We start from the raw sequence: 72,089 nt of genomic DNA on the forward strand, positions 1-72,089 counted from the left end.
TTTCAGATTTTTTTTTTAAGTCTGCTAATTTGTGTTTATCATCACAATGAAAGGTTGGGCATGGAAATATACTCAGAACTTAAAAGCTAAAACTGGACTGCCTACATTTCATTCTCTTTATATTAACCATCAGCTAGTGTTCTGCACAGACACAGCCTGTGAAAGTAATAATAGATGGAAATTAATTAGATGACTATATTTCAATCATGGGGTTTTTCTTGACATTTTATACCAAAGGAATGCAGCTCAAGCAGTTTGTAACTGACAGCAATGCCATGAAATTGCACTACAGCCTTGATAATTATCCTCTTCATTATTTTTATAATATATAAAGAGATAAAGTACAACAACCCCCTTTCATTTTATAATAGTATGCAGTATAATGGAAGCAGCTGAAGTGGGATGTTTGTCTTACAATGCTACAGTTTAAATCTAGTGACAAGTATCACATTAATGATGCACAGAGAAGAGCACTACAAGCAGCCTTCCCTTATATAATTATTCTATGAAAGCTGTAAACATATGGGATAGATAATATAACCCAAACTTTTTTCTTCCTCTTTCCTTAATATTCAAGAAATATCAATGGCAATTCATTAGAAGGAAAAATATATATTATTTAATTTACATAAATTTCATTCATTGTTAAAAGTTAGTGTAATCAAAGCTTATAAAAACATTGATGACACAGAAAAGTTGATAATTTTTTTGTACAGCAGTACCAAGTACTTGTGCACTACAGAAGCCCAGGTAATTAATTGAAAGTGGAAGAGTCCTTTCGGATCCAGATGGAGACAGTAAAGGAGTAGAGGTCTTATCAAGTATTATGGATAACTTTATTTAGGAAGAGTAGTAGTAAAGCAATAACAATTCCATAAATTGGAAAATTCTTTTGGATAATACTCAGAAAATATAGTTAGGGAAGTCTCAGCTGGAACATGACAAACATGAACAAGAAGATGAGAAGTTACTCTTTCCCTGTCTGCCACAGCATCAGCTCAACTTGGTATATGAACAGCAGAAGTCAGCTCCAGATGGCTGCAAAAGAAGTCAGGCTGTTATCTTACTCAGGCAGAGCTGGAAATTAGGATAAATTCATGAAAAGCAACTTTGCAGGTAGTTTTTAGTAGAGGCTTCTGAATTATTCCTGTAGACATATGAAGCACTTAAAGCAGCTGTGGTGAACAGTCACCTCCTGTCTCAGAGCAAAAAGTTGGGATATTCTCTTGGTGCAACCCAAAGAAAAAGTAAGATTTATTTAGTCTAGGCAACATCAGGTTCTTAGTCTGAATTCATTTATCCTAATAACATGAGGATACATGGTTCCTGTTGTAGATTGCCTATTTCCAGAAGAAGAGCTGGATTTTTATTTTACTAACTAGAGTACCTTTAGAATTTATTTCTTCAACCATTGTAAAGGAGCGTGGCTTGCACATAACTGAAATCCATTGGTAACTTTATAATTTTTTCATATCACAAAAGGAATGGGAAACCATGGTATCATGACTCCAAATAGTGTTACAGCCACAGAATACAGACTTGGACCATATTTGCTGCAGTATAAGTACATTAATTTGGGGGTTTCTGACTGAACTTGCTTTATTATCCTTGTGACTTGCTTGTATGTGGGTTCTCTATGCTACTATCACATCAGTCAGTTTCCCATAATTTTTTCCTTATTCAAGCTTTAAATGGATGTTTTAAAACTGTGGAAAAAAAGCCAAAAATATTTGGTTCTTTGCCCAGGTATTGTACATATCATAAAACATATCTTTATGCATTTTCAAAGCAGTGTGTTCTTTTAAACATACCTGACACCTCTAAGTGTTTTGGCAACACATTCACTTTTTCAATGAGTTTTGGGTAAATCTGCAAATGCAGTCATTCACTCATCAGTTTCTTTGTCACACAGCCCAGCTAAGCCTGTAGTTTTTTGGAAGCATGGATACAAGTCTGTGTGCAAGAGCAATGTCTGCTGTGCATTGAAGTACAGAACATGGGGTAGGCAGGATGCTAAACAGAAATATATGTATGAACCCTCATCCATGGCACTGCCAGTGTGCTCTCTGCACAGACATGACACAGCTGATGCTTCCTCACCATAAAGAGTTCACAGTGATGCAGGGCCAGTCCTCAAGTGTGTGGTGAGAACAGAGCTGTCAGATCTCTCGAGCACACAGAGATCAGCACATCCCTGAGACAAAATGAACCACTGCAATCCTGCCCAGTGACACAGTGGAAGACAGCCTTTAAACATTCTTAGAGCCAACTTTATCACTAGGAGAAAGCAACTTTCTATTCTAAAACACACTATGGCTCTTCAAGAATGCTCTATTCGGTTGGGTGTATACCCCAGGCATTTATTTTCATCCATGTTTTTCCATGGATCAGAACAGAGATGGTATTTTAGGGCATACAAGGAATAAGGCAATGCTAGCTTTTGATCCTAAAGAACAAAAGGCCAGCATTAACCTATGTGCAAAGACAGAAGAGCTGACAAAATGGGGGGGTGGGAACGGGGAGGAGAGAGAGAGAATCTGGCAGATCTTTGAAGTAATCCAAGGTCAAAAGTTTCCCCTTAAGAATATATGAGCAATGTGAACTTACCGTACCCAGGAAACCACCTCACAAGGTAAACACTTTCAGAAGACAAGTCCTTGAAACTCTTCATAGTGTCAAAGGTTGAAATGAGCAAAGTGGCAGCTGGTTTAAGGCATTTCTCCTTCGAAATTTCCAAACTTCCTTAATTTTCTGAGATGTTTGGCAGATAATGACAACAGTTCCCCGGGAATATTAAAATTAAAAAAAAAAAAAAAAAAAAAAAAAAAAGAACCTACACTCTTGAGATAAATAAAGGGATATAAACCAAGAGGAAAAGAAAAACCAGAAAAACCCTCTGCACCACTCCCACAAAAAAAAAAAAAAAAAAAAAAGCCCTGCCGGGCAGATACTTCTAAAAAATTAATGTGACTTGTGTATCCAAAAATGTGAGCTATCAAAATTGCCCATTAGAACACAATCAGAGAGTGCTTTAGAAAGAAGCACTGAAGACCTTCCCACCCATCAGGTGCTCATTATTTGCCTCAGCTGAATTTCCAGAGCAGCTTCCATGACTTGCCAGTGCCCAGCCTGCTCACATTGCTCTCCAAGCAGTTTATGCTGAGGGTAAGTTTAAGTTTACACTGAGCTGACAGTGGGTGTGCACGCAAACCCTTTTAGCAATTTAGCAAAGAGTTAATGAAGATTACCTGAAAGGAAAAAAATACATCCTCCTGTCTTAAATTATAGAATTTTGTACTTTTATGTATAAACATAAGAAAATTCAGACTTATGGGAACAACACTGTAACAACACTTCCAACAGATGTTGCTTAAATAGACATTGTTTTCATTTATTGAAACTAAAGTTAATATTTTCACTTTTTCACTAAATCAATAGGACATTAAGCACATGAAAAGTCTCTAGCACGTGGATAGGATCTTTAGATCAGGCCTACTCACATAGGTACTACAATTTCCCACTGACTTAAATACTTAAAAGAGATCTACAATTAGAAGAGAAACAAAGAGAGGAAGTTTCTTAAAATGGAAGCTTGAAGGGACATAGAGTACACATCAGATACACTATCAGATTTCTTCATATGGAGGTACTGCTGCAACAGTGTTGTTTCTTCAAAGTGATAACCCCTCAACAACATAAAAATATACAGATTTCCAAACACAGTGAAATTTTTTCTAATATGAGCATCCTAAAAAGGGGAAATCAATAAATGGCATGAAAAACTTCAAAGAAGGACCTCCTGTCAATGACAGAGGTTCTTCAGCAATGTAAAGTCTTTGAAGAAGGACTCCCAGTGCTGGGAAACCTTTGAAGTGACAGAAAGCAGACATTTATAATTACAGAAAGGTGCGGTGTCCAGCAGAGATAGTAAAAAGATATAACTGGGGTATGTGTGGGGGAGGCTGAGTGCTGGCTTGGGCCCTGGGTGACCCTGCTCACTTGAAGCCTAAAAGCCTGCAAGGTCAAGCCTATATCCATATGAAAGAGACAATTTGTGAATTGGAGATGTGGGTAGGGCTTAGAAACCAAATTACTGGAGCTTTCACACTTCTGGCATATGTTTATTAAACAAGGCACCTCTCTTTTCTCACTGCTCAGATTCCAGCACACACATACCCACACAGCCCTTCTCACTTTGCAGCCACAGTTCCCCTGAGGAGAGGGAGCTTTGTTATGTCCACTGGCTCAGAAGCTGACTTAAAGTGAGGCAGTCCAGCTTTACCTATATTTATCTGTATGGTTTTCATGAGTATATCACTCCTGAAATTTTTGCTTCTGTCTTCTCCCTGCTTCCTGTTTGTTTCTTGATAAAGTTATATAGAAATCCAGAGAAGTGAAAAATTACATTCTGGAATAAAACCAAACTGTATGGATTCTGGAGTTCTTTGAATGCTTGAAAGGGAAGATGTGAAAGTGTAATTTACATTAATAGATTTTTGTCTTCCCCTCAGACTACAAGGCAAGTCTCTGCTGTGTCTTTGGAGCAGAGCAGCACCTGCCCACACTCTGAGAGCAAAGCCATTTCAGCATGGTATTGAGCTCACACTTGTGTGCCCAGCTGAGAGACAGAGGAAATGGCTCACACTTGTCCCTGCCTTTCATATATTCACAGATCCAGGTTCTCCTAAAGCAAAGGGTCAGGTCTCTTGCTTCTATCCCAAAGATCACACAGCTACATCTCAAATATTCATTTTTAGCTATTTTTCTGTCTGTGACATGCTAAAACATAGCACTTACAGAAAAAAACAGAAACCAGCATCTGATGCCAGCCAATATTTCCTGGGAAGATGAAATAAAAGACAAGCAAATGAATCAGCAGATGTTGTCACCTTTTTGAACTGCTGTGCTCTTTCTTGTGTAGGACCAGGATCTGGAGGCAGGACTGCTCACAGTGGGCTGAAATGGGATCCCAGTTGAGAGGTCTGTATTCCTCTGCCCAGGTGTGAGGAGGACACCACAGAACCCTCTTCCTCAATGACTTGGAGCTCCACCTGTGAGCCTCAAACCCATGCAGTCCCTTGGCTAGAAGGAAGTGAGCTATTAAAAAAGCAACCACCAGCTCCCACAGACTTGCATAGCTAAGAACTTCCAAGCAAAGGGTGCAGAAGATGGCACCCTTTGAACCCTGAAATAAAGGAATGAACAATGATGCTTGATTGCTTTTATACACACATGACATCCACAGATCTCAAACCAGTGAGTAACCCAGCTTATGAATGGGAAAACAGGCACTGGAAAGAAATTCAGGCTGGCTTTGTAGAAAATTAAGTCTTAGCACAAATATAGCAACATTTACTAATGGAGGAAATTTGGAGTATTCAGCATTGAGTCTATTTTTGTTTTTACATAACTTCCAGTCCCAGATTAAGGTCAGAACTGGAGAAAATAGTATCAAAGTCCAATGGAGTCTTCAGAGAATTGCTGAAGCTTATTTTGTTGGATTCTTCTTTTGCTGGCCAGACAGCAACCATGTAATTAGGATAACTATGCAATAGTGTTTTTAAAGGAGTGCTACAGAGAAAGACTCAAACTACAGTACATATAAAAGCACTGTATTTGTTTTCTCATGCATCAACAATTTAGTTTTCTTCTGTTCAGGAGGTTGGCCTGAAGGGAATGGAAATCACAGAGATTATTACCTTTTTATAACTATCTTCCTAAAAGTTATGGCACCGGCTACATGAGGTGTGTAGTAAAAAGGAAAAAAAATCCTAAATGCCATGGAGAGACCGTATGGAAACTCAGAAGCAATTATCATGCAGACAAAATTTTTAAGAGTAGTGATGAAATTAAGCATTATTGCCAGAAGATGTTTACTAAAAATATCTTTCAGGTCTTTCAAAATTCTGCTTGGAGGATTTGGCATGACAAAGAAAGCAGATGTCAGATAACACATAACACATCAAGAAAACTATAATATATTCTGAGCTTAAGAGTCCTGCTGGCGATATGGGACAAAAATATGCCTGGGCAATCTGAAATAGCTTTTAAATAAAACAAAAGCAAAACAAATTGAGATGTTTTGAACTGCCTACATAACATGTAAATTTTGTGCTACAAAAAGTTAGGCAACAGACAGGATAAACTCAGCAAAAACTGATGTTAACCAAATGCAACAGATAGGTGGAAATTGTTATCTGATGTGTAGTATTTGCTATCTGTGTAACATGCATTATAAGATCCAGACCATTCTGAAGCAAGGTACACAGTGCTGTTTACACCACAGCTGTTAAATGCCAACACTTCCATGTGATAAGCCCCCTAAATCCACAGCTGGACATCATTTAAAGAGGAGGGTGCAAACAAAAAGAGCTTTTCCAACTGAGAATTAAGGACATGCTCCTCATGGCTACTGAATGAACAGCATGGCAAGAGGCACATCCTTTCAGGTACCTGCCTTCTCTCCTTCTGTCCCTGTTACTGGGCTCCTTCAGGAGTCACATACAAGATATTCATCTCTTTCTCTCACCCTGGTTTCTAGGATATTTCTGTGGTCAGTTTAGCAGAGCACAGGTTACTAAGAGCAGCAGCTTTCCCCTGGGCAGAATGGGGACAGTGTCTGCTGATGATTTTTAAGGCAGCAGTGATGCCCCTTGGACAACAGCACAGTACCAGAGGTCATTGCACCACCACAGCCATTGGGGTAAGGTTTTGTTTGTAAATGAGGCCAGAGACAAACAAAATTATGTTGAGAGCACTAATTATACACAGGGACACCCTGTGCTGTAAGAAAGGAGCCAGTGGTGAGGTCTTAAAATAGGAACAAAAGCAACCATAATTTAATAACATAAAACAAAGAGCAGAGAGTACTATAATTCAGGAAAGGGAGGGTGCAATACCACCAGTATCAGTATTTCTGTCAAATGGAAAAACCTCCAGGCTCATTTCCAGTGCAGACAGCTGCTATCATTTGTGTTACAGGTAACAGGAACTTAACAGGCTCAGTGGGAAGACATAAGGGACTACACTGTTCCTGTATTTAAAAGGAAAGATTGTCAAATTTGGCCACCGTCTAAAAATCAAGACAAAAAATAGCATAGAATGACCTAAAGTTACATGCCTGGTTGATATTCCAGCTTTTTACTGTAGATGATAATAAGTTTGGTGAGTTTGCCAAGATGTCATCTTTGTCATATTCCTTTTTGCTGTTCTTTCCTTATATTTTCCCTGAGAACACAAGAATCAGATTTATGAAAAATGTATGCTGTTGTCAAGTACATACAAGTAATTTCTGTGAAGTGTTAACTAAGAAGGACTTACCTGCCAAAATTTAAGTATATGTTTGTTTTTAAGCACTTTTTATTTTCATTCTACAGTGAGAATCATCAAAATATGATAATATATTGTTTAAATTCTAAACTTCAAATATAATAAACTAAGCTGAGACAGGACTAATGCTGAGAACTCAGTAGTTCTTCTTATACCCACTGCATTTCAGGCACCTCTCAAGCTCCAAAATATACTTCAGATTCTAGAGATGTCTCACAAAAATAACAAACAATCAAAACCAAAACACAGACTTTTCATTTTTTTCAAATATCAGTCAGAACACATTGCTTACTTCATAAGACAGCTTTTTCCAAAGATACAGGAGCTGCACACAATGAAATATTGAAATGCTGCATTAGCAGCTAATAGTGTAAGCCTATAACAAGCAGACATTATAAAACTCTCCAATACAGAGTCATTGAATGTATTTAATTCTATCAGCAGACAACTAGATACAGGTCCCATAATAAGTTATTTTTTTAAAAAGTATTGCTAAGAAAGAGGGACATGGGTAAGACATTTAGTATTCTTTGTGCAGCAAATCACAAACAGGAGAGAATCCCTTGCTCTGACAAGTGCATCATGTTATGGTCTTATTCTGCAAAAGGTGATTTGTGAATTCCAAAATCAGTAGCTTTGGAACAAATTTTTTCAATATTAATTAAATCTACATGTGAATATTAACTGCTTAGCAGGATTGATTTAACACATGAAATAGAACAGAAAGGAGAGGATAAAAGTCACCAGAACAGAAAATGTTAATCAGTTTAGTTGCAGCTCTTTCAGGACTTTTGTTGTTTCTGGCTCCAATCTGTGTGTCCCTTGTGCAAGACAAGAATTTGAAATGAAAAGCAGTGGACAAGAGTAAGACTTCAAAGACCACAGCATCAAGATTTCTATGGCTTTTCAGACATGAAGTGTTAAATGGATATTCAACATTTAGCAGTGAAAAGGAAGTGAAAGTTGTCAGATATGACATGGGAGAGAATTTTCTGGAATAGCAGACAGGTCAGCAGAACACAGCTTCTTAAATAGAACTAAACTGCTGTGTGGAGGCAACTGAATGCTCCTGCAGCTCATGGCATGTGGGGACCCAGCTCTGAAGTGCAACCTGGAAAATCCCTCCCAGTCCCTGCAAGCACTGATGTGTTTTGTCTGCAAGTTTCCTATGAACACCTTAAGACTTATCCCTTCACTCTGGACAGGTGAGTGCATTGATTTAGGATCCTCAGGTTACAGGATACACTGTGGAACAAATTCAACATGCCAATCTCACTAAACATAGCAGCTGCTAGAAGTTCCCTCAAAGACTTGAACAATAAAGCTCACTGTCACTTTTAGTCCCACTGTGTTTATTCAGGATTTAGAGGATAGCAACATTGCCTTCTGCACTGCAGTGATGCCCACTGAAGCTCCCTAGCTACTGGGATTATTTAGGAATTCAGTGATTATCCACTTACATAAGTCTAACTATATTTATGTGCATTTATGGAGAGGGGCCAGGGACAGCAGTCTCCAGGTCACTTAAGTTGTGCTGCTCCCTGAGTGTCTGTTCCTCTGCTCTGTCAGACTCATTTCTCTCTGGCTGAAGGGTCACCCTTCTCTCCAAAACCAGGATTCAGCCACTGCATGACAAAAGGCTGAATCCCACATCCTGGAGGAGTCAGGTCACAGCCCTGGTGTGCACTTCTATCCCACAGCTCAGGAGAATGTGTCTCAGCAATGGTGAGAACCACCCTTCCTCAGGCTGTTGGGGTGAACAGACCCAAACAATTAGGAGGCTGCAGCTGCTGGGATGAGAAGGGTTGTCTATGACACCAGGCAAAATGAATTCAATTCCCACAGCTGCTAAATGACAAAGACTTCAGAGACACCACTCCTTCACTTTGAAGGATAGCAGGATACAGAGCAGGAGGGGAAGAGGTGAGCCTCATCCTAGAGGAAGGATGGCTACTTAGACTCTCCTCTCTGCTCTCCTCTTTTTGTTTTTTTTTTCCTAAAAAGAAATCACATGGACCAAAAAGCCACAGGTGAAAAGGAAAGCAGTAAGGGAGCAGAAGACTGTTTTTTCTGTATGCTCTAGATTCCTTGAGAATAACAGAGTTTTGTTGCATTACAGGAAAACTGGGCATTTAGCTGGAGTCCTCTGGCAGAAGCCAGAGAAGTGTGTAGGTCTATGACCTTAACTCATTTTCAAGGTCATTTTTCTCAGGTCTTTTGCAAACTGTTGTCTCAATTTCTGTAGCAGTATCAGCCTAAATTCCCAAGCACTAAATTTAGATATGCCCTAGACTGTTTGCTTTTTTGTGTTTTACTGTCAATATTATAATACAATATATTCAGAGTCTAACTTTCAGAGGGTTTTGAATTAACCTGTTCAAATTGTTATTGTTTGAAGAACATGCATTTTTCCAAGAATCACCTACCTTTCATATCCATAAAACTATGCATAGTATGGTGAGCTGGATAACATCAAAGGAAGCAGATATTTTTCAGTAATATATCTTATTCCGTAAATCAGCTTGAAAGGTATTTTTCAGCTCATTTTGATTTTTATGCTTTCTTTTCCCTGCTGCTTGATGTAAAACTGACAAAGTAAAACTGACAATAAGCTGCAGAGAGATGCAAGCTTCCTGGTACAGAGGAGTAAACATTTCTCCTAACAGATGGAGTCATTTTCACTTCTATTATCATTAAAAAACTTCAAAACTTTATGCAAGTGGAGAAGCCAGCAGTGTACCCCTGGCTGCTCCTTTACTGCTATATTTTTACAGATACTTGTGTCTTTAGAAGATCATGTAAGTTAAGAATTATCAGCTACCTGGGCATCCTCTCAGCCTGCAGTCCAATGCTTTGAGCAGCATCACAGCAATTGGACTGAGAAGGACAAGACAGACTCTTTGAATAACTAAACTCCCATCATTCAAAACCCAGTATTTTCCACCCCACAGCAGCACTGGGCTGCTGTTATTGTCTGCTCTCTATCACAGCTGCATTTTCATGTGGAACAGGGGTGACAGTAAAAATGTGAATGTGCAGGCAGCTACTGGGGCAGCCACACAGAGTCAGCGCTTGAGAGAAGTCAGGAAATGCTTGGGGGACCAAATCTCAGGAGCAAATCTGGTGCCTGAGCTGGCAGAGTTGTGCAACTGAACTGTATTTGCTCCAAAATGTCCAAAGGATCATTTTTTCTTTGAGCCAGTCTTTCTGAATCTTCCCCATATAAACCACCCCATCCCTTTCCACAGCAAAGGTTCTTATTCTCAGCCCACAGTCTATTGCTAGCAATGTGTGTGTTACTGAAAGCAGCATCACACAGTGATGAAATTATTCTTTCAATTAGTAAAATTAGTTTGTTTTTTTTTTTTTTTTTTTGCTGTTAAGCTTTTTTCCATCTACAATACACTTATTTTTTTTGTAATGTATAAAGACATCTAGCATCTGGAGTGGTTTTACATAAATTATTTTTTAAAGGAATACACATTATGAATCACAGGGGCATAAAACTTTAACTGCATTTACAGACTCATTGAAACTGCTGCAAATTTAAATATAAAAGCTCCTTATACAATATTTCCTTTAAAAATTCCATTATTTTATACATTCAAGCTGGTGGTAAATTGTAAACATGGATAAAACCTGTTGAGATCTTTTTATAAAGAGTTTAAAAAGCTATTAAAATTTTAGACATTTAAGACATTATTGATTTATTTCAGCGTTTGTGAGATGTAAAACTGTAGCTTTACTTTGTTTTCATGTGTAGTTACAGTCTTTACTCATTATAAAAATGATTTTTTTTTGTTTTCACAACAATTTTCCCTCCACATTTCTTTTAGCTATAGACTAATCTGTAAGAGCATTTTGTTTGACTGAAATGGGCAGCAATTTAATTTTCTTTTTGCTTCTTTAATGTATCAGCAGAATCAGTTAGATGCTGCAAATTACTAAGGAACAATAATATCCAGAGAAAATTGCTGAAATAAAGAGTAAATAACTCAGTGTTAAAGAAGAATTAATATAATGGGATCACTCAGAAGCTACCAGGATCATTAATGAAATTAAAGTATAACCCATACTAATTTAAAAATTCAGTTAAAGGCTACATTTAAAATTACTAAGTGTCAGGGGAAAATATTTAAATTATAAAAATTATTATAAAGCTCTGACTGGTAAGTACCCATTTACACAAGCCTTGAGTCACACATTGAGTTTATATGCCTTGATGCTCATACTATAATATTGAGCACAAAATTATTAAGGGAAATGGCTTAGTTCCATTTACTTATAGTTACAATACAAATAAAGATAAAAATACAATTCTACTGTATTTCTTGTATTGGCTCCATCTGACTTTTATGAGAAGTACTTTTAAATTAATTTGATTTTCTGAAATATATACCCTTGTTCATGTACTTAGGGGATAGATTTGCTAACAGCATTGGGTAGTGAGGGGGTTGTAGCATCCCATTGGGGATGAGGCTGAATTGCTGCTGGTTCTTTGAATTCCTCTCCCTCATACACCATACACCTACACACACCCCCAAACCCCCTTCAAAGCACATGCAAACACAACCATCTGTGACACACTGAGATTTCTGTGCAAATACCTGCGGCATTTTCTATCATGATGTTTAAAAACTCACAAGAGTTTTTTGGCTCTGCTCTAAAAGGGGGTTGGCAAATTGTTAAATTCTGAGAAAGGGGGCTGGAACTCCTGCTATAATGAGAGACTAAAGCAGCTGGAGAAATTATTAACATCTGTCAGGATCCCAAGGTGACATCTTAAGCCCATGTATGTCTTGACTGATGTTCAATGGAGAGACATCCAATTCTAGGTGGATTTTACCCACAGTTTATGGGAGTTTAGGAAGAAAAGCTTATAGACAGAAGTAGCACCAGTTATTGGATAAGAGCTGCTGAATAGTTGAAGTTACAAAAGCTTTCTTTTCTTTACACAACCACTGGAGGATTTTCAGCCACTTGGAGCCTATCAATCAAGCCTGTGTGTCTTCACTCAGCTCCTACATTTCAACCAAAGCCAGTGTCAACAATGGAGAATGCAGGCCAAATTCTAGGCTGTGCTTATGCAGAAAGTCTGAGCAATTCTTTCTCAATCCTTTCTGTTAGATATAGAGTCTAATTCTGATATTTAACTCATATTTTGCCTCACCAACACGGCACTGACACATTTTAAATCCTGGAAATGCTACCAGCATATCTACCTTCTCCCCTAACGGCCCATGTCTTCCCTGATTAAGTTTATGTTGTTGCCCAGTGTATTTCTTATTTGTCCCAAGCACAAGGATAAGTGTGGGAGAACTGAAGGTGGCAGCAAAGGAGTTGAAAAGACCATATCCTTCAGGGGTTTTTATAAAATCAGTCCAATGACAGCAATAGGGTACATAATGCCTTTGTGGACTGTACTGCACTTACAGTGTTTGCTGTCAGTGACAACCTTCTGGCCATCTCCACAGTCATTCCACAGTTACAAATTGCTAAGACAATAAAAATCAGATGATAAAGTCAATAAACATGTAAAATTCGAATTAGCTTGCTGACCTCAACGGAGGTATTCCAATGTTAGAACAGCAAAACTACAGCCAGACTCCAGATATACATGACAAATTATTTAAAATAATATGTTTCAGAGGTCTGGATGTACTCTCTAGAACCTCTTCAAATGTAATCAAATGAGCACTCCTGGTCAATTACAGCACTATTAAAACATACAATCAGAATGATCATTGTCTCTCAAATATAATTGATTTTGTCCAGTTTGTGAAAACATTTTAGGAGATAAGTTGAGAGGGGTTTCATGTTGGATTTTTCTGTTGTTGTTTCAGGTGATCTCATGATTTATTTCCAAATCTGAAACAGTCTGTTCTTTTCCTTTGAAAACAAACTGAAAAAAATGTAGCTTCAAAAACAAAAACAAATCTACAGAAAGACTTTGCTGAGTGTATTTCTTCTTCATTCCATTTTAGATGATCAAACAGCAGTTTTTCTTTGAAAGTGCTTATTGGCTCTCTTATAGCTAGTATATTTGAATCTATTCAATGTAATTTTAAAATACATTAAAATGTGCAACAGAAGAATGAAGGGAAGGGAAAGGTCATTACCTCATTGCAGATGAGTCAAAATTATTTTGTTGTCCAGGGAAGTTTGCAACTTGAATTCTTTGATGGCACTTTAAGGAAAATAAAAGTAGTTACTAACACAAGCACGTGTGCACTCACAGAGACATATGTATGTTTGAGATTAATCATGTGTATGGATATATGGTCATGTATATGATAGAGATAGAATTAAATTATATCAATAAATAAATAAATGAATTCTTGATATAAATTACTGAGATATTTTGCTTGCCTTGTTGTCAGGATGTGACTCTACCCCAGTTCCTACAAAATGCAACTTGCATTTAAAACAGCAGAGGCAAAAAGGAAGAGGGAGAGAAGAGGAAACAATAACATTTTTTTTTTTGAAATGTGCAAATTTATCTAGAAAAAAACCCCCAACACAACACCTCAGTTGAAGCCAGGTTTTTAAAATGTAACTGCAAAATGCCAAATGCAAAGTTCAGACTGTTCAGTGAATCACCTCCAGCCCCTGACAATCAGAGAGCAAGCAGAGCAGGAAGCAAACAGCAAGAGGCTGCTTTGTTCACAGGTCCAAATGCTTCCTAGCCAGTGCTCATCTCACATCACTCTGCTTTCTCCTTCACTCTGCTCTCTCCCAGAGCAGCACCAGCAGTGATTCTGCAGAAAACAATGTAGGTTGCCCATGGCCCAGCTACTCACAGGCATGGTCCTGTCAAGCTGCCCTGCAAAATCCTTCCATACATCCAACCAAACTTCTCTCTGACCTGCTGCGTGGCTTTTCTTTTGCATTCCAGATAAATTCTGGTTTTCTAACTCTAAATATGACTTTTCTTATCTCTTCTATTCACTCTTCATTGTCAGGTAGCTGTCAGAGGCTGCTCTCTTTAAAATCACTGTTCAAATAGTGGTGCATGAGAAGAATAAAACTCCTTGCAGGTGTGTTTAGTAACAGACCAAAAGCAGATCTTAGAAGAGAAAAATATGTAAAGGGACAGACTTTATGAGACCTAATTACAAAAAGAACAAACCTGCATTTTAAAATGTTTCAAGTCACATGGGCCTCAGAAAGAATCAAGTGCTAACACTTTCAGAAGCTTCTGAAAGCTCCAGGTTAATTTTTAATATACTATTGGAAACACATATGATTTTTGACCTCTTAACTGGAAAGGTATAAAATATGGCTTAACTTGTTTAAAAGGCAGTCTAAACTTGTTAAAAGGCAGCAGTGGCAGCACTTCATTGAACTGCTCTGCAGCTGAGAGCCAAAAAGGACTGTGCCTTAATTTCTGAGTTTCACCTGAGTTTTCTGGTCACTTCACTAATTCCTACCTGAGTTTACTGGTGGACCAGTAAAAGGAGGGAACCATGTGGATTTTTGGTGGACCTCACATAATTCCTGACTTCAGAGAATTTCCACTGGATTTGAGTTCAGGAGCTTGCAAGGGCCCAGTGAGAATTTTGCCCAAAAGAGTTGGCCTATAAGTAGCTGAAAAACAAAAATATCTGATAAGAAGTTATGTTATTTCAGAGTGGGTTGGGGATAATATAAATCAGAATAACTGGAATAACTGAAGAAAAACATAATTTGGTCAAAAGCCTGCAGCTGAACAAGGGTAACTATTTAGTCTGGGGTTCACTTGAAACCAAACAAGTCATCTCAAGCAAAATATGCCTGCATGTAAAGAAGAAAAGTATAAAATAGCAGCTGCTAAAATCACTACAATGTGGGCTCCTTCATGAAAATTATTACTACCATGATGCTAATATATATGTAACACACAGGAACAATTCATACATTTGCAGTAGAGCAAAACAGATGGGAACTTTCTTTTCTCTACTTCAGCAACATTAAAGTAATTAGTTACAATAATCATGTTTACCAACCTTAATGCATGCACAGTATATCAAATATTGCTGTGCCTCATTGTGAGACTGTCTGCCCTTCTTCCTTCTTCCTGTCTCATCCAGCCCAGACTTTCTTCTCTGCCCAGGCCACAGCTACTGCTGCTTTACTACCAGCAAGGCTCCAGCACATCCTGACCCCAGGATTTTACTATGGAAATTTTTCTCATTCCTATCTGTCTGGCGTTTCCTTGTCTCTTTGAGCTCATCTTTATCATAGTCCCACTGTGACTGTCCCTATCTACAGGAAGTCCAATTTCCACAGCTACACCAACTTGTTAGTGATTACTGACCTGAACTCAGACTAGATCTGCCATTTGTGAAGTTTCCCTCAATGTTTTGTTCTGTCAGCAGCCATTTCCTCCACTGATTTCACTGTTCATTTGACTTTCTGTGCCACTGCCCTCATGCACAGAACTCCTTGACAGCTTACAGAGAGGCCTTTTTTCCACAGCACCATAACTTGCAGACTCTCCTACTACCTCATTCCTCGAGGGACTTCCAAACATAGCAGGCATCTGACTTCCCTAATTGCCCTGTCATAGAAAAAGCAAAAGCAAATGCCTTTCAAACTGCTGGTAACATTACCATCCCAGGGAAGTAGTCAAGTTCCTATTGTCTGAATTGTTTAAACCAGACAGTACAAAGCATCACACTGCACACATGGGGAAAACCCAATATTCACAAGGGACTAAATTTGGCAACCAAAAGGTATTTTCTGTCTCTGCTTTTTGTGATATCCTGAAGTGCTTTCCTGCACTAAGGTAGAAATTGGTGCTTGGAGGTGAACCTTTCTTCCAGTACAAATAATGGCCCTAGGTTCCTTCATGCAACTTTACTTGCTTGCCTTAGGTCTGCATCTGCAAGTGCCAGTTCAATTATCCTTAGTGATTTTGTTAGTTATTCCTCTAATACCTGTGAAAGATTCCTGCTCAGAGGAGTGATTTAACAGAGTAAAATCCCATCTCTGAGGCCACATTTAAGAAACTGGTGTCTCCAAGCTGTGCACTGAATGTCACAGTGCTGGTCACCTCTCAGATGTGCTCTGCCTTTTCCAAATGCCCAAGGACTGGCAGGCTTCCACGAGTGGAGCCAGGACAGCACTGGGGAAGGCATGGGGAGCAGGCACATTTGTGCACCACATGGGAATGTGGATGCCTGGGGAAACACAGAGAGGAGAATGAGCGAGGTCAGGCTCCGTAGCCGAGCAGAAGCTGTTTCCCCCAGGAGCCAGAGTGCAGGAGAATGCCCCCAGGGTCTCTTGGCTCCTCAGCCCTCCTCTGACCAGATGGGTGCTTTCTTCACACATGCAAACCTTCAGGGTTTAGCTGAAGTACTCACCCTGTGACCAGAAATGGGTTAGACCTGAACAATTAGCCCTCTCAACCTTTTCTTTTATTGTAATAAACCCCAAAATGTATATTTGTTTTTGACCCAACCACTTTTCAGGCTCTTCTGTTCATTTGTGCACCAATTTTAGATGTTTCTCTCAGGTACTTAAGGAGTTTCAGCTGCTGGTGGAAAGAAACAAACCAAAAAGCCAGTGAACATGCCAAGGGGAGAGCAGGGCTAATATCCTGTAGCCTTTATACATCTACTGAGGCTCTGTGTAAATTGTAAGGCCTCTTGTTTTACTGCACACTGTTGGCATAGTTGGAGCAGGAGTCTTGTAATGTCAGCCAAGAGGACCCACACACAGTCACTGAAGCCCCAGGAAGAAAAGAATTAACAGCCTTCAAAAGTGGAAAAGTTTTAAAAAGAGATATTTAAAAGGTTTGACTTGCAGCCAAGTGTTAAACAGTAAATACAAGTTTTAAGTGTCTTAACGATTGAGATGAAGTATCATAATTCAGCAGCGTGGAATGGGACCTCTTACTGGGAGAAGCTAAAGAAGAAAAATGAACCAACACAAAAGGAACCCCCTCTAGGGAAGATCTCACACATTTGGGTCTGGAGTCTAGTTTGAGTAGGCCAAAACCTGATACTTTTATCTCCAACCTTTGACCCTGACATCTGGAAACTTAGTTTGAGTCAAACAGAAGGAAGTTTTCTTTTCTATTTCAAATACTTTATAAAAGAAAAACTTCAAGTATCTACAGTCAAGTCTGTTAGTACAAACTACTTCTATTTGTGCACTTGTAGTGAACTCTAAAATATGGAACATTTGTGCAGGAAATGCATGCGTCAGAACTTTTGAGAAAAGAGAGTAACTTGGTGAGACTGGCACATTGTTCGATGCTTGTATGGGATCCAGATAACAGCCCAGATAAACATCTCCAAGGGGGTGCTGAAGAGCATAAAAGGTCCACTTCCTTTGATGTTCTTAGATGTTCTCATTTAATAGCTATCAGCCCTGGTGCCAGAAATAACAACATGTTTAAACATTCTGTATCAAAACACAAATTAAATTCATTTAGCGTAACCTGTTTCCAAAGTTAATTTTCATCTTTAGCTGGAACACTAAGTGTGATGTAACTCATGTTCTTCCTGGCAGTTATTTTCATTATTATGTTTATTACTCATTTAAGAGATTTTTTTTTAACAGAGGGATTAATGAATTTAGACTGCACATTATAACATCAAAAGCTTTAGTTTCAAATAAGCCCATCTGAGCTACAGGAGATTTTCTCCCCTTATACGAAGCTAAACAGCAACTTCAAAAACATATCTCAGTTATAGTATTATTTTCTAGTTGAGTGAAGTCATGGGTTTTATGTCAACCTGTTATATTTGCATATAATAAATGACTACTTATTTGTATTGTCCAAGTGACTCCTTTGCCTCCTTTAACCCACAATCTGTTCAGAAGTCAGATGCTTTCCACAGATACCAGCTCTCTCCTCAGGAGGATTTCTCATCCTGTGAAAGAACAAAAATAATAATAAAGGGACCTCTTTTTTAGGACTCAAACAATTGTTTGAGATTAGATGATCAGAAGGGGGGAAGACACGTGCCAGGATTTTAACATCACGTTTTTCAGGCCAAAAAAATAAAATAGAAAATAAAAAGCACAATACATAACAGTTAGCAAAAGTATTTCTTCCTTAACATGTTACTTTTGGTCACTAAGCCTTCTGTTTACAAGTGAAATTTTTTTCACCCAGTATTGATTAACATCAAACTCATAGGATGTGCATACAGAGATCTCAAAAATCAGCCTGACTTCATAAATGAAGGCAGAAATCTGCAGAATTTTCTGTTTAATAGTGCTATCTCAGATATCTGAAGTCCCTCAACAGTTATTTTAATAGAGATAATAGAGTATTGCTTAACATGCTGCCTGGATTACTTTATTTATACTAATTAATACAAAAGTTATTCCACGATATTTTTCCTGATTTTCAGTTATTATAGGGAGGTTTGCAGCACTGCTTTTTAAAGAGAGCAATGTTTGAGTTATAGGTCTTGCCTCTGCTTTTCCCCATATGGACAAAATACTTCTCAGTGGAAGATACAAGCCTCAGCTAAGGAAATGATTTCTAAAGCATCACTTTTTATTGCGCTGAGAATTCCACTGCGTTTGAAGGCATCCAGGCAGGAGGAAGCAGTAATACACAGCTGCAGTCAAAACCAAGGTACTGTCTCTGAGACTGAAATTCACTGATATAACTTGAAGTTACTGTGGATAAACACCATGAAATACCAAATTTTTTAGAAAAGACCAGCAAAGTCCTCTTTGGAAGGAAGTACAACTACATGATTGTTCCTGGTCTAGAAAAGGCACCATTGCAGGGAACAATAGCAAGTGCAAAATCACTTTTGTCATTTTGAACTACTGAATCAGAGCCCTGCTCCATGTTGTTCTACTCAGGACAGCATGAAACATATTTGCAATCTGAGCCTTCCATCGTGGTCTCCTAATCACCTGCTAGAACATCCAATAGCACTGTATGAAATGCCTTCATGATTTCCTTCTTGGACTCAACCTGCCCCCCACAATATCTCTTGTCATGTGCAGTTGTCCACTGCCCTCTTACAGCTCCCTTTACCATAAAGGTGGCCAAACAGAAGAAAGCACACAGTCACTAAAATATGCACTTGGCAACACAACCAGACCACCCCAGTTAATATTTACATTATGGAAGAGTGAAAAATGGAAGAGTAATAAATAATAAACAATATTTACATTATGGAAGAGTGCTCTCCTTACATCTGCTCCTCAGAAGGGGCCATCCTGTGGAGGCTGCCATCTGTGTGAGTGGGTGTGATCCCCAACCAGCAGCCCTTTCCTTAGCTATGCCTGACATGGCATTTGTCTCATCGTTTGTAGGTGACACTGGCTCCAGGAGGCAGGCCATGCTATTCAGATTAAAGGTTTTGGTTGAATAAAACAGCACTCATATTTTCCTTGTTGAAACCCAGGGCTGTGGCAGATGATCATTATCAGGTTTACAGGTAGGGCTTTAGCTATTGCACATGTTCATATTACCTAGACCTCTTCCCAATCTTTGCAATGAATTCTTTTCAAGTCTTAACATTAGCATGCTCCAAATCACTAGAAGATTTAAGGTCAGGTGGTCAGTATGATATTTGATAACTTGATAGAAATTGATAAACTGATATTAATAAACTGATATTTTTAGTATGCAGGAGAACTAGAAAATATTATGTATAGAGATTTAATTATCTTGTTTCTTTGTTGTCCAAAACCAAATAAATAGCAGGAGTGCCAAGGCAGATGGGTTTTTTCAGTTTTCTAAATTTTCTTACGTCTTAACTCTACAGTACAGCAAGGGACATATTCTCCTTTTGAAGCCCAGATCTAGCATTAACATTTATGGGAGTTATACACACATCAAAAGAAAAACCTACATTAAGCAATTTATAATTTGAATATTTTTTTCTCTGACCAGTGCAATTGCAGGAGTTATCTAAAAGAAACTGCAAAAATTTCTCATATTATTTCTGCTGCTGAATATACCTGTATGGTGGGGGAAAGAGAGGAGCTAGAGAGCCAGAATAAGAGAGAGAGAGAGAGAGGGGTCAGAAAGAGGGTGAGAAGGAGGAGAGGGAGAGAGAACCACACCCCTGAGATTAGAAAACTATTTAGAAGAGTTTCTATTCTTCTTGGTATGTTTTCCTCAGCCTTTGAGGGACCCAAAGCATATTTGCATATATTAGAACTGTATGTAGAAGTGTTTCCCTTCCCTACATGACCTTTTCATTTTTCCCCATTTGAGGAATGTGTACATGGCATTATTCACAATGTTTAAACCCTCTGTACGTAATGCCATGAAGTACTTGTACTCCCTTATATTTTTTCAGTGTCTTCTGATCCAAGAAATTAATTTGTGTTCCCATCACTATTTTGTGATTAAACCCCCTTGATCTTTACATGCACAAAAGGATTCCTTGGTCATACTTTCCTATTCAAGATTAAAGAAGTCCCTTATTCTGATCCATCCTATGCCTTTCCAGTTTAATATCCTAGAGAAATAATCACTTCCTTTTTCTTGATTCTTCCTTGGTTGTTTATAAGAGATTTTTCCCTTCTCTTTTATCTGATGTGTAAATTTAAATTCAGTAAAAAAGTAAATGCCAGCTCTTTAGAGGAGTAAGTGCTTCTGCGACCATATAATGACTTCTACAATAAATTCATATTAAATTTGTGCTTAGCCATAGGGCCAAAAATCTCTGGTGAGAATCTTTTCAATCCCAGTTTTGGATTAATGAAGTCAGTGAATCAGAGATGTTTCAAGAAAAGATTCTGGGATTCACAAACAAACACTTTTCAATAATACCATGTTGCTTTGGTGAATGAACTATTTGAGGCAAGACTTGCAAATCTGAGACCACAATTATATGTGAGTTTTCAGTACTGCAAGGGACCTTGGTTGTCTTCTCTGTCTGTAAACCACGTCTCACCAGCCACACTCACACCACCAGGTAGTATTAGATTTTTATGCATTTGCAGTGCTGAACTCCACAATTCTCCATTCCATTTCTCACTATATTGTTTAGTCCCTCAAGAGGGACTTTATTTCATGAGCTGTAGAGTAAATTAACCCCAGCAAAGCATTGGGATGCTGTGGCTGGGGTGATGTGGTTCTTGATTTACAGCTGTCTGGGGTACCTCTACATTCTCCTGGAATCTACAATATGGGTCCTACTTTAGGCCATAGACTCAGGCAAGAGATCTTTCCTATAGAAGATCTTAACTGTTACCACCTATTTTCTGAAAAATGAGACCTGGTGCATGGTCATTTGAACATTTTGGTACTGGAGATGTTTTCTATACCTGTTTCTGGAAGTGAAATATTATTTTTCCATCAAGCTGAAAGCAACAGCTGGGCATAGGATAGCAAAGGAGTGTTTCCTCAAAATATGACATGTTCACATGAGGTTTGCTGCTCTCTTAAGAAATAGTGAGAAAATATTAACTGGGCTGTCAGAGACAGATATGCAGGGATATGTTTGCATTACAAAATCACTACATTAAAAAAATTAAAGATCTCTTTGTCAAAACTTTGCAAAGCCAAGACAAGAAGTTAACATATACAAGCCAATTAATAAAACAAAACTACAAAAGTAGTAGTTGGCATAGTAGTTGCTATTTGGGTGCTAGTGATCAGATTCTATGAAATAAAAAAGAATTTTACATGTAAGTTAAAACATTTATTACAGGTGCTTAATCATGAAATCCGCTTAATCGGGACATTTCCCAGGGAACCAAATTAAGCCTAATGATACTTAATGGCAAGGACTGCTGCTTAATTGGGGTGGTAATTCCAGTTAATTGGGATTCCTGCAGGTGAGTAAATGGTACTCAAATAGAGATACTGTATCTGGCCTTCACGATGTTCCAGTATTGGTGGCGCTTTTTCTTCCCTCAAACTGCCTCTCCTGCCACTGGATAAGCAAAGCAAAATTACTTCTGTGCTTCCATTTTGGTCCTTTCAAACATTGCTTAGAGTTACAATCACTCTCTCTGGGCTGGATATACAAAAGGACTGCTTTGAAGTCTAGCAAATCTGAATTTTTGTCTTTATTTGCATTTCACCAGGATTTTGGAAAGATCACATTCAACCTCTTGCCTGACCAAGGAGAAGCTTTTTAATACATCCTCAGACATCATGGAGATGCCACAAAGATATTTGAAACTTGTTGGTCACAACTTCCACTGCAGAACAGCATGTCCTAATTAGAAAGTTTTCTGCACTGGCTTATAAGAATAAATATTTTTCTACCAAAACTGCCTCTAATATACATCCTTTCTTCAATACTTAGAAAGAGAAAGACATAGCCTGTCATGGCACAGTGCTCAGGTTTAATTTTAGTCCTTCACACACAGAGCCACATGCTAAAATACTTGGATGGGATTTTTTTTTTACCCATTATTCAAATATGTTTAAATATTATTCAGGCTTTTACACAGCACCAGAGACCCTGAAAATGAAAACTGCTAATGGCATTCAGCTGATTAGAAAGATCTGTTTCCACTATCACTCCTGGAGGTGCTGGTGCTCTCTGGAGGACGCGGTTCCATCGCTCCCTGAGCTGGAAGACAGGCAGGCTGCCAGCTCCTGGGACAGAGAGCTGTAGCTGCAGTGCCTGCAGCTACCTGGGGAGAGCCACTGTTCCCTGGAGCTCTTTAAAGGCACAGCAGAGTGGCCTGACTCCAGAGCTACTGCCTCTCCTAAATCCACAATAGGCTCTGCCAATGCTAGGCTGTCTGGGGAATTTTGGGGAGAGAGGAAATCTTGCTTGCTCTGGTCCCTGCAAAGCCCAGGCTGCCACTGAGCCCATATTCCTCAGTGTGCAGGAGGGGCTGCCAGCCCTGCTGGCTGGAAGGAGATCCCACCAGTCAACTGAGAAAGGTGGTTGCAAGATCCAGGCTGCTGGAAAACAGCATCCCCGGTGAGTTCAGGCTTAATTGGAGCCAGGAGATCCCCAGACAACAGACTTTGGCTTTTCAGAGTGGCACATTCCCCTTTGTGTGCTTGAGGGGGACTACTGCAGCTCCAGCAGGGCTGACATGCAAGAACAAGCTATTACCATGAGCAGGGACCCCCACAGCCCCCATTTCATACAAAAATCAGGATTGCACCTCTGTCGGAACCAGCAGCTCCTGACTCCTGGCTCCTGCTGAGATCAAAACCATACCTGATTTTTCCCCCTCCACTTCAAGCAGTGGTTCATTTTCTCAAAACCTTTCACGACAGAGGTGCTCTGAACAGAAAAGGAAACATTCTGAAAATACTTTGCAGGGCTGATTTTTCTATTAGCACAGTGTACCCGGCCCTAAGGATTAGTACATTCCACTGCTCCCGTGGGTGAATGCCAGCAGGAGCTGCAGTTTGTACAGCTAGGGAGTAGAACCTCTGCACATATTCCCTGAGCCTCTGTGAACCTCCTTAGCCCCAAACCAACACACAATACCTGATTTTGATTCCCCTTTACAGTGGAGAGCTTCAGAATGAGAAATCAGACTCAGAGAGAAACACTATCCAATAAAAGCACCAAAGTCAGATTTTAGTGTGCTGTGCTTTGTGTTCTCAGACATCTATAAGCTGCAGATACGTTTGAAGTTCTAACAGTCAGCACTTGCAAAGGAAAAACAAGAATTATTACTTCAGAACTAAGACAATTTGATCTTTGTTGTGGAGCTGTTTAAATGCTGTAGTTACAACACAATGAAATTCTCAGGTGAAGTATGACAAAAGATTTCACTTCAGTTTTTCTCCCTCACATCACTGTCATGTCACTACAGAAAAACTAAAATGACAGACCATTAAATGATTGGGCCAAAATTAGGAAGAATGTCTGTTGATCAACTGCTAAAAGGCCTTTTTTCAGTACAACACATAAAATCTGTACTGTAACAATTAACCTAGTTCTTAATTTATACCTAGTCATGTGTACTGCATCGAATGAGCAAGAGCACAGTTACAAAATAGTGAATACACTCAGGGAAATCTAAATGGAAGCCATTTTTCATGCTGATCTCACTCTTGAATTTACAGATTCTTTGCAAAGCTTATCATAAAATATTCACAGAACTAGAAGAATATCAGTGTTAGTAAATTATTCACAGTGAAATGTTAACTTGAAGTAGCAGCTTTTTCTCTTCTTCAGAGCATCCACACACAGAATGAGTCACTGTGTGAAGCAAAGATCCATGTGACACATGGGACTGCCTTTGATGCAGGGTTTGACCAACAATAATGCCCTACATTTGCTCTGCACTGGCAGAAATCAGAGGTTTGCTGCCAAGGTTCCCATCAGAGGCAGAGCAGAAGCAGTAGAGGTAACATCAATAAACAGCTAAAACAGTGGAAACAGAGTGAATTTTCTATTTGCAATTCCTGTTCAAAATTTTAACCTGTTTTCTACTGGTTCCTGTATGCTGCCAGTTCCAAGCCAAAGAAAGATAATCAGGATTACTTACCCTCAAGAAATGCTACTCTAGCAACAAGAACTCACATAGATTGCCAGAACCCACCAGGAATTAGCTGAGGGATTTTAATGGACTCTACAGCAATTTTCACTGTTTAAGGGGAAGAAATGATATGAGTTTAAATAAGTAAAATGCAAATTATTAATCATCATTGTCATGAAAAAAGTTGAAGTGTCAGAAAAAAAAAAATCTGTAACAGTAGATTAATGAGGCCAACAAAAGAAAAAGGAGAAAAAAGAAAATAAACAATTATTAGAAAAGTCAAGATTGTTAGTATTAGAAATTAGTTATTGCAATACAAGGGCTCAAAAATGATTGAGTCAGCAGGTGATCAAAACCATAAATGAATATTAAAATAATGAAGGACAATAAGTCAAGGTGAACTAACTGAAAATCAAGCCAGAATGATTTTAAGGCATTAGTAATGAAGGAAAGGGGACAGCTCCTCAGCAGGTAAAAATCCACCAGAGCTATGCTGATTTCGACCAGCTAAAGTGCTGTCAGTAAACAGGAAAAACCTCACCTCTCACTCCTGGACCCAAACTGGAAGAAAGAAAAGGTGGCAATCACCCAGATGAATTACTGCCAGGAGTACAGCATGCTAAAACTTTTCAGACAAATAATTTATTCACTCAGAAAAGCAGTCAGGTCGGCCATGCCTATGTGCCAACTTGGACCCAATTCACCAGTCAAAAGAATTAAATTCAGAACACATGCAATTCTGAAACATTTTATTTCAATGTTTCTGAAAACATTATTGAGATTTTCATACAAAGTATTTTAACTGACAAAAATTAATATCAGAAAGATGTTAAAAATCCATTTCAGGTTGGAAAAATGTTTCACTTGAGCTAAAATAATTTGGGGGAGTTCATTTTGTTCAGAAAATTGAAAATCCATTCTTTTCACAGCTCTGTAGCATAGACCATTTATGGAGACTCATATTTGCTCTAATCTCAGAAGCATCTAATATACAATCAAAACCTATATATTCCCAGTGTGTACAAATGATTACCCTTTAAACAATGCAGTATGCATAAATGGAAAACCCTACTTCAGCAAAGGCATTTGTATTTATTTTAGGAACACGAGTTCTTAAATAAGTGAAAGATTTTGTAATGTGAACCATGAATAAACTTAGTGTAAGATACCTCTACATATGGAGGCACTTAGCAATGTAGACAAAATTATTACTGAAAAGTATTTTGCAAATTATAAAGCACAAAATTTACATGATATCTCTTCTGAATTTATTTGAATTTTTGAATTTATTACTCACATCATACCATGTAGTAATTCAGTTAAGGAATGTCTTTTCTAATTGGCAACACTACCAGAATGGCAGACTTAATTTCATTTAAAAGCTTCAAACAAGAAGGGAGTTAAAGCTGGCCATGGCTTTCCTTAGATGCCAACCTAAAGATTTTGACAAGCTTCTCCAAAACACAGTGATAAAGTAATTACCTAATACAGGGCAAGCATAAGATTCTAAACTGTTGTTGCCTTGGAGTCCCAAGTACAAAGCTGAAGAGACTCATCTGGCCACAAAAATGAGTTTTAGACAGTGAAGAAATGGTCTGAGAATAAAATATGGACACTAGCTGTCCTGAGAGGAAGAGGGCCAGCAGCACAGAACGAGACAAGTGTATTTCTGTCCTACCCAGCATTTCTTTCTCTTCTCAAGCCCCCAGTGAGTGTTGTGAGAAGTACCATTGACACCCAGAGCTGTAGATCCACATGAAACCTGGTGAGACTCACTAGAGAACTTGCCTCCAGTCCCTGACAGCAAGAATCAAACTCTTCTATCACTAACACAACCTAAGCCCTCAGCTACCAGCTGACAAAGGCACAAACAATTTTGTCAGCTCCTTGGTAAAAGTGTGCCAGGTTCTTCCACCAGACACTGCAATATCTCAGATCAAACCTTGCATTGACTCTGTCACAGCCCCAGGGAAAAGTGTCCCAACAGAGAAGCTAAAGCAGGGAATCAACAGACCTAGACCCTCTTCTCACAACTAACTACCTTACTGTGTGTTCCTGTACTTTCAACACTGACATGCTTCGTTTTTCAAAAGAAAATTCATTAAATGCTTATAAAGAATTCTGGGATTCTCTGAGGGAAATCGTTACCAACATTCAATATTATTAGAAATAGCATGTAGAATAAGCTAAAGCAATCTATCTCAATTTAAGTCAATATACACATTTTTGTATCATCTCCCCAGCATAATCTCCCTGCTAACTGCTGGTAAATGACTGCTTTCTAAGACTGGTTTAAAAAATTGTTCACACAATCAGAACTGCATCATGTGCATTTTAAACAAGACAAGAGCCAGAAGCAAACTTCAATTCCACCCTCCCCTGCCTCTCCCAGTGAAGTCCACAGTAATGTACATTTTCAATTACTCTCTGTTCAAAATTCAACAATTCAACAAACTGTCATATTAGAAACAATTGTAGCTCGTTGGCAAAACCTAACACTATTATTACACAGAAACTGTCAGCACAAAAATAGTGTCATTTCTCACTGAAAGAAATGTTCTTGTAGAGGTCCATCCAGCAGCAATGGATGGTACAATTTAGGCTATATGGTTTCTAAGCAGAGTAGGGTCATTTAAATATCATTTTCAAGCAATCACTATCTCTGCTTCAGAAAATATAGTAGTATCCAATATCTAATTATTATTCTGAAACATTCTACACAGTGTATCTTGGAACAACATGAAAACTAACTTCTTTTCTCTTCAAAGATTGAATAGTTTAATGTTATGATAAATCAGACTGAACCGGAATTAATAACCACCAGGTGCAGGATATTATTATACTAATTCATAAAGCACAATTCACATTTTCCAGTATGATGAATTATCTTGCTAATGAGGGCTGCAATATAATAGAGCAGCTAATAGACAGATTCTTTAAAGTCATGCAATATAAGTTACTTCACACTCAGTTACTTAGTTTAATCAGGTAAAGTATTATTGTATTACATTTCCAAGTTCCTTGGGGAGATAGTGTCTCTTTTGATGGAAAGCAAGGTTACTTTGGAATAACAGATCATCTTAATCAACTGAAGACATCACCTAAATTGTCTCTTGGTTTCTACAAGTTTGGGAACACAACAAGCAATTACTAACAGCCAGCTGATGGGTGGTAACTGGCAGAATCACTGCCTGCACCATTACTGCTTCTAACTCCACAGTAAGCAGAATATAATTTGATATTATTTCTTAAAAAGAAGTGTAAGTCGTCTCTGGTATGCTCTGTCCATAACCACAGAGGGGCTGATCCCCCATTTCTTGTTTACATGGCTAAACTGTGTATTCATTTTATTCAAAATGGGAACAAGACAGGGAGAAGATTGGCTAGAATCTCAGAAAGATGCATTTCCTGTCTTAGACTTTGGGAAAGGCCAAATCACCATGCTGGGAGTGGGACAAACACCACACAATCTAGCACAGAATCATATATGATCAAAACAAAAATTCTGCCTCAGGACTGTGTGCAGTTTGCAACTGGATATGATGGCACTGCTCAATATGTGATTGACATCATGTGATGCTGTAAATTTTCACATGGAAGGACTACTAGAATTAATGAAACCCAGTTGGATAATAGCCAGGGTGCACTGTTGTACACATCACAGCACAGTTCTGTTCCTAAATCAGAGAGACTTGATTGTATTTTTTTATTTCCTTGAACCTCAAGCTGCAAGCTACACTGCTGTCTGCTGAAAGGCACTTACAGAAATGTTTCCAACAACCCTAACAAATGAAAACCACAATACTCTGCACAGCTCTTTTCTGCTAATGCAGTCCCAGTCACATCTGGTGCTCCTTTTATCCTAAAACAAAGATAAATTCATATGTGAGAACAAAGAGATATCCATGTCATTTGGTGTTATTTTACAAAAGAGAAAAAAAAGAAAAAACAACAAAACCTTTCTGGTTTTCCCATGTCAGCAATCAGAGCTTTAAATCCATGAAAGGAGATTTGCATTCATTATTTAACCACAAGGCAAGGCAATATTTTTAAAAAGCATCCAAGATTGACTAAACTTCCCCTTGGGTCTCCTTTCAGACACATCTTCTGCAACCCCTCACACTACAAACATCCCCCTAGAAAAATGCATCTGCCAGGTTTTAAGACCTCTGCAATGCACCTTATTAGCATATTATTTTCCTAGCCCACCTCCAATCAATAATACTTACCTTTCTCTCACAGCATTTGATAGTTCTTAATCCATCCTGCAGTATCTCACTCAGCCTGCAGCCCTGGATGTGTCCTGATTTCAGAGCTTGTCATCCCTGAACATACCTCAGATAATTGTTTGATTCTCTTCCTAAATCCACCTGCAATTTTGGATACTGGCATTACAAAAAAAAAATAAAAATTAGGAATTTCTTTAGCTTCAAAACTGCTGTTATTAATTATTACCATGGAAAATGTTATTTAGTGACTTAGGGCCCAATTCTGCTCCCATGGAAGTCAATTGCAGGACTCCCATCACCTTCAGAGAATGCAGGATCAGGTTTTAACTTCCAAAGGCTTAAATACATCATTAGAAGAGTTTGAATGGACTATACAGAATAGTTTTGCTTAACTCAGGAATCCTATAAGAGATCAGACCATTCAAATGCTGAACTCTGATGCTGAGACACTGACATTGGGAGAAAGCTGGAGGTTATTTTACTTCTGCACTCTGGTGTGTGTCAGCGCAACTGCTGCAGAGAGTGCTGAAAATAAAACTGCTGCAGGTAACTCCTGATGCACAGCTTGGTACTGGGCAGGGTTTCTCATAAACAGTGCAAGAAAACCTGAGTGATCTAAGAATGAGGAAGGAAGTGGGGTGTTGGGGTAGAAATTTTTGGCATTACATGAGTCTGGAGCAAGATTCTAAATCCCTTCCTAAACTTTTTCTTGTTCTGTAGAAACCGTCACAAGCAATACAATAAAAATGGCATCACTCCCCCCCCAAATGAAAAGGGAAATGCTTAATATACAAACATTCAGGGCATAATATAATTGACCTTTGCACCATGAAGGTTTAAGTTGTGTTCTGTTCTGGAAAATCATTACTCACGTGCTTGTTCAGCTGTGTGCACCTCTGTGCCCCACTGAACTCAAATGTGAAGTTAGGTATACATATGATTATGTTTAGAATTATCACTTTGACTTTAAGCTCCCTGGGCCAGGCTGTGTATATATCATTATCCATTACAAAGTAGCCTGTAATAGTAAATAATGCTGTGATAGTTGTGTGCTGAATTATACAGCTCATGATAAGGAAAATCACAGAATCACAAATTCTGAGTTGGAAGGGACCTACAAGAATCATCAAGTCCAACTCCTGGCCTTGCTCAGCACCATCCCCAAGAGTCACACCCTGTACCTGACAGCATTGTTGTCCTGGTTTGAAGGACAGGTAAATTTCTTGGGCTCTGCCAGGCTGGTGCTGTGACCATTGCCCTGGGGAGCTGTTCAGTGCCCAACCACCCTCTGGGGGAAGAACCTTTTCCTGAAATCCAGCCTAAACCTCCCCTGACACAATTCAGGCCATTCCCCCAGCTCCTGTCCCTGCCAGCACAGAGCAGAGATCAGAGCTGCCCCTGCTCTTCCCCTCAGGAGAAGCTGTAGCTGCAGTGAGGTCTCCCCTCAGTCTCCTCCAGGCGGAACAGACCCAGTGCCCTCAGCTGCTGCTCACACAGCCTCCCCTCAAGGTCCTTCACCATTCACAGCCCTCCTTTGGGTGCTCTCTAATAGTTCAGTGTATTTCCTACATTGTGGTGCCCAAAGCTGCCCCCAGCACAGGAGGTGAGGCTGTCCCAGTGCACAGCAGAACAGGACAATCCCCTCCCTAGCCCAGCTGGTGATGCTGTGCCTCATTCATCCCAATAAAGAACATGGATTCTGTTCACATATTATCATTGTTGTTGTGCTTATTTTTAAACTATAAGGACTTTCCACACTAAGTTAACTCAACTGCTTAAATTTGTCCCTGGGTGAAACATGTGAGATTTGATTTGCATTACAGATATATCACATATGGTTTGAATTAGATCTGGTGGCTGCACATTTAGATTCCAATTTGGCAATCAGAGTCACATGTGTGACATGTAAATTTACACAGACTTAAGCCAGAATCTCCTTTTTTGGCAAAACCAAACATCTGATCCCCTTTCCCACAAACACCAATACAAATAACATCCCTCTGAGTTCAGTGGAAATTACCTAAGGCGTATATCACTCAGAGATAGCTACCAGCATAACAGAATCTCAGAGGGTGGATGTACACCAGCATTCTGTTTCAAAACCAGAATTCATGTTTCTACCTTGCCATCCTCATTCACCACATTTTGCCTCATATTGCAGGGCACTCTCAGGCTGCATAGTCCCCTGGATGAAACCCAAGATGAAACCCAAGGCATCTCCTGTGCACTGCTGTTGAGGGGCATTCAGCTCATGAGACCTGGAGAGACAGGCAGTCTGAAATCCCCAGCACCTGTAATGAACATAGGGACCTTACCTGTACCACTCCAGAGAACAGGTTTTCTTTTCAGAGCTCACCAGAACACTCAGTTTAGTTCCCTATCACATTCATATTCCTCTGTACGAGCATTTGTATTGAAGTTTCCTCCAAACATGAGGGCTGATTAGAGTAACACAAGGATGAGCCTAAACATTCAGTTGTATAGGTATTGTTTCTTTCATACTTCAATTTCAAACTCCTCTGCAAAGACATAACTAAAAACTGATGGAAAAGTTCACAAGCACCACATTAGTTTGTGCTAAACTGAACACAGCTTTGCCCTAATTTTCTGGGTTTTTTTACTGTTTAGCACCAACTGTTGGTACAAGTACCATTGCAGCCTTTCTACTAGCAGTGTAAACATTTGGTTGTTGATGTCCCTTAAACCAGCAGTTCTCATGCCATGGTACCTATGAGGAAATCTGAATCAGAACATTCTTTTCACTCACTACTCTCAATCTTTGTAGCAATGTGCAGAGCCCAATTTGTCCTTATGCTCAGTTCCACTAATCCGAGATGAAGATCTTAAAATCTCCCAAGAGGCCTTTAATTAATGACTGACAAATACACAAACACTCTCACTCAGACTGATACTGGAAGTTAACAAATATATCTGCAGTCCCTCAGGATTTATTGACAGTTTTTACTTCAGTTGCAGCTTGCTGAGCTGCTGCTCATTTGCCCTCTAAGCATTTTGGTTCAAATGGGGCCAGAATGCATTCTCCTTCTTCAAAAATGGATATAACTTCATAAAGGAAAGCAATTAGGTTTCAGTTCACTTGTTTTCTGTTTTACTTGACAAGGAAGCACATCAAGTACATCCACAGTAAGGACATGTACTCTCTAGTATATTTAGAACTCAAGCTTCAGCTCTTAAAATGCTTTCTCAGGAAAACCCTTCTTTCTATCCCTTTTCTAAGGATATATAATCCCAGATATGAAAAGACAGGCCAATGACTCATAAAAAAATGGAAAGATAATTTGTATATTTCCCACTGCATCATGGATGTGAATTCAGTGTCTACAGCCACTCTGCCACATCATTACACACGCACGTGATGACTTTCCTGACATCTGCATTAGTTGTGTTAACAGAGATGTCAGAGCAATGCATTCTTGTAGAGTGCTGCTGACAGCATCAGAATGTCATTGCTAATGCTTCTCCTTCCTTCACACTGCTCAGCAAAGCTGTTTGTGTTTATAACAAAAAAATAATCGATTTATAGAAGATCTCTAATCTCTCTTTTTTTACAGAAGCTCAGATCAGTAAGCAAGACAATGAATATTTTAGTAGGCTGTAGCTGGTGTTTACTACTCATTTACAGGGATCCCACTAAGGAGTGCATCAATGCAAATTACAACCTCCCCCTGGTTGGCTCACCCCAGAACTGCTCTGTGGACTAAGGGGGACGGGTCCCTACTATGGTGCCCAAGAAAAGGACCAAACCATGTAATACTCACTTCACTGCTGTCACAATTTACCACAAATAAAATACAAAAGTGGGTTTATAAAGCAGCAGCAAGATCCTACAGAATAAATCTTTATCATCCTATTCAGCATGACCTGAAGAAGTAAAGAACATTAAGTAAAGGAGGAATATCTAAAGCAGTGTGGAATTTGCCATGAAATAAAAGAAAAATAGTGTTGCAGTAAGTAACACTTAGTGACTAAGCTGGGCAAGTGAGGTAAAGAAAGGCTCCAAGATACTGCAAACCTCAGGTTCATCCTGTGCCTCCCATTCAGTGGGACATGTAACACAGCACTTTTCCTTTAGCTTCATGGGTACCACATCAGCCTGGGCTTCTTCAGCTCAGCAGCAGGAAACAAATTTCACAGAAAGAATGTTTTGTTTCTCAGAAACTCTTTATGGGGAAAAGATTATTTGCAAGCTTGCCTGAAACTTAAAAAAAAAAAAAAAAAAAAAAAAAAAAAAAAAAAAAAAAAAAAAGAGTGTTCTTTTACAACGAAGACCCAAAAAGCAAAAAAAAAAAAAAAGAAAAAAAAACACACCCAAAAAACCCCCAACAACAACACACACACACACATGCAAAGAAGAGAAAAACCTGTAATTACTTCATAGCAGCTAGTATAAGTAACAATACTGAACAAATTGCAGTGATTACAAAATCCTCTATAAATATGGGTGGCACTATTCTTGACAATAATTAGTGTACAGCATCTTCTCAATGGTATCATGATTAATATTTATTCTGATGTCGTTTTTGTTCTGGGAGATAGGAGGGGAGAAAGGGAAGGGAGACATTCTAAGAGAGCTGAGTATGTTTGAGAAGCAGAACCAAAAGAAAAAAATCTGCTTTATTTTTCTGCTTACTGTCATTTCCCCTCCCCTCAAAAAGGCAATGCAAATGGTGCTTTACTGGTTTTAAAAGTAAAGACAGAAATTATGTGGAGTTGGGACTGCTGAATTATTCATGAGTTCTGATTGAATGGGATCATTATCTCTGGCCTTACAAGCTAATAAATACTGTCTAATGCCTGGGTACTGTTTTGATCTAATAGTGTCAGAGAAAAAAAAAAAAAGACAAAAAAAAAGACTTCTTTTTTGCAACCTAGAGCCTAAATTAGGGAGGAGCTCCCTGATGAGCTCATTGCAGGAAAACCGTGGGGTTTTTTTCCTTCCATTGACTACAAGATTCACTTTGCAGTTCTCAGTCTCATTTGCTGCAAAGGCATTTTAACTTGGGTGTGAGGTTAAGATGTTGCTCAGTGGTATCTACACAATCACTCATAAATTCTTATTCCTTTCTTATCCTCAATAGTCATATCCTGCCCCCACCCCACCCCAAGATTTTCCAATCTCTGCACCTTGCAGTAGAAAATACCCAAACCAGAGTACTTTCAGAGGCAGACAGAGCACAGGAAATGATTATGCTATCTAATCACCTGCCTGTCAGCAGTCAAATAATCTTAAATTGCATTGTTCTGTGATTTATTTCAGGATTGGTTGTCCTGAGTCTATACTCACTTGATTTAATATCATAAACTAAACATTTTGTATGGAACTTGAATTAAGGTTCTGCTCAGAGAGCTATCAAAAAAGAAGAGGAATTTGTTAGAGTACAATACAAAACAATATTTACTGATAATATTTGAAACAACAATAGCAAAAAAATATTGGTTCAGAACCCACACAAATTAAAATTAAAGCCAAGGTATTTCATTGGATTGTTTTCCATATGCTTTCTTGAGGATTACTTTTAGAACAAGACTTGTTTCAATAAGAGGAAATAATTAGGATATTATTACAAGTTTAAAAACCCCTCATAATTAGATAGGGATTAGTAACTTCGTTTTCATATGATTAACACAATAAAACCCATTTTTCCCCAAAGTAATCTGAAGCCTATTAAGCAACATGAGATCATATATCAAGGGGCCTTTTAGTAATTCAGCAGTTTGTAACATTTACACAGACTGAGAGTCTTCCACAAAACAGCTGGCTTCTCTCTATCAAAAAACTGAGTTTTGGTCACATTTATTTCAAGGTCTAACACAGTCCTTGGAATCATAATATTTAATTAAGGATGTTTTTTAACACCAGTTAGAACTGTGTGAACAGCTAGGGGGAAAGTGTGAACAGTTTCTGAAATTGTGTATAAGTAATGGAGCTCTCTGCTCTTCTTAGTTTAGCTTGGAAGGACCCACCTGGTACATCTGGATTTTAAGGACTATCTCCTAATAATTGGCATATTTAAGCTTAAAAGTGCCCAGTTTTATGGTATTTTGTTTGTCTAATAATGTTAAATGCTTAGCTCCACTATGATATCTAGACTAAATATTAAGCAAATTATTGACACAATTACCATTTGCACACACAGCTCATAAACAATAAGTAATAAAGAACAGATGCCACATAAATTTAGGTTTGTGGGGCTATTCAGTGGAATAATTCTGCAAACATTACCTTTTGAGTCAGCCTTTTTAGTGCTTTTATCTGCAGTGAAAATACAAAAGTGTTCCTTCTGTTGTTATTAAGTAGGAACGTGTTCACCCGTCCTGGCTTTTCCACATTTCCTGCATACAATGCCAGTCCCTGCAGCCAATGAGACCTTGAGACAGTGGCCATTATCTGCCACACTCCTGGACCAAAATAACAAATAATATGCCTGGAGGTGCTGCATTTTGTGACTGCTAGTTTCCCTGCATGGCATATGCCTAGATAGACTCAGATGAGAGGTGATTGCACAAAACTGTGATTGTGAGATGACTTAGCAGAACCCGTGATGATGTCCTAATGGCCTCCTGCAGAGGGGAACAGGGGTAATTGTTTGTCAGGGGAAGGAACACATCTGTAAGGAGGCATCCTCTGCAAACCAGGCAGCCATGTGGAAAAAAGAGAGGAAGAATCACAATGCAGCAAGGCTGCATTCAAGCCTAATAAAATGAATAGCAAAGAGGTGAAAAATGAAACAAAATTACCAGGTTAAAAAACCTGCTAATGGTGGGCTCTGGGTTGAAAAATAAACAAGTCACCTTCAGACAACATGGTTCTTTTAAAATTATTAATTTAAATTCTGTGACTCTGAGCAAGGAAAGTTAGTGCAACAAACCCAGGGAATGCAAATGCATTTCCCAGTATCAAAAATGAGCACATAGAGACCCCTCCTTCCTGTATATTCTTACCTGTAACATGGTGGCTTGATAGTCACCAACCATTTGCTGCATCATTTTCTTCTTCCAGCTCTTTAATCTTCCATTTAATTTTTTTTCATGTGATCACTGCTTAGAAAGCTGACATCATTCCAACATCCTATTTAGAGCAAAGCCATTGGAATTGAGAAATGAGAAACCATCAATGTCAACCCAGGCAATTAGGGCATCAGTCACATCAGTAGGAACTTGTCTTTAATGTCAACTGGGGCAGAAACAGGCCCTTAGAGTATATTAAGGACCTCACTTTATACTCTTTCAGCATCTTCTATTTGATCAAAAATAAACTACAGCAAATAAGCTAATTAATCAGGCACAGAACTAATTCCCATGTCTTTCCACCCTACATCTTAATTATTTATTTTCTAACTACAGAGCAGCAAACATATGAATCTCAACAGAAATAGTATTAGCTACAAATCAATCAACTGATTATAGCTTCACTTTCCTCTAGGTAAGAGCCACAATTTTTAAAATTTCATACAATCACATGTGCTCATTATTGCATTCATTATACCTCACCAATGGGCATCTGGTAAAGAGTCACTCAAACCATGAGTTAGGTGGGGTGATCCTTGTCTGTCCCCTGTTCATTCAGCTACACCAATGTCAAAAACTTGCCTTTTTTGTTTTCTGAAAACAGTACCTTCTGAATTCCCTGTAAAAGAAGCAGAGCACTGAAAATACCTTCAAATCAGATCTACCTGCAATTGAAAAATCATCAACTGCAAGCAATTAAATGAAATTTGCAAACAGGATTGGACAAATAATACCTCTTTTTTGCTTTGATGGATAACTTGGGCCAAATAAAGCTATAGAAAGAGTTTGAGAAATAAATATTACAGAAATCAAAATAACAATTTACTCTGCACCAGCTGCACATGCTGGGTTTTAGATTTTACTTGTTGGTTCTGCTCTCTCATTCAATGTTCAAATTCCAAGCAATTATCCTTCTGCTAAATTCAGAGTCCATGAAAATCTGCAAATTTTCTATTCTATGTACAATGTGCCACAAATTCTTATGCTTTTAATGTATTCAAATTTTAAGCAGCTGGGCTAGGTGATCATTGTAGGTCCCTTCCAACTGAAATATTATATTCTATACAATTCCTTGGGCTAGCAGAAGTCTTTTCTAGTTCTATTATATTGTGTTCTCAGTTGAAGCTTGAATCTTTTTATGATACTGGAAAACCATATGAGATCCATTAAAAATATTAAAGTGACAAAAAAGGTAAAAATCACAATTTCTCTCTTAAAGCTTTTACTGCAAGCATTACAAATACAATTTAAAATATTTTATTACACTACTTAATTAGTTTTTAAAAATTGTTTAAAGTGTAGTTTAAAGAGAATTGAGGAGAACTTGCAGGTAAATGCCAGAACGAAAAAAAAAAACAAAAAAAACATATGCGTTAAAACAGAAGAACATTTAAATATTTTAAGCACTGCTTTTATCCTATTAGTTTTGAAAATGATAAAGGTAAATCAAAAAAGTAAACTGGCAGCAAAGCAATGCTTTTGCAGTGATTCCCAGGCAGCACACATTGTTTTCCTTCCACCATACAGAAGGCATTTAAATACTCCTACAGCTGCCCTCCTCCTGAAGGTGTCTGGGGAGCTTTTATACCCAAAACCACATGAGAAGCAATGAGAAGCCTCTTCCACCTTCTTCAGAACAGCTTTTTCAACTGTGTTGAATATTTTCTGCTAACTCATTGAAATTTGGTTGGAATAAAATAAAATAGGCCATAGACTAATAATAAGGATGAGAGTCAGGAAACTTTCTGAAAGGGACAAAATGCCTCAATATCTTTGAAATTAAGCATTAAATATTTAATATTTAATAAAGAAATTAAAATCTTTTTAGAACAATGGAGGAAATTGCTAGATAATTAAATACTGTGAATACTTATGTATAATAAATCCAGGCTGAATGGCTGTCATGATTTCTTTTCTGTATGAAGTAGAAAAAGCAGGATAACATAATTAGTCCTGAAATGCAAAATCATACAACTGACTTACAGTGTCTTGGAAAATATCCACACCATTATAAAACACACTGGGAGAGAAAAAGACCCTTTAAAATGTAGTGAAGGTACCAGCTAGACTGCATGGTCATTCATGAAGAAACCTCAACCTACAGAGAAATAGGAAGATTTTGAGAGCAAAGTCTCACAGCTCGAGGAATTTGATACAAGTTTTATTTTTGTGACAGGGCAGGATTTCACTGCTACTTCAAAATACAATTTTTCAACAGAAATCAAAACAAGACTAATTTGAAAAAGAAATGCTGTGCTACATGGTCTAATTTTTCTTCTACATGCTTTACTTCAGTGAATATATTCAGTGAGTATAAGTGTGTGTAATAATTTGCTGAATTGTGTCCAAGCTGGTTACTTGCCTGAACTAAGTCAGATAAAGTAGACATGGGAAGCTCAAACTCAAGAACAGCCACTGTTTTCATTTTGCTTCCTTAATTTAAGACATCACACTTTGTTCAGTTTACACCCCTGGCACTCTGCTAAATCATTCTTCTTCAGAACAGAAACAGCATAACAGCATAAATTCCACTTTACACAGAAGTGAGAACAGAAAGTATTCAGTTTAGCAGGCACTACAAGTGAAATATATCCCCTCCTACCAGGCATTACCCTCTGTTCCAGCTGTATTTTTCTATCTTACTGTATACTCTGGTAGAATCTTGTTGCGTTTCTAGGAAAACATAAAATTAGCAACTGGCCAGCAGTGAGTCCAAAGCTGTTAGTGACTGCAGGAAGCTCTAAAGGTGACACCATTACCTGTCCATGCAAGAGGAAGTGGCTTTTAGCCAGGGGAAGCTTAGATTGGATATTAGGAAAAATTTCTTTGCAAAAAGGTGAAGGTTTGAAGCATTGGAGGCTGCCCAGGGAAATCACTGAGCCACCATCCCTGGAGGTGTGTAAAAACCATGTGAACAAGGCATTTAGAGTCATGGATTAGAGGTGGATTTGATAGTGTTGGATTTAATGATGTTAAAGGCTCTTTCCAACCTAAATGATCCTGATTCTATGAAAAGTCAATGGTTTTGTGGTATGCATCTATCTTTTACAAGCTTTCCTAATTTAGTATTAATCTCAAATAGAATTTTTGCCTTGTAACACACATTGTATCACTTTTTACTGTCATCTTTTAGTGAATGTTAACCAGCCAACACACATGTGAGTATTTGAGGGCAAAGGTGGCACTGTTCCAGAAGGTGGCTGCTCCTGAGTGTAACTGCATTGCAATGTTGCTTCACCAAGTTAACAGGACTTTATTTTTTTTTTCCCTAACATCTACTAACAAAATATTGGAGAGTTTTTTAATAGAAAATTAGAGTAAAAATATCAGGATCTGTCTTCTCTAATAGATTACTCTTCTATGCTAGAACACATCCGTAAAAGTTTCAATTAAAGCTACACTTTTTCACTTACAACACACACCAAGGGGTCAAGAGCACTGAATAATCCCTGATGTCATCAAGAGTGAGAGAGATCAGGGATTCACAGGGGGTTCTCAAACAGGATCCATCACCCTGTGCAGAATTGACCAGGACTGGCTGTGCTGACTGCTGAGCTTTAAGGGACCCTTCAGGCTCATTCCTACTGCAGATTCCTGAGGCCAGCAGAACTCCAGAAGAGAGCAAGACACAGCCCTAGCCCAGGAACCGCGTTTAAACTGTTCAGGAGGCAGATGCTGGCCATGTGCCTGTCTCTGAGCCAATGGGTAAGTCATAGCTATACAGAATGGAATTTTATATTGAGAAATCAGTCAAGCCAACCACCTGAAAGTCCACAGTTTGACCAAGGCAGGGCATGAATTTGAGATCTGAGGCATTCTGGATCAGGTGTTTCCTAATGTGCAGTTTCACTCACAGTTTGAGGAAGTATTAACAAAACTGGTATTGAAAAAACTCCTTTCATTAATGAGATTTTTGTGGGGGAAAAAAATTAAGCATTTTCCAGTTAATTCCACTGTGACCTAACCTTACTTTCTCTCTGGAAGATATATCTGAGAAATGGCATACAAAACAGAAAAATGTTGATTAGCCATGTTCTACCTCAGTCTGATTTAGCATAACACTGCAGTATTTTCCTGTGTCTTTTTTATTCCCAATCACTTGATTACAGAGTTGCATCATTGCTGAACCCTGGGCCATAAAAAATAAAGGAACACAATGACAGTCAGCCAAAGCAACACAAACAGCTGCTTGTCTAGACATATTAGTAGTGTCCTGAAACCTCAGCAGCCTGGTGATATAATCTAAAAAACTTTGCACCCCTATTCTTGAAATGTCTTATTGTGATTATGTAAATCCACTCATTTATGTTTTCTGGAAAACATGAAAATACAGGCAAAGGAAATCATGAATCATTTCACCCTTGGTTTCTAACAAACAGTATGATCCAAAGGGAGGTATCTGCTAGCTTCCTTCTCTAATGAAAGTCTCCTGTGACCTGCATATTCTGTAACATGAAGGGACAAATTAATAACAGCATTACAATATAATTGTTTTCTTTCTGTTATGTGCACTTATTTTGCTGTGGCAATTATTTGTTTATAAGCCATTAAGTTATTTGTAAAACCTATTTGATGTTCCACCTCTGATTTAATTAGTAGAAGACAGTCCCTTTGCAATTAACAATAAAGGTTAACTTTTTATAAAGTTCCCAGTAGAATTTAACATTTCATTTCTTAGTTTTTTTTACATCCACTTCTAATTATAAATAGATGGCTTTGTTCAATTAAAATGTGCACATAAATCTCCACAAAATATCACCACCAATAACAGAAGGTATCAATAGCTCCCACATAATCATTCTGTAGTCTAAGTTTCTGGTTCCTCAAATTCTGAAGGAATTAAAAAATCAGGAAAACAGTTAATGGGCTCTGGTTTGTCCTAGCCAAAAAAGACCTTAACATCTACAGTTAAAACAAAGAAGTTCTTGAGTAACAGGCCAGAACTTTGGGTGCTTCACTTCCCTTCAATTTGCTTTTGTGACTTTTCAAAGTTACATGGAGTGGTCAGTGATTCAACCTGCAATTTTTCTGGACTTTGGCTGCATTGCATGGTTGAAAAACTGAGCACCTTGGAAAAAAAGAGCAACCTTTAAAGACAAAGCATCAAATGTCTGAAGTTCCAAGAGCATTTAATGGCTAGAAATATTTCTACTTTCTTGACTGCTCAGAAGGGGCTGAGAGGTAAGCAAGAGGAAGAGGGAGATCAGAATTTGACCCTCTGTTTCTGTCACTTTAATATTTGGCATTTCTGTGGCCTAAAAAGACTGGGGAAATCATTTAAGAACTAATGAAGAGCTATTTACCTCCTAAATCTTCTTCCCTTGAGTAATGAAATAATTACCCTCCCATAATCATGGAAATATTCAACTTGAATCTTAAATTGAGCTGTTGTGAAAAGTGGTAGTGATGTTGCATAGGTGATCACCATGGCAACGTTTGGGAGCTGCACTGTCGTCAGCCAAGAATATCCTTCTGCTTTTCCCACAATAGTGTAAGGGACTGGAATCAACTCTTCCAGGATCCCACACTGAGAAGGGAAAGTGAACATTTATCTGTGCTGCTAGGACAAAGGCTTAAAAGCAAACACACAAACCCATCAAAACCCCAAGACAGCAAATCCCCTCAAAAACCCACTCACCAGCACACTGTCCATGCACTGAATTACTTTGCAATGTGATATTTGTTTGCTAGTTTTGCTTTGTTTACTCTGTACATTAAGTCAAGACAGATCCCAAGGAACAATGTGGTAGGACTACAAGGAAAAATCAAAAGATTTTATTTGCATAACTTCCATAATTAGACTTCCTACAAACTATTAGAGCAGTTACCTTTTAACTCGGCTCTTTTACAAATAAGCCCTCTACTTCTGCTTGAATCTTTGATTTCTTATGCAGTATGATTTTCTACACTGGCAATAGTATCTGAAGACTGTTCACTTCAGGCTACCCAGTCCAAGTACCCCAAGAATGAATCTTGCTCTCTACTCAAGGGATGGCTCAAGGGAAGGTCAGTACTAAGAACATTACTTTTCTCAACAGCCCAAGAGATACAATGAAGGAACATACTTTGAATACTCACCCCTTACAAAAATGGTCTGAGAGTATAACCCTTCAGAGTATGTAAAACATCCAGGACAGAAGAGATGGGCAATTTTTGCTACACTTTTGCAAACCAAGGGATGAACTAATGCACTACAAATAAGGACTGGAGGCTCTGTATCAAAACTAAAGGAGCTACATATATCCCAGCTCTAAGATATCATGATTTTCACTTTGATAGTTGTTTTTCTGCCTTAATGCTGAGTGGTATGAAAGCAAAACCATTCAAAGAGGAGATTAAGTATCTGGGATACTAATTTTCCCTTACACAGGATAGAGAAATTGAAGTGTCAATGATGCTGAAGTACACACTGCTGCAGAGATGGTAGATAAGATGCCCAAACTGTATCAACAGTTTACAGCTAAAAATGAATCTATGGGGTTTTGCTGAAATGTAAACTTAATTAAAAATCGAAATCATAAACAAGAAAATTTCCAGAAAGAACTTATGCACCTAGCAAATTACAAGGAAGCAGAGGATTACATTCTTCTGTTAAGAATGTTGTCTCTACTGAAGAACTAATATACCTGAGGAACATTCACACTCATTCTTCAGGAAATATAAGGAAAGCTGCCTTCCAGGCTGCTGCAATAAAACAGCAAGCAGCAGGTGAGGTGAGAACACTAATAAAGGCAACATATCCAGGCTCTGAAAAGATTCTCAGTTTCACTTGAAGTCACAAGTGATCTGTGGAGTTCATAGTGGATTTCTAAAGGCACAACCTTTATCTAGTGGTTACTGAATTAAACAAATCTCTGGTAATGATGGGATTCATCTCTCCTTACTTTACCTAGGCATCTAGTGTAAATTGTCTTTCTCTGTAGGCAGTGACAAATGATGAGTGAACATACAAAAGGTAAGATATCTTTTCTTAAACACCTCTCAGCATTCAGGGGGCAGTTGTCACATCTTCCCACTTCTTTTCCATGGAACAGAGGAGTTTTTTATCCTAAACTTGGCATTACATCTTCTAAATTCTTAATTACCTAAACAGTTGTTACTGCACATGAACCTCAGTCCTAACCAAAGAGAGCCCATTCACACCTGCTCACATATCAAGCCTGAGATGGGATAAACTGGAGTGCTGCAAAAGGCAGCCAAGATTCTTCCCCATTGAAATGGGAACAGAGGCCACAAAGGCTTATTCTGTCTAGCACAGAAGGAGAAGATGCAGATACCGCAGAAGGAAGTAGAGCTCAAGTTTGACAGATGTAAAGAGGTGCTGAGGCAGAAACAGCAAGTGGTATCAAGTGAAAAAAAACCCACCTGCTTTAGCCAAGTACAGATAAGGACAACTCTCAGACTTTCAGACTGCTCCAAAGGCATAGATCAGTGCAGTGCCAGACTTTGAGCAGCACTTCTCTCTTCTGCAGGCAGTGGGGGCATCTGACTAATACAAGAACTCCTACAGTTCACTCTTGGGTATTTTAGAAGCTCTAAGAGGCCTCTTATTCCCAGAGAGCCTGGGATAACCTTTTCAACAGATGACACACTCATCATAGACTATGGTCATTTCAAAGCAGCAGATGTCTTCCTTGGAAGAAGTTCTGAGTCAAATGTCCCTTGCACTGACACCACTATCCAAACCATTTTAAATGTGCTTGCCAGTCTGTGGTCAGCCATCCCTCCCAGAAGCTTTCCCACTTTCCTAAAAACAGCACTTTCAAGTGTCACCCTGCCTGTCTTCATCCTGTCACTGGGATCAAATGGATTATCCTCTCATGACCCTTCCCAGACAGCCCTGGTTGTGGTCAGGACACCAGCACCCCAAATGGTTTGACCTCCTCAGAGCCTGTCAGTAAAACTGTGAAGACAAGAAACAGAGCTTCCAAAAGAAGAGTTTCAGCTCTTTGCCAAAGAATACACAACTTAGGAAAATGGATCCAAAGCACAGAAGAGTATTATCTAAATATATCATTACCTCAGCACAGCCATTTTATTCCAAATGAAGAAGGATCAAACTCATTCCTGCTTTCCCTGGAAGACACAGCTTCTTGCTGCATACAGTGCCCTCCCTCTCTGCCTGTGTTTGACTGTTCAACTAGCTCACAAAGCCTTATTCCCTTTAATGTAAAGTTAGGATTGAAGAAAAATAGTTCAGGTCAAGATTTTATTTTTTTTTTTTTTTTTTAGGTCAGGTAGATGCATGCCACAAGTATTCACCAATTGATATCTTCCCCACTGTATACTCCAGAAGCATTAGTGTTATCTAGGATGGATACTTATCTCTGACTTTTTCTCAGCCCCTTTGTTTCTCTCAGAATCTTTTTGTATAACTCTGAGCTGGACAATAGAAAATTAAATTCTTTTTATTTATCAAAAGTAGGGTTTATGGCTCTCTTGCACTCAGTTTAGGGGATATTTAATGAATAATTTATAAACTGAAGATTTTATAGGCTACAGCTCTCACATAAGTAGACAAATGTTATACACCCATCATTCAAAGGTACACTCCAATGAAGAACAGGTTTCTGTCTCAGCTTTGTAGCTGTAAACTCATCATTCATTTTCTAAGTGCTTGACTTGGTCACTGAGTTGTATTAGCAAGAAAATGCCATGCAATGAAACCTTTTGCACTGCCTATTCTGACATCAGCTCACAAGAGACCCCAGAGATCTGAAAGGAAAAGAAGAGTTACACCATACACATAACCAGATTATTCATGTCTCCTGCTAGGGGGTTGTACTTGGAGAGTAAGAGGAGAAAGAGACACCCCAATCCCAGAAAATATTCCCATCACTCACACTTTCAAGAAGTGCTTAGAGTCAGAGCTCAGTAGACAAAAAAGGGAACTACTTGCAGCTCCCTCATGCCCAGATTTGCATGTGGTGGTTCAAATTAGAATTTGTCACTCGTACTACACTCACATACAGATAAAGTAGAATAAAACAGTTGAAAAAGGCACAAAATTTCATCTGCTCTATGTTAAAATTAGAGATAACTATGCTTAAAACACTTATATTAGATACTCAGCTGTTCCTAAAGACCTTCAAAAATGAGTATTCCATAGACTACTCTGAGAGCTTAATATGATGATTTTCACAGAACAGTAACACCCTCCACTATCAGGAAGCTTTTGAAATAACTAACCTGCATCATGTTAGGCCTGCCTTTCTTATTCTTCAGAGACATGGACAACAAATTATTTATTTTCTTTTTCTAGCAGATATTTCTTTTTGCACTGCCTATTATTATATACATATACATACTTCAGTATAATTTTATTTAATCATATTTCTTCCAGGTCCCAATATCTAAAATCTCTCACTGCTCTCCTTTGGACTACCTCTGTTTGGTCCACAATTTGTTTGAAGTAGAGTGTCCAACACTGAACAAATATTCCTGCTCAGACCCTCCTTACAGTGCTTACAGTAGCATTATTTCACATGCTTGTATCCCAATCCATCACTTGAAAACCTTGCCAGAGTTCACCAGTTTTTACTTGCTTCTGACCTGTGTGGTCCACCAGGACCATGACATCACTTTCTACAAAACTTTTATTTCTCCTGTGCTCTCCTATGCAATTTGTAAACCTAGCATGTCACTTCCTTCTAGTTTGGTGGCACCTGAAAATGTAATGGACTACTCTCAGACCCATTGGTTAGGTCATTAATGAAAACAAGAATAATACCTGATCCAGAGCAGAAACCTTTGGATGCTCACCCAACACAGACTTTTGCAGTGAATGACTGTTACATACTTGCTCTGTACGTGTCTCTCTATAGTGTCTTTCCAGCAACTGGATGTTCTATAAATTCCCCACTTTTCCCACTCCTTCAACAAAATCACTAAATTTACATTTTCTAGTATCTAGGTAACTTGTCTGCCCCTCAGAAATTCCTGCAGATAACTGTCAAAGGCTCTGAGAGTTCACCAACCAATCCATTAAGCACCAAGAACAAAGTTCACCTGCCCAGCTGGCATGAAGACACCTAAATTTTACACATGCTATCAAACGTGTTTCTCTCATTCTCTCCTGTTGCTGCTGGTGTTAGGCCACCTTATTGCAGCTGACCTTTATCCAGAATTCCAGCAGAAAAGGCTCAACCTTTGAGCCCTTGCACTGTCCCCTAAGACAGCCTTCCCCCTCTCATGAACATCTCCTCTGATTTATCTGGTGCAGTTTGCTGTAGTGAGCTGACCTGGTTTCCACTTCATGCAATCCCCTTTCTCATGTTTGAAGTTTGGGAAGTGCTCTTGATTTAGCCAGCTCTGGCTCCTACCATATTTCCTGTCCTTTCCCCTTGATGGGATAATTTGCACTGTACCCTTAGCAGGCAGGAGCCTTCTTACCTTCCCACTTAGACCAGACTCCTAACAATCCTCTACTGTGCATACAGCAGACAGATTTAGACTAAAATTATTCCAAATAAGAACATTAGGAATCACAAAAACCACAGGCCTATGCTACTATTTTTCATTTCAGACACTTACTGTGCTGTTGGAATAACATAACAGATTTTTCGCTTCGCCCAGGAGTGGATGAATTTATCTACATTCTTTCACATCTTCTAAACAGCAGATTTTCTTCCAAAAGTTTTTAACCAATTGGAATGGAATTAATTAACAAATCAAATAGTCACTAGTCAAGACATCCAGTAAAAATGCACAGACACTTACAGGTGAAAATTGTGCATCTTATTTTTCTTGAGATGCTAGTCTGATGATTCCTGTCTCACTTCTCTTGGGTATTTTTACTTCCAACTCATTCAATCTTTTTCCTTGATATCCTTCTTGTCAATATTGTAGGGTCTGATAACTGTTGTTCCCAAGTTTTCTATGCATCTGTAGCATTTTTTGGCATTGGTACACAAATGAAATACAAAGAGCAAGAAATGTGACATACTACAAAACTGGAGTATGTCAAGTTTTACACCTGCATCCACTGAGTTCATGAGAAAGAGGGATCAAGATATTATAATAATCTATAAAGATTAAAGTGAAGGAATAAGAAGAGAAAGAAACCATCTTTTCAAAACAATCTAAGTAATTTAAGGAGACCTGTGTCATTGGCCCACACCCTTGATCTCTAATCACCTTTGAAAATTCCCACTCTGTAATTAGCACTCTATGTCTCTAACACTACTGGAAAAAAAACATAGCTTGCCTGAAATTGGGCTGCTGTTTATAATGCAAATTAGTAAGCATTTTCCCCCCATAAAAAAATCCTTAATTTACAATGTTTAACAAGTTTACATTCTGGACCAGACAAGATAAGTCATTCACACACAATTATACAGAAATCCAGTCAACATATCTTTAGTAAATATGCTTTGAAGTGTTGTAAATAAGAAAGCTGACAATTTTTAATTTTTTTTTTCCTTTCAAACTCTCAAGAGAATGATACCTGTATATACCAAGTTTTCCTAAAATACCATTTTCAAAGAGTACACAGGGTAAAAATAATGTAGAATACCTTGATCACAAGTGATTGTTGAAAATGAGCTTTATACTAACAAAAATATTCATTACTTCAACGATTCAGGGTTTAAGCCCTGAAATTAGTTCACCCAATGAAAATCTAACATCAAGACAGAGCTGACAGGAAAAAAACCAATAGCTAGAATGGCATTTCTTTCTATACAGGGATTGAAATATGGGTATTATCTTCATAAATAAAGCTTTTTCCTGGTCCATAATAGATGACCTGATAACAATGCAAATTTCTCTTAAAACTATAATTATTAAAAGCCCTGTTATTCTAATTATCTGTGGTCATATACATGTATTCAACTTAAGACCATCTTCAGATGCATCTAATGTCCCCAGCATGCTGTGCCATTTTGCAAATAGGTGGTACATGGGTTTGATGGGCCAATTTATCCCAAATCTCACATTCTGTCCTGAAAGAGCAGCAGACATAACTGCACCTACTCAGACAGCACCCAGGAATGAACTTTATCTCGAAGTAGCAGCTTATGTACCATTTTCTCATTCTTCTGAAGAGATGAGGGGGAGGGAAAATTTAACTCTAACATGAAGATAGGCTGGTGAGCAGAGAGAATGGCACCATCTCTGTCCTGGTCATCCTTTGTTCCCACAGAGAAAAACAGCAGTCAGTCTCATGTTCTCCTTATAATTTAACTGAAAATTCAAGAGGGCAGGAAAAAAAAAAAAAAGAGGGGGCTCATTTACCTCTACTGCTAATGGGGCAGACAAAGGTGGATATTACATTGCACAGTACATAGTCAAATGCAATGAACAGCAGCACACAAGCAGATCCTAAAATTTCAAGTTATGTACTTATTAAATCTAATCTGATAATTAACTTCATGTTAAAAACAAACTATCAAAGGCAATCAATAACCAAAGACACCAAGTATTATACATGATGCCATTTATCATAATCTAAAAATCTGTGTTCTTTGCTATCAGCATAGGCAACGTGACTTTTCCTGGATTTCCTGCTGTGACCAGGACAAGAGGCTTGGAGTTGCTCCTGCTCATTCTTCTGACCTGCACCAGTCCAAGGGCTCAGCTGTGACCCCGTGGGAAATAGCACTAGAATGGAAGTTACAACAGCAGCAGTGCCACATTTCCACTCTGTAAATCTGCCTTGGCAACTCCTCTATCCTGAATGCATTCTTTATTTCTGTCAAATAAATACTGCATATCTATGCAATGCACTGCAGAGAGGAGAAATAGGGCTTCAGGTGAAGGTGTGCTGCTCACAGAAACCAAGAGATGCTCCTGTGGCCAGAAAACCCAGAGCAGTCCCTTCTAGCCTTATTTCTAAGCTTTGTGCAGCACTGGGATAAACTGCTCTAGCTCAGAGGTTCTTAGCCTGGGTTGTCAAAGGAAGCTTTTTGGAAGGCCACCTGGAGACTAGAGAGCAACATTATTTACACAATTCATGGCTTTAAACCAGGATTTTGCTTTCTGATTAATTTCATTGATACAATAAACTTGCATTATTCCCTGATGAAAGTCAATAAAGAGCAATATGTGGTACATGAATTCGTGCCATTGGCAATACCACAAAATGTTAACTAGAACAGCAACAACCCACTAACTTATAGCACCGACTGGCAGACATGCTGGACTCACCAGATTTGGCAAAATAATGTGCCTGGGAATGAAAGCACAGTAAAAAATAATAAGGCCTGAAGCAGAGTGGTTCAAACTGCAGTGGGAGAGTTGATATCTTGCATCATTCTTGTGTAGAAAATAGTTGGCAAAGGGATGCTTGCTTATTATCCATCCATTACACCATCTTTGGATGGCTCAGCTGTACAGACCAGAAGAGGAAAAAGCTGAAAACAAATTCCTGCCAATTTCTTGTCTCTACCCACTCATTTATTATGTAGAAAAACATTCATAGATGCATCACCTGTTCCAGATTTTCTGGCCCTCAAGGCTTTAAAAGATTGGTAGTTATTCAGATCATATGCAAATCCTGATGTAACTTGTTTGAGGAGTCAGATTCTGAAAACTTCATCTAACATAATTTACTCAGGGAACAATCTTTGAAATTAACAGGAGGAATTCCTAAAGCATTCTACTTCTTGGTATCAGTAAAATCCAGCCCTTGATTATTAGAGGCAATGCTTCAATTTACAACACCACTTTCATATGGTTTAACCACCTGCCTTGCAAGGGTCAGGCATCATTATTCCTATCCAGACATAATTAAATCTTTACTGAAAAAGGTAATGCATCATGAATTTGTATGCAAATTCTGAGGAAAAAAATTATAAACCATAAATCAGCCTTTTAAGGTCTAATCACATGAATTTTTAAAAATAAAAATATTTCAAATTGAACAAATATCAGAGGAATTAAAGAAAAAAATATCAGAGGAATTTCCTTGCATGTCCAGTTTTGAGGAACTTAATATTTACAAATTAAATTCTTGTCTACAAAACAGTTTTGTTAAGAGATGATTTTTAAAAAATAAACTTGTAGAACTAGAATATCATCCTTGTTAATGCCATGCCCTTTTTGTAAGCAGAAAAATCCTTCTTGAGTTTAGTTGTCAGTTGAAGTCTTCATGGACTGATGGCTCGTATAAAACTAGACAAAGGTGACAGATTCTTTAAAGAAAGAACATATTTTTCAGAATTTGCTAGGCACTGTTTCTGATCTTCTTTTCTGATTTATGGTTATTGACTGCTTGACTGAGAACTGTCCTGGGTAAGACTTATTTGACAGTCTCAATCTTTTTTTCCTGGGTCCCCAGAAAATGAAGTGGTGTCTTCTGCTTTTCTTTTAGCAAGCCTCACAACTCCATGTCTCTCTATGGCATGAAAGAGTCCAGATCTGAGGATAATCTGAGCCAATTGTGCAGCTCAGGATCCAATGCTGCAAGGTTAATGCCTCCTTGTTGAAAGCATATAATCATTTTGAAGTATCTTCTTTGTTTTGTTTCGTGGTTTTGTTGTGGTTTTGTGTTTTGGGGGTTTTTGTTTTGTTTTTGGTTGTTTGTTGTTTTGTTTTGTTTTGTTGGGTTTTTTAAAAGAATGACAAAAAAAACCCAGAGCCTAATTTTATGTGCCTGGGAGTAGCTATCTGAGCTTCAGGCAATACAAACGCTGCTATTACTGGGGAGTAAAAGCTCTGCATAATTAACAAACATCATCAGCCTTACAGTTCCTGTAGAATATAGTAAGTTCCTTGCCTGAAGGCTGCTCTCAGCCTAGTAAGTCTGTTTACCCTGTCCAAGATTAGATTAGTTTAATTATTATGAAAAAGACTGCTAAGATCTTACAGCCTAATTATGCAAATGTTTCTAAATGTTCACAAAAGTAATTTATTTATTTGGAGATAAATGAATCTGTTTTGTCATAAACCAGATTGCAGTCCTGGCAATGTACAAGCAGGGTTATGTGCCCTTAGGCATATCCTTCACCACAAATATCAGTGGGACCCCTGGATTACAACATTTATAAATACATAAATGTTTTTTAGCGGGTTTTTATTGTTTTTATAAATTATAGTAATCCCAGAAAGAACTATCACAGGTTTAATACTCACCAACCTTGTTATGAAAACAGGGCTTCTCAGCAGAAGCATTTAAAAGATGCTAACAGCTAAAACATTCCTGGTAGACCTATTAAGATGCACCTGTTTTATTATGCTTTGGAACTGATATCTTCAAAAGAGTTTTCCCCTCCTAGCACAGACTCTTGCTGCTAACATAACCTGCATCAATACGCTACTATTATTCTAAATAAAGTGATTGTGTTCTTCTCAAGGCATTCAGTGCTAACCTTAACTGGAAACAACCCCTTTTACATTAGGAATTCTCTAAGTTTTCCTCATAAACCTCATTACAGGTTAGAGACTTAATTCTTCATCTATTTGTAATGACATGACACCACATGAAATAGATGCAGAAAAACAGTTCTATATTTAGCTACTGCTCCAGTTTTGTTGCTCTTATTGTGGAGATAACACCGAGGCAGCACACTGCTGCCTTCTCTGAACTCCTGTGCATTCAAGGTAGACTATTTAAATTTTGGACTGTTAGACACTTAAAATCTGATCTTGACCACAAATACAACTGGAAAGCTTAATGTGTCACACAGCTGTGTGAAATGAAGTGGGACATAAGCCCAGAAGAAGCCTGGCCTTTACAGAGGTCGAATCCTGTCTTCATGAGACAACACATCTGTATACAGGGGCTTTTTTGTGCACACATCCCTGATTTCCACAGGCATCAGCTTCAGAGGGAACTGAACTACAAGGACTTCTAAAACAACAAACACAAGAGGTTTAGCTGGATATTGGCAGCAAAGCAGGTGAAGTACAATTCATATATTTATTAAACTCAGATATTTTGAGCTAAGTTCCTTTACACTGTAATATCAAACTGATGCAGTAATGCCTTTCTGCCATCGATATTTATTTTCTACTGGAGACAATAGCCTGACATTTTACTGGAAGCATATTGCATTAAAATCAATGCAGAGTGACTTCTTGATTTGTTTATAAATTAACCATTCCTTAAATAAGCAAGGCAATAGCTCTATATGGGAATTATACCCACAGTTCTCCTGTGTATTAAATGGAGGATGTGAGCGATTATTTTAACTGGCTGCTATGACATCACCATTATCATGGATATTCAAGACATTAGAAGCTGTGTGCTGTCAGTTAAATGATCACATCTCAAGTGCACCTGTGTTATAATTATTCATTTGGAGCAGGATCATTAACATATTCCTTAAGTCATTTACAGGCAATTTGACTCTACAGTAATGATTTTTTCCCTCTTTGTAACAAATTAATGAGATATATATAAATACGCAAGTACAAATGAAATTCACACAATTCATACCATAATTAGCCCGTAGCAAAGGTCTGAAGATTGTCTACCTTGGTTGTTGTTTTTTCCTCTGGTAGGCAGCTATTCAGCACTACATATGATTCTTTCAGAAGAAAGACTCCTGTCAATATATTTTAATAGTCACAACAAGGTTAGCAGTCATGTTAGGAGTTGGCACTTACCAAGCAATACTAGCAGTCCAGGATCAAGAGTTTATATTACAAAAGTAGAAGAGCTGAAGATTTATTAAATCTATCTATTGAACTACATAAATAAGTTACTTGTTCAGTATCACTAATGTAATTAACCTGCCCTGTTTTGAAAACAGACAGTTGTTTCTGGCTAGACTACTATGAGAATCCTGGAGCTGATTAATAAGAGTGTACAAATACAGCAAGTATCAGTTAGAAACAGGGATTCAAAAAGAATGCTTAGACCCTTGAACATCACACTCCATCAGAGTAATATCCTGTTTTTAATGCACACCTGAAACGCTACAGAAAAGAAAATGTTGGATTATAATATATTGTGTATTAGTGAAAGGCACTTCCACAGTGTTCCATACCACCATTGAAACCTCAGCCTTTGGCCTGCCCATTCTCCTGGTACAGCTCATGTCCCTGTCACTTGGCCAGGTGGTTCTGCTCCACAGCCCTTTCTCAGGATCTGATGTTTTATATATACACCCTCCTACATACCAATATCCTATTTCTCCTGTACTCAAGACAACCTGGCTACCTGTTCAGCTTGGGACAGTAAGTCCTACTCCTGAAATTTCTTGGTGCCCTGATTCTTCCCAGGGTCTGCATCACGTTACCCTCCCTATTACATCTCTCTAAAACCCCTCTCTCTCTCTTCAGGACAGAAGAATAGAAATTCTGCCTGGCCATCAAGAGAGCCCTAAAAAAGTAAGCCATCCTACTCTAGACTGTTACTGTGACAATTTAAAGTTGTGCATCTGATGTGATCTTACCTGCACCAGCACTTTACTTTTCCCTTTTCCAGCTTTAAAGACCATTTTAAAGGCTTCCTTGACATATAGCTGCATTCACTCAGGCAGCAATGTACAAGTTTGAAGAAACCCACAATACACATCAGAATAATGCAGAGCACTCATCATGACTCATTCTTACTTCCTCTGTATTCACTGAAAGCAGTTTTATATTTGTGAAGTGCACGATACCACTGAACAGTACCTGAGTGCCTTCTCTGGGTGACAAACCTTGCCCCTGCCCATTTGTTGGACTTTATTCAGAGCAGAGCAGGATCCATCCAGCTCCTTTCCCTTGGCCCACCCAGCACCAGTTCCCCACCCTCAGCCTCCAGGCAGTGAGCAGCCTCCTGAGTGCTCCTTCCACCTCTCTGGGCTCCCCCAGCCACAGCCACGGCTCAACACAGCATCACAGACCTTCAATCCCTTTTCACATGGCAAAAGGGACAGAGTTGGACCCTATTTGCTCTGAATCACTCTATTGTTCACAGGCAGGTGAGACAAAGACTGCTCTTCCCCCATCTTTGCAATAGTTCTGCTTGGATCACCTACTAGTGTGTCAGCTGAAAACATGCCACAGTAAACCGGTTATCTTTAAGACATTAACATTTACCAGCTGTTCAGGTACCTTGACATCTGACAAAAACTAGAGAAATATTATGGCATCTGTATATCACACAGGCAAATAACCAAACTTAAATCAAATGTTACATAATTTTTCACCTCTGACTATTCCAGTAAAAAAAACAAAATAAGGCAAACTCAGGTTACACAGTACTTCACACTCAGATTTATTTCATCTTACTGAAACTTCCTGTGTCACTCATCACTCAGCTATCCAGAAACAACATGTTTAGCTTATGAGAACAGTAGCCTGTAAATTTTGGAATCTGAAATATTCATGACAAATAGATAATGATATTTACAGCTTAACACACACACACACACAGAGACATCCTCTGAGTTTCTAATGAAGGATCATAAAAAGCCAGAGTGAAATGTAGCTACAATGCTATATTTTGTCTTCAACTATTTTGAAAGACAGTCTACATGGGAAAACAGCTGGGACAGTTGGAGTATTTTCAGTTACAGCAGTCATTGTCTGGGGGAGGATCTGTGGCTAAAGGACAGGGCTTTTAGCATTACTGGGCAGCTGCTGCAGAGCAAGCCCATCAAGTTGAAGGGAATGATGCTTCCTAGAGCAGTGTTACTGATGAGCAGGTCTGCTCAGGGCTGACTCATCAATTACCATTAATGAGCTGGACACAGGACTCAAAGGAAGACTAAATAAACTTGCCAAAGGTACTAAATTGGGAGGAGCTGTTGAATTCTTTAAAGGCAGAGAGATCCTGCAGGGAGACCTTGAGAATTCAGAGGGATGGACAGTCACCCTAAGTATGAAGCTTAACAAAGACAAGTGCCAGATTCTGCACCTGGGATGGGGAAACCCTGGAAGTAGAGGCAGACTGGGGAATGAGAGGTTGGAGAGCAGTGCCATGGACAGGGACCTGGGGGTCCTGGGCAGTGGGAACTTGAACAGGAGTTAGCAGTGCCCTGGCAGCCAGGAGGGACATCCCTGTCCTGGGGGCACCAGGCACAGCATCACCAGCTGGGCAAGGGAGGGATTGTCCTGCTCTGGGCTGGGGCAGCCTCACCTCCAGTGCTGGGGGCAGTTTGTCAAGGGAAGTTTAGATTAGATATCAGGAAGAAGTTCTATCCCTAGAAGGTGGTTGGGTTCTGAACAGCTCCCCAGGGCAGTGGTCACAGCACAGCCTGGCAGAGCCCAAGAAGTGTTTGGACAATGCTCTCAGATACAGGGTGTCACTCTTGGGGATGGTGCTGAGCAGGGCCAGGAATTCTTTGATAATCCTTGTAGGTCTCTTCCAACTCGGTATATGCCATAATTCTACAATTTTATTTTATATTGGTAATTTAAATCTGTTTTCAATTTTATATGGGTTTTGTTTTCAGTTTGTTTTTTTAAAAAAAGGGAAATGTTATATCATTTGGTGGAGAAAGTTTCTTTCAATTAAAAAGCTACTCTGTGCTTTGAGATAGAAAAATAGTAGTCTACCAATGTTATGGCTGATGCAATTTTTAAGTCAACATTATCACATGGTTACAGATTTGCCAGCTTTATGCAACAACTAATGAATCAGATTTTTCAGATCCCGCACTTCACAAACATATATTTTTTTCAAAATAAAGGTATGCTGTGATTCTGGATGCAAAAAAAGAAAATCTCTATGCATTAATTTATTATTGATCTATGAAAAGATCTCATTAGACTGGATTAAATCTGATCTCCCCTACTTCATATCTCACAAATTCTTTGCAAATCAAGGCAGGGGAAAAAAGTGACATCTTTAAAGAATTTAAATCAAGGCTAACTTTCCCATTGATAAAGAAACCAAGCATGTTTAAAAGGATCTACACCTTTGATTAACTGGAAGTTTGATACCCTCAGAGCACCTGTTGACTGCAGCATTTAAGGTACCAGACAGTCGTGTGCTAATCGCTGACCCTTACCTCATACAGGGGCTGAAAAGTGTAGCTCATCCCCTTAACTCAGGAGGGGAAGCTGGAACATGAGGCATCACTTTCATTTTCACTTTATCAAGAGCTCAGACCTTCCTGGACCCACATCATCTGCTCTCATCAGAACGGTGCCCTCTGCTCCCTTTCTCCTGCGTGAAGCGAGAGCCCCTCTCTGCTGACAAAGGATCTTGCCACGGCTTTCACGTGGTTTGCAGCTTCATTACAGGCATTCTGCACATCTCAGGCTGGAACCTGTAGATGAGAACAGCTTTTTAATGTTTTCTGTAGTCTGTAAGAATTGTGCAATTATTCAACTGAAAGCAGTAAGCATGAAGGGAAAAATATTATTTTCAACTCTACTTTCACTGCACATTTCCAAGATGAGGCAGTGAAGCTTCATTTGCAGTCTGTTACAAAGCAAATCAAGATATATATTTAATATCTAAATTGTGCACAGAAGCAATATGGAAAGAAGAGAAGAAACTGCTGATTATGTAGTTCAAGATGGGGCGAAAAACATGCTGTTCACACATATCAAGTGCCAGCAGGCAAATGTTGGAATAGTACCATTCCCTGCTCACTTAACTTGCTTTGTGTGGAAACTGACACATCTGTATAAATATTATAGGACACTCACTTGTAATTGAGGTCTCTCATTGCAAAAATAAGGTCTCCAGAATTAGCTTCTGAAGTGCCTGCACCTCAAACTGCACAATAGTAAAGTGATCTTCCACAAGATGGCTCTCTCCCTCTGTTCCTATTACTCACTCAAACCTACGGAGAAGGAACATAAATAATATTCAGGACAAAATGAGATTACAGTTTGGAGGAGTAAGAGTGCCTCCACATGGGAACAGAGGTGTTTCACTGAATTAGGGCAACCTATGTGACAGTGGAGAACAACACCTCATGCATTTTCTGCTGACTGTAAAGGTGTTTCACAGGGTCTTTTGAAATTATGCCTTTTGAAAGGCAGGTGCTTCTCCACCTGAAAGCCAAGCTGGTGGCCTCCAATGAAGTTTCATTTTATTAGCCACAATCCTAAGGGGTAGTGCCTAAATTAACAAATATTACTTTTCAGAGCTAACAGAAATGCTCAGCTTCTGGACTTGATTTAACAGATAGTGCCTGCTCTGCTATAAGCATGGGCAGTGAACCATCTCTGCAAATGTAAATTCATACTTGCACTCCAGACTTCAGGGAAAATGAAGCAATAATAATAATAGTAATAGAAAATATTTGCACCAATATATTTTTTAAATATTTTTTAGACAGAAATTCTATTAATCTCTTACTTAACATCTATAGAAAATTATCTTTACGACATCTGAAAACGTGATTTTGAGTAGCTTTAAAACCTATTGGACACACAGAGCCCACTTACATATATTTACCCTGGACTACTTTGTATCTTTACCTTATTTTCTGTGAAGTGCACTTTCCTGTACATTGTTCTGTTTAATGTGCTTACTGGAGCCTTGAGAATGTGTGTAACAGATTTGTTTATGGAGTGTTCATCTACACCTAAGAAAATTCTCTCAGAAATGAAGTGTCTCAGAAATCCAAAACACATTTGACTGAAACAGATGCTAAGATCTTGCCTTATGCCACCAATAGCTTTACAGTACCTGATGATGATAGAGACATTTGTCATTGTATAATGTGCATTCCTGCCAAGTATCTAAAGTAGCTCACCTTTAAGCAGTTCCATCAGGTGGATTCAGGACAGCTGTGTTATCAAATAACTGCCCTACTGAGCAAAAGAGAAACAAAAAAATATCAAAATATTAGAGTGGGAATATTTTTCACACTGTTGCTTCCTTCACCTCCAAACAGTATTCTGGGACAGGCATAAAAGCAGCAAAAAACTCTCTAGCCCCTATCATCTTTGCTATAGAAAGTGGGAAGGGCTGGGAGGGAAACCAGTTCTGTGGGATTCCTGGCAGTTTGGAGCTGGTAAGGTGTGAGTTTCCTAAAAAACATTGTGGGAAAAAGCTGGGACACCAGCTTCCCACATGGCTTATCTTAGGCAGCTCACAGCTTCAGGCTACCTCACTTCTACCACAGCACAAAGTGCATCACTGGCAGCTGCACTAGGGCAGCTGGGACTCTGAAATTGCCATGTAATTTACTCTCATATGCCCATGCTCATTGCTTCTGGAATATACCATCCTCTCCTGGCCCCAGTTTGACAGATGATAAGTGCAGTGTGGCAGGCAGGGACCTTCTTTCTCCTCACATCACTGTTATGTGGTCTCTGCAGAGCTATGAGAAGGTACCAGAAGTGTAGACCCACATTTGGCTTGACAATAGCCAGCAGAGAGTTCTCTTGCCACACTAGGACTCCTCAGTGAGCATTTGCAGCTAGATTACATCTCTTCTTCATAGTATGAGTACAGGAAACTGTTTACAGGGTCCCCTAAGAATATAGTCTATTAAATTAGCAAAAACGGGATTAGGTTTAAAACCTAAAGGAATAAGAAAATGTTGCTTCCTACACATTACAAATTGATATTATTTTTATGTACTTTTAATTGATTATTGACCACCTGCTCCTTATCATCCACACTGGTCCCCACCTCACCATTTGGCTTTCTTACATGCACACAACACCCTTTTTTTCTCACTGTGGTTGCCACTGGACCATTTTCCTAGCAAACTAAAGGAGCTCTGCTCTCTCCACTTTATCTCACCCACACTAAGGAAATCACATTTTGGTCCCCATCACAAGATGATGGAGAAACCTGAGCTCTAAGAGCAGCTGCATTTCTGTCCTAGGTGCTGCCAGTCACAAGTAGGGCATGCAGCTAAGAGATATAAAAATGAGAGAAATTTTACACTCACATGTGCACACAACAATAGCAGCATGTGACTGGATCACATCATCCAGTTCTGCCTCCATCACCCATCAGAAATGGTGACTCAGATATTCAGCAAGCTTCTGGCACTCATTTCATAAACAGCTTGAAAATTAGGTAAAGAAGAAAGAGAACATTTTTTCTTTAGAGTTTCCTTTAGTCCTTGCAAGATAAACCAGTCATTAGTTTCACTTGCTTCTTTGCAATATTTCATTTCCCCAGCACATTAGACAAAGTCTGCTCCTGGTACTGACCACCTCCTTTGAAACACTGACCTCCTCCTCAAAACTCCTGCTTTCTACTTGTGCACATAGGTAGCAGCACTGCCTATGAATGGAGTGAATGGAGTTCAATTATGACTTGACAAGTTCTCTGCCATAAAATAACTTATTCTTCTGTTGGGACAAGAGAAAAGGAGCTTGAAATTTATAACGAGTGTAAGGGCTGTACTGGGAGCAATGTGGCTAAGCTCCATTCTGTCAAAAAGGAAGATTCTTTTTTGAAAGAAACACAGGTATATATCTCTCACAGGCTCTCAATCTGTGTTAATTAAAAGTTATTTAATTTTACTGTCAGTGAAGTTTAGGCATGTTACTAAGAGCTCCGAGATCCAATTCTGATGCAACACTGATTCAGATCAATGCAAGGCAATAATCTTATTTTATAAAACCAAACACAGGGTATTCTGAAAAGAAAAGGAAAAAATAAACTAACATTTTTGCTTGCAGCCTTGTAATTTCCCTGAACCATGCTGTGCTGTTGACTTTTAAGCAAAAGCCTTTATTGAAATTCACTGGAAGTTCTATTTAAGAACTGGTGGCAAGATATGGGCCATTGACTTCAGTACAATTACTCCAAGTTGTACTGCAGAAGTCTGAGATGTAAGTCCCAAGTATTTCATAAGCTTAAGATCCATTACACAAATGAGACATTGAACGGAGTGAAAACATGCCCAGAAAGTCCTGTGGAACCTGATTTACATCTTTTCTTTTTGCTTTTGCTTCTGTGGGTTTAATTTTGACTCCAAGATAAACTCAGTGTACAGACAGTTCATTGTCCTCACATATAAAGGTTCACATGAAAAATATTGTCATTGTATTGCAGATTACTTTATGCACCTGATACTTTTTTAAAAATTTTATGACATTTTAGAAGAACCCTGCTTTTTTATTATTGTCAGAATTCTTTAAGAAAACATTAAAATCCAAGAAAAGGTGTCAGAAATACAAATAGAAATGGTTAATTTTGCTCTGCTGGGATGTTTCAGTATTTGGGGAATATCTTATGTCCCCAGAGACCCAAAAGTCAAGTTATTTGAAAAGCAGTGTGTATGCAGAAAATCACCAGAATGCCCTGTGGGACCAATCTGAGCCCTTCAAAATCCACTGGAGTCTCTCTGCTGACTTCAGAGAGTTTCAGTGATAGTCCCCCATGCACATTTTCTAAATCTAAAGAATCATTAGGCTTTCCAAAACTCCCCATTACTGCCTGCACTTCAACAGATCCAGGAACAGCTCACCACTAAAGATTGGTGCTGTACCACCCCATGGACTGTCCAATCTGATTTTCTTTCCACGCTGCTGACCACAGGAGCTGCCACATATGCACTGCAGCAACTGCAATGAAGTGCAGGGAGGGAGAAGATCTGAGGGCAGCCAATACTCTTAAAGGAGATTCTCTGCAGTGAAATATCCCCAAAGCAGGATTCAGCCAACAATCAGAAGAATTTACTTTATATTAACTGGAGTTTGACACAGTGAAGACAGACCAGCAATATTTTGGGAATTTTTCACTGAATATCAAAAAGTCTCCAGAGTACTAAAAGGCTGGCAACCAAGACCCCCAGATTTGGGACCCAGCACCTGAAATTGAGTGGCCACAGCTGAGATTCATAGAAGAAACAAATGCAGAATTACTTTCACTAAAATGAAAAATAATATTATTATTAAAATGAATTAAAAAATCCTTGGAGAATGCACTTGGTTTCCCTGGAGTCTGTACCTCTATCTAGCAAAGGAACAAACCCCACTTTTGTACCAAGCAGTCTCAGCACTGTCAGAAAAGTGTAAATGGCTTGTTATGGAAACTGTTGTGGCATCTGATGCACATTTCCTCTGTACAGGGAAAATCTGTTGCATGTTTTCACATCATTTAAATTAAGCTTGTTCGTACAGGCAGTGTCATAAACATCTTTAAAAGAAAAAAGGCAGAAAGCATTAAGTAGCAGTACCATGTGGTCTGAAAACTGATCTACTATTTTGGCTGCTGGTTAACTCTGTTTCACACTTAAATGAATTTTGGGTGCAAACAAATGCTGAAGAAACTCCATCTGTGAATTGAAAAAAACCCATAAATTGCTTAATATATTAGTGACTTCTATAAACAGTCAGCATAGACAATTTTGTCCACAACATTTTCTAAAGGAAGGATGGATTTTGGAAACCTGTACAAGTGTTCATGAGTACTACAATGGAACACAAGCAGTTTGACCAAGCTATATTTAGAGTGGCCAAGCATCTTTCTCAGTTAAAGCCAGGGAATCTCTCAGTGGGGAGCAGGAGGACACACAGTGCCCTTGGGCACAGCACCAGGGCAGGGGAGCCCAGGTGAGTGAAGCACAAGCTCACTGCTGGAAGCTGCTGCCTGCACACCTGAGGTGTTCTGACCAAACTGGCCTTGAGAACTCCCTTCCTGCCTGTTGAGTATAGCAAATCTCACCCCAGCAGCACAGCCTGAGCTGTTGCCTTACAATAAAATCCATTTATCTAGTTTGAAGACTGAACTGAGGCATTTTAATCTCAGCAATAAATATTTGGGAAGCTTTTACCTGTGATGTACCTTTTTATATGGCAGAACAACTTTTCTCATTTGAAATACAAAAATCAGTTTAGATCTCAAACTATTTACATTTTCTCACCTAGTTCTAAGTCCCCATTCCTTATCTAATCCTTTCTATTTTGTATCATTTAGGAATTTGGCCACTCACCCAAGCTCATTTCTTCATATGCATAAATGCTTATAAAAGCATGAAAACCTTTCCATGTAATGAGAACCTTCCCAAAGTGCTTGGAATTCCTGTAAATTATTTCTTCCTGGAACATGGATGCAAGAAGCTGGCTTCAACTCTTCACACAAAAGTCTGATGATCTTCTTAACAGGTATCTCCAAGCTATAGCAGCTAACACATATTTATGTGTGAGATGGCTCAGAGTAATCAATTTGGTTTGCTAAGGTTCCAGTAAAGAAACTACAGCTAAAATCTCTTTTTTTTCTTTTCCCTTGCTGTTTTGTTGCATAACATTTTTTCCTTATCATTGCTTATTTTTATGCAGAGCATGTTTGCTTATTTGCTATGGTCAGTAGACACTTTATTTTAATTACTTCAAAGGTAAATGTATTTGAAGACACTTGGCTCTCATTCCAGGTAAGAAAAACAATTAATATAATGGCTTTCCAACTGCACAGGAAAAAAAAATCAAAAACATGAGCTGCCAGCACTTAAAACCCTCATATACATTAATATATATACTGTTTATTTTGCCTTTGCCTTCACCTTTTTTCAATGAATGCAGTAGTGGCTACAAGTCAACTTACTTGCTACCTAAACTTATCAAAGGTTACTGTACAGTTATTTATCAACTGTGAACCTATAACTTCATTACTATAATTATGTAGTATCCAGCCAATTGACTCCTGGGGTAAATGCATATTGCTCTTGCACTTACCACTCCAGAACATATTTAGTGTTAAATTTCTGTTGTTACTATCTGTGTGTAACAGCAGCACCCCCAAGGCAAAGCCACCATTGCTGACACTGGGCAATCAAATAATGCAAGAATGCACACATTCCTTTAGGAAAGTGCTGTTCATATGTGAGAGACACATTTGTTGTAAAACAAAGTGGCAGAGAACCCTCATGTAATGTGGACCAGCTCATTCTGAGATGGACAAGAGGAACTAAATCATAAGCTAGCATCAATCACTCCAATTTCAATCAAATCCATGAAGTAACACCAAACCATGAGAACACTGCCTCTCCTTCCATAACATACAATGTACATTTCATAATATATATATATAAACTAGAAAATCATGATACTGAGACAGTCTATCCATACAGTATTGACACCACTCTATTTTGAAGGTTTCATAGTTCACTAATAGTCCAACACAATTGCTACAGATGTTTTCTATGAAACGGAATCAATAACTAGTGCATTGAGGCACTAAGCAGCTGAATAATTTCTGAGTTTCCATGTCCAAGGAGACACCAGTTCTGAGTGTCCTAACTCCAGCCCCTGGCTGGCAGCACACAGACTGTGCTCCCCAACACAGGCACTCTGCAGGCAAAGACCATGTTCCAAAGGCAAATAAAGCATGAAACTTTGCTATTCAGCCTTCCAAGGGAAACTTAATACCTTTTTATTGTGGAAATGTGCTCAAGTGACATAAAAAATTCCTTTCTGGACACAGGTGAAAGAGAAGAATTTTAGAGAATTATAAAAAAGATGTAACAGGCTGCCTCCTGATTTACAGCTAATAGGACTGTCCTGAAATCCAGTATGGACACGTCTGTTTCTTCCCTTAAAACCACTTCTGGGAATACATTTACTGCCCCCATACTCCCTCAGATTCCCCAATCTCTTCAAGAGCTTGTAAAAAGAATTGCTTGGCAAATAGAATTTAATTGCATTAAATAGCAAATTAATCTTTTCCCTCTAGTTATCCTACATTGTCTCTCCACACCAGAAAACAATGTGAAATATAGCCACGCTCTGACTGGAGCTTCATTGTAAAAAGTTATTCCAGGATATTGGCTTCTGTCCAAAAGGTAAGAGTAAGGGAGGTAATTTAAATATGCTTGAGCACAGGAACAAATCCCTAAGCTCCGTTGTTCTCTTTGTCAAAACCCATTCTTTCAGAAAATCATTTTCTTTACTCATTGGACAACAAAATGCATTGTCAAGAAATTTTATAGCAATAATTATAAAAGATGTCCATTTGAACCCATTGAGGTCTTACTGATTTTATAATACCCAGCAGACCTCCCTGCAGGAGAACGTTATATTTATGTTAGCAATATATGTGAGAATTGAGATCGTAAAATTAAATGACCACATACAACTGTCATTTATATGATGAGCACCTACAAACGTGAAGGCTGGTTTATCTTGCAAGATAGGGTAGAACTAAATGGTCCACTCTCAGTGAATGCTTTTAATCACGCATTTCTTCACTGTTTCTGCAATATTACACTTGAAGGACTGGTGAGCAGTTTGCTATGAAATGTTAAATGGCTACTGGCAGTGCAAGCCCGATGGAAGTGCTCACTAAAATAGAAGTACAGTACATATTGTATGCAATTGTTTTATGAGAGACATTATGGTTACTAGAATAACATTTCACCATTACCAACCGCTGAGAGAAAAGTCATTAAGATATTTGGGAAGCCAGTGTAATTTTTCAGCAGAACTACAGTACCAGACTCAGAATAGCTTCTGTACAAAAAGGCTAGCTGTCTCAAGAAAACAACTTAAGTCTTTGGTGTCATTTTATTCATAGGGGTTTATTTTCAGATTCCAACGAGAAAGTTGTTGCTGCTGGAGAGTGAACGATTGAGCCTTAACCCTTATTATAACAGTGCAATTTCAGAACCAGTGCAATAAATCTTGCGGCAGTGTTTCCATTAAAAATCCCTTTTCTAAAGAGATTTTATGGTGTGTAGTTTCATTTGGACACTTTTATGAGAGATTTCTTTAAACTATGATTTTAAAACTAGAGAGAGATTAAGCACGTGTTTAAGCACTGTTAAATAATTAGGTGGAAATAAACAAAACTCAAGTCAGTGCTGTCATCTCAGCCTCTTCCATGGTTTTGCAAATACTGCAGGAACAGAAAATTTGTGCTCTCCCTAAAAACAGAGGGGTTGATGCTGGACAGGGCTCCCCTCAACACCATCAAAGGAGCAGGAAGTGCCCATTTTTCATACTGCCATTAACATATTAAAAACTGACTCACAGACACACAGATGCCATTCCACCCTGGCTGTTTCCAGTAAATATGCTCTCCCTCTCCCAGCTGTGCTCTAATGATGTGACGAGGCATTGCAGCTTCCAGGTGCAAACATTTTGAACAGAAACAGCCACTATGCATCACCTAACTAAATCCTTTTCTCTATAACAAGAACAGTAATGACCTATTACAGTATTATCACAAGGTAACAAGACATAAGTAACAAGGCCCACTGCAACCACACACCTCTAGTTGTCAATGTTTCAGTGGAAACAATGACTTCTGGTTAACGTGAGCTGACAGGAGATCTCATGAAAGCCCCACAAATGACATGGGCCACCATTAAAAGAGCTGCTGTTTTAATCTTGCTTCTTTCCACAAGTCTGACTGTGACAATCCCAAAATGGAGTCGTTTCAATGGAATTTTCTATTTATCTGATTTGGAAGAAGGTAATTCTGTTATTTGATTTCTTTTAATCTGATATTATGTAATTTCCACCACATATTTAACAACATATATTCAGCAGACCAACTAGATTCAAGCTCAAGGAAACATTTACCAAGTGATCCATTTTCTAAGAGGAGAATAAATCAATTGAAGTTCCATCAAATACAAGGCAATTATTTGACACTGTATGAGAATGGATTATGCTGGGGACTATTTTGTCTACAAAACTTTGTAAAAACATCCATGTTCCACTGTGTCTCTGAAAGAATTCAGTTCCCATGAACTGAGGTTTTCCAGTTCTTTGTTGCTATTAAGCCAGTTCAGAAAGTTCTATTATAAAAATTTCATTCCAATCTGAGAGCTCCCAAATTCTGAAAAATATTACATTATGGTTGGTCCTATGCTTGTAACTTCCAAATAAAACAAAACACCTATCTAGAGCAACTGAAAGTGCTTTGAAATGTAGTTATTTACTTGCCTGGATCTCTCAGATGATGACATCTCCAATTCATAGCCCTTCACTCCTCTGTAAGGTTTCATGCACATGTACATGTCCAGAATATTCTCCAGGGTAGCTTCCTGAAGTTCTCTGTTTGGAATTAACAGCTTGGAAGACTAAAGCAGGATAGAATGAAAATCCTGGATTACTTGATAATTGTCAAGAGTAACCCCAAAAGGGAAACATGCAACACAGAAAGCCATGGTGAAAATTAAGTTATTCTCTAGCAAACTCACATCCAGCTGAATTGAAACTTGTGGCCAGAGCCATCCTGTTCAGAGAGACTCAGGCTCCATTGCCACCATAACATCCTAGGCTTGCATCATTATATTGCTGATATTGCAAACATTTAAACATATGCTGGATTCTGCCATCATGAGTAATTCTTATAGGTCTTCCTCTAGTACAGAAATAACTCCCAAAAGAGAGGTGCTTAAGTCACTGTCAGCTTTCATGCTCACATCCATCACCCCTTTCTGCACTACTCCTCACTATTACCAAGTGATTTCTGAGCAACTTTACTTATTCATGCATTGTGAATTTACAGCAGTTATTGATACCAGAGCAAAAATTTTAGAACAGACCTAGATGTTTAGAACCACAACAGAATATAAAAGAAATTTAGACTGGAGAGAATAAAACATGTTCTTGAACTTAATAGTTGAACTCTACAACTCTAACGTTATTAACATAAGGGTTTTATAATATAACACTAAAAGCAAATTTTTCTTACACAAATAATAGCCAAGAACTCAAAGTAAGTGGCATTATATCACAAAAATACTCTTTGTTCAGCAAAAAGCTAATTTTGAGAACTTTATTTTCAATTAGCTGCAACTGTACAGACAGATGTATCAACATCTGCATTTAATTCTCATACTAATTTCAATTCCATGAAATTAATACTGCACTTATTAAAGCTGTATTTTTACTTCCCTGTCTCCTAACTTAATGAATTTGCTTGTGTTAAAACCAGACAACCAAGTCAGATATATTTCCATTTTGCATTTTAAAATTCAGTTATAAACATTTTTTCCTCAGGAAGGCATTCATTCTCTTTCTTAGGACTTTTCAAAATAAATGTGAACACAGACAAACATAAACAAATGTTTTGTCTATAAAGCTCATCTGTTGTGCCAGAAGGGTGTGCTCTTCATCATTTTTAATTTAGAATGCTAATTTTACAGAATGTGAGAATTCAGAGATAGCTGAATTCACGGGATCTATCCCCACTAGAGTTCTCTCTGAAAAGTTAATAACTTTAACAGTTTCTCTATTTATTTCATTTGACTTTTCCCTGGATTTTTAGTGTTTCACAATATAAAAATCCTTAAACTTGCAAGAATTTAAAAAGAAGTTGCTAAAGTTTCCCTCAATAAACTAAAAATATAAAACAACTAAGTGCCTTACCATGATTTCTAAAATTTAACATCAATATCACTTAGCAAAAAAATGTCCAAAATTATCCCTTTAACTTAAAGCATTAAATGACATAAATTAAACTTTAAACACTTGCTGCATTAGCTGTTTCACTGCTTGGATGTCAAACCACACATCTTATGCAACTTACAACATGAGTGACCAAGCCCATCTTTTAAAAACTTTAAAAATTTCAAGCAAAGCATGAGGAGAGACAGTGTTGGCTCTTATGTCACTTACAAAGTTTCCCCTGAAAAGATACTCCTTTCACAGCTACAAAATCTTAAATTTAGTTCTTCAAATGGGCCATGCAAAGCTGCTGCCTCATTTTTACAAGAGCAGTTCTTAGTACATCATTATAATGCTGAGCAGCAATAGTTTCTACAGAATTTGAGAAAATACACACTTCAGCCCAAAAGTGGAGCTGGGATAATGTGATGAGTAAACAGGATTACTTGTTTAGGTAGTCAAAGTTCGCCAGGCCCTAAGGAAAACTTAATTAAAGTCAATAAAGAGGAAGAGAAGGCACATAAAAATTAAGTAATAAAACTTGTGCAAAGCAAAATATGAGCTGATCAGTTTTCTGTGCCTGTGGGATAGTTTTGCAAAGCCTTCAGCCTACAGCATGCTGGGATGGGTTCTGAGCTTTCTGTGTTTATCATGCACAGATCCACTTAAATCAATAAAGTTATGCCAGAATTTTGCCCATGTGAACAAATCTGTGATTGCTCCCATGCCCTTCTAATGACTGAGAAAAAATAAATTCTTCCTTCCCAGATTCATTTCACTGTTCTAGCAGACTATTTGACTATGCCATTTATGCAGAATTTAGAAATTGTGAAGATCTGGGACCAGATTCTCCTTTGCTGCAGAAATTTAATGCTGATAAAGCTGCCTGTAAGTCCACTAATAAGCACTGAATATTTATTAAACCATAACTTTTCAACTCATTATCTTATTGGATTTCTTCTCTGCATTATGCACTTTGGAGAATTTTTCAGTTTACCTTCAAAACCTTTCAAGTACTGTCAGCTATTTTTAATCATCTGGCAAAGACTATAAGCACTTTTCTGACATGAACTTGCTGAATTAGATTTCTATAGAAATGCAGTTAAATGCACTTAAAAATGTGGGGAAAGAAAGGCACAGATAGTAAAAATTTTGTATTAAACCTGCAGCAACAGCCTCTTCTCAGTCTGTTTTGAGCCACCAAGTCAGCATCCTTCCTTTGGAAACTACAGGGCATCCAAAGGGCTGTGTAAGTTTCAGATTTTTTACCCCTTGAACAGCTAACTCTTTTGTGGAGGGAAAATGAAATTCTATATCCCTTTCGAGAGTGTATTGCTGTAGCATTCCAGTTGTGAATTTGACCACTTGCTGCAACTTTGCTACTAAATTTATTGCTGACTCCCAAAAGGGGAGAGGTTTCTATTCCCATTGCCCCAGCAGCATCACTCAGTCTTGTTCAACAGCATTTGCAGCACGAGTCAGGATGCAGCAGCTTAGAGTTTGTGTCAGATTTAATGTAATAATATGTCACTTAGTTTGAAGCACTTAAATTCAATTTAAACTACAGCAAACTGCTGCAAATCCCAGAGAAACAAACCTCTCATGGCAAAACAAACACTGGCTGGAATATCAGGGGGGCTTCAAGCCCAACTCCCTCTTTGAGGGAATTATTTGGAGTGAGGAAGGAATTTCTTGTTTCAGACAACTGACATGGCAATAGTCATGTGGTCACCAGCATCACCATCCAGTCCTTTATGCAGAATAAGGCTGGGAATTTTCACACTCTGAAATTATAAAAAATAATCAAATGGTTTTGCATATAGGTGGCTAAAAGATCTCAGCTTTTCCAACCAAAGCAATGACTTGATATTATTTGTAGGAGAAAGGGAAGCCCCTAGAGTTTTGCAGAACAAGACACTTCACAGAAGTGTCACCATTCCCTCTGGCAGATGACTTGAAGGAAAATATGTATAAGAATTAGTTTAAAAAGAGTGAAACTAAGTTTCTACCAGTTACCCACTAGACCTGTTTAATAATACTCACAATTTAAATATAAAAGTGTAGAGTTAGATTCACCCACTGCTCTCTACACTTGAAATTTATCAAAATTATGTCAGTTTGTGATCAGTCACAGTATGCTCTGTTCACACCAAAAATCAAGAAAAGTTAAATTTGTTCCCAATCACAGATTCTATTATTCCAGTTTTGCAGTATGGTGAGATGCTGTATTCTTGATCAGAAAAGATGTAGGAAAACAACAAAAAAAAAAAAATTGTAGAAGTTACCTTTGTAGATATTTGAGATAATAACAGTTGACTTCACTGTTTCATATGGTAATTAATTTTTTTAAATTGAATTCAAAAAAAGGCATGAGAAAAAATGTGTTAAATTAATTACTTAGGAACCACCATGTTTAACTGGGCAATGTGTTAGACTTAAATTATTTGCCTCCAGTGACCCCTGAAAAAGGCTTATTTTTGCAGCTTGACTATAAAAAGCTTAGAAATGCTAATCATTCCATCTGGAAATCAAAATCATAAACTGTTAGATTAATGAATGTTACAAGTAGCTCTCACATGCAGAATAGTAAAGACATTGTTAGTAATTTGTTTTGACAAAAGTGATTAGAATATTTATTTTTGCTAACACTTCTCCTACATGCAGACCTGGAAAAATGAAACTTGTTTGTATAATACAGTAATAAAAATCTTTATTAAAACTCAGAATGTTGCTAAGTTAATTATATGATATTACCAAGAAAAGGGATAATCAAGAAATCCTTCATGAGTTCATAATCTGTAAGGCAAACAATTCCTCACTGGTCTAATCTGTAGTGGCACTTAAAGTCATTTTAAATGGAATTGCTGGTTTTTACTATTTATTCTTACAATAGAAGAAAAAGCAGAATTGTTGATTATAGTTTCTTCTGATCATAAGGAATGAAATGCAACAGCACCTAAACCATTTCAGTTTTTTTAGATTGCATTGCCTGCAAATAGTTCTTCATGAATGAGAGGGAATGTTGTAGAGGGTGTTTTTGTCATCTGGCTTGTACCTGCTTATTTCATTATGTGCTACACAGGCTCAGAAATCTAGAAAGTTTTCTTGGAGAAAAGAAAAAATCTCATTTTTAAACAAAACTGCAATTAGCTGAAATTAACAACAACAAAAAAAAGTAGCATTTTGACAGACTAAAATCTCATCTGTGATGTCAAACTCAGCTGCAGGATTTCACTCCCATTTTGCTTTCAAAATAACCACTAGTGAAGAAAAAAAGGCAAAACTTAAGAGCAGTTATTGACAGATTCCTTGTTGAATAGGAGCCATGTAGCACAGACTAAAGATGCAATACAACGAGTTCTAGCTCAAGCTGCTTTCTTGGGGCTGAGGTACAGGAAGATTTCCACCCTGATTACAAGCAATAGAGGATATCTTAACCACCTTGAGTTCCAGGCATTAATTACTCCCACTGTATAAACCAATTAAGCTTTTTTATGCCTTTCTCTGCTAGACTGAAGAATCCATCCACTACCACAGAGTGTTTTTCTTCTACAGGAATAATAATGCTAGGTTATATATATGACATTTTAGGTGAACCATTTCTCTTATTATGTTTGATACCAAATCCAAGTTCCAGCTCTGCTCTGGGTTTCTCCTGCAGGCTTCCTACTGGACAGATCATATTAGCGAGAGTCTACAAGCCCTAAAGCTTTTCTCCAGCCTTTAAAGCCTCCACAGCCAAGGGCCCAAATTTTCCTGCAATGAACAGGAGCTTGACTTGAGCATGACTGAGTCCCCAAGTCTGAATATAGAAAGTACAGAGAACACATTTCAGAGCAAAATCTGCTTTGGACTTGAATGAAGTTTTAGAAACTTCTGAGAAAGTCTGTGGTGGTAGGGAAGGGAAGAGGAGAGGAAATGCTGCAGCAGCTCTAGAGAAGGTAAAGATCTGTGATTTTAAATGTTTTCATGTCTCCAGGGGTATGTGGACAGTGCTGGTACACATTAATATTTTATTGTGCACAGTAGGTAGCATGACCTGAATTCCCACAGTCACAACTTCTCTGATTACTTGCAAAGCAGCCACTAATTGAGGTGGAGGGCAGGCTCAAGACAAATGTGCTTTTCTATCAGGAGGAAACTGCAGTTGTGCCCAGGCACATCCACACTCAACAAGAGGAATCCAGCCTTACATACCTGTAACCTTGGTCTAGTGTTGGCAGTCCATATAAGCAGAAATGAGGAAATTGGGAAAGTACAGCTCAAATCTGCTACAAAACTCAAAATTAAGACAGTCCCCATCTCCTCACTCATTTGACATGGTTCTGTTTTTGTTACCAGATTTGGTTGGTATCTGCAAAGCAATGTCAGCACCTTCTCCAGGCAAACAGCTGCCTCTGAAGCATTTGGGGCCATCTCTTGGCAGCTGCCTTTCTAGTGGTACATCAGTGAAGCACTGCCTCTAAAAACAGCAGCTGCTGATTCTGGTGTGGTACATCACAGCTCGCTGCCACACCAGGTTGGGTCCGGCAAGAAAATGAGTTTCTCTGGCCCAGATCATTTGACAATTGCTACTGTATGAATAATTCAGCCCACAAAACCTAGCAAATGCAGGCAAGTGAACAAAACAGCAAGCTGTGCACTGCACTGGGCAGCCAGCAGCAGCCCCAGCTCAGCCAAAGGGTGGGACAGCTGCTTGCTGATGGTGATAGCAGCCACTGCACCCCAGCTCATCAACAGCCAGCAGGAGGCTTCCTGGGAAGACATTCCTGTGTTTCAGACTGGGTGCCTTGCCATCCCTGCCCCTTTGATTTGAGTTGGCAAAATGAGGGTTCAAACCTATGAAAATACGTTCAGCACAATTCTTCCTCTGGATTAACTGATCCGATTGGAAAGAATGCATTTAACTGAAGCCATGCACGACTGAAAAAAACCTTTAGCTTCATCTTCCTTGCCTTTGGCTTCTGGGCCTTCAATTCT

The sequence above is a fragment of the Oenanthe melanoleuca genome, chromosome 9 (assembly GCF_029582105.1).
Source record: "Oenanthe melanoleuca isolate GR-GAL-2019-014 chromosome 9, OMel1.0, whole genome shotgun sequence".
NCBI lineage: Eukaryota > Metazoa > Chordata > Aves > Passeriformes > Muscicapidae > Oenanthe > Oenanthe melanoleuca.